Source organism: Phalangium opilio, unplaced genomic scaffold (assembly GCF_054372755.1).
Source record: "Phalangium opilio isolate 3A_F unplaced genomic scaffold, DU_Popi_V2 ptg000041l_1, whole genome shotgun sequence".
In the NCBI taxonomy this organism is placed as follows: Eukaryota; Metazoa; Arthropoda; class Arachnida; order Opiliones; family Phalangiidae; genus Phalangium; species Phalangium opilio.
Window position 1 is genome coordinate 5,782,409 of NW_028324165.1, and position 62,018 is coordinate 5,844,426.

Sequence of the window (62,018 nt, forward strand, 5' to 3'; positions counted from 1 at the left end):
CTGTTTACGGCCAGCAAGATAGTGGGAAAGCCACTGAAACGCATTACCTACAATACCCGCTGAGTGGAGGGCAGCGAGAATGGCCGAGTGGGGGAGGGAATCAAAAGCTTTACTGAAATCTAGGTAAAGGACATCAACTGATTGACCAGAATCCAGCCAAGTTGTCCAATCGTTGGTGGCTAAGAGTAGGTTAGTTAAACAAGACCGACGAGGGAGAAAGCCATGTTGGGCTGGGGAAAAGAATTTATTAATCTCAAGGAAGGATCTTAATTGTCGGTGGACTAACTGTTCGCACACTTTGGATATCTGATTGAGAGTGCTTATGGGCCGATAATTGGATGGGTCAGCACGCGAGCCTTTTTTATGGATCGGCGTTAAATTTGCTTCCTTCCATATAGCCGGTACGGTGCACGAGGCAAAAGACTGGGATATGAGAAGGTGGATGGGTACAGCTAAAAGGGGAGCTAGCATCTTCAAAAGATTGGGGTGGAGACCATCAGAACCAGGGGACTTATTGACATTTAAGTGAGAGAGGAGACGATGAATCTCAGGTAGGTCACAGATGAAATGGCTAAAGGTATTGGGCGGATCAACGACAGAGGGAGGTATCAAGAGCAGTGGAGGGGTAAGTGGTGAGAGTTGCACAGTGGCCGCGAGACAAGTGTTTAATAAGGACGCACTGTCTTGGAGTGAGGTAGTGAGTGAACCGTCAGGGAGCTTAAGTTGAAGGATATTGAAGCGACACTTACGAAAACTATTGATGTGGGAATAAAAATTAAATTCCAATAATGCTATTCCAACAGTTATAGTGTTAGTTTTCTTTGCAAAACTACTACTATTCAAATGGACATACCTTTTTTAAACTATTTCATTATTTGCGAGCTCGTTAATAATTGAAAAGAGCCATTTGCGCTTCGTAATGTTTTGAGGGCCAGTAAGACGTTTCCCTAACCCCATTTTCGAAAACAGCGCTAACTTCAAAATGTCACTTTTCCGTTCAACAACCTTTTACGTCACTGTGACGTTTCGAGCCCATCAACCAAACATCAGGAAAACAGCGATTTCTTTGAGATTTTCGTTACTGAACGTAGCCACTGTATGAGCTGCACTGAAATGGATTAATTTCTATAACCCACTACTGGGAATTTATTTTTTACTAAAGAAGGGGAATTTAAAAAGTGGTCACGGTGACCACTGGACCCCCAGGCATTTAATAAATAAACTGATCAAAGCAATTTTGAAACTGGTCATTTGCCCAGTGCCACCGCCTTATTTCTCACCCTGAACTTACCTGTCTCAGGCTGTCTGCTAGTCATTCTTATCCTGGCGCCCGCGATAAGCGGTCAACGTCTCAACGAGACAACGAACATCGTAGACGAAAGCCCTTAAATGTGTATTACTAAAATTAGTAATCCTTAGTACTAGAAATACTATTAATAAGAGAAGAAACTCTTTCTTCAATAAGAACAAAAGGCATTAGTTACTAGTAACAGGAAAACGATTCAATTAGATGATAAAAGGGTTAATTTTGCCTTGAATGATTGGTTTAATCAGATTGGTTGACGGGTAAAAGAGGACAAGTAGGATGGATTCATTGAAAGATTGTGTTGTTACGGTGAAACCTTTAAGCTGGTAAGTAATAAAAATATTTCGGAAATTTGAAGAATACCTCAAGAGGTTTAATGGAACTGTCTAGACATTTTAAATAATCCTTGGTTGATCTAATCCGGGCTAACTAACCAAACTAACACAATGTAAAACAGGGTTAAGTTTTTTGGCCCATCTATCTTAGTAAGGCCAAATGGGCCAGAGAATCAAGAAAATATTTGCGTTGTGCATACTTTATTGTACAAAAAGGGAAACCAATTAATATTTTTTGGAAAATATTTCCAAATCTTGAGTTGATTGAAAAAAGACAGCTAATTTTAACAACCAAATACATGAAATCTCGTACGCTTCTCGCGAAACCAGAATCAAAGTCGCAAAATCATTGAAACTAAACTTGAAATAAAGATCTCTAAATTAATTAGAAATTCATTTCTCTCCATTCCTTTGCTTGTTTTTCAAAGAATGTTCCATGTTTCGAAACATATCTTCATTCAAAGTTTAATTCTAGGGAAGAAATGTGTCGTCACACACTGTCTTTACGCAACGCCTATATGAATTTGGTCGATTTTCAAAGGGGTATTCAAAGACAGGTATATGAGAAAATATTGTTCTACCATGTGAAGTTTAAAATTACAATGAAAATTTTAGGAAATGGATGAGAATGATGGTGACTTAAAGGGAGCCACCGGAGGGTATGCTAGCCAGTCTGCCAATTCGTTTCAAATTTCGACGCTGCACTTTTGTGGCGCTGAATCTGCACGTCCAACTTTGTTTCAGTTTTCTGTGGGAGAAGCCTGGTTCTAGGTGGCCATGGGGGGATACTTTCTATTCACTCCCCTCGTAGCTAGAAGAGGGCTCGGAAATCCGCGGGAGGGAAATGCAAACCCTCCGATGGCTCCCTTTAAGCAAAGATGATAAAATGAAGAAACTGAGGAACAAGGTAATAATTGACAAAACAAGAACACTTACAAAATATTATTTCCATAGAAAAAGCATTGATGGGAAAAACGAAACTAGGGGTGCTTTCGCCATTGTCTGGAGTTCAATGCTCATCAGCCATTAAATGGCTGATGAGCATTGAACTTTTGTAAATGTCCTGCCAATGAAAAATTTCAATCTCATTGGCTAGAAGTTTAGAGGATAAAGGTCCCTTGTTTTTCATCATCATTAAAAAATTAGGATCAACAATGTTCTAAATTTAAACGACATTGGTTTCCCCTCTCTCTTGTTTGTCCTGAAGATCCCATTGAAATCAGCTTTTGTAATGGAATCTTATTTGAATTTTTTAGTTTGACATTTTAATTTCAAACATCAGAAAGGAGAGAATGGAAAATGAATTAACTATTAATGAGCAAGGAGATAAAATTGACAGGCTCAATAAGGTCTGGAAAGAATTGAAAAACAAAGTCAAAGATCTCAAGGTACGCGACATTGTTCATTTGATGAAAACGAAAATATGAGATTAGATATTCTTAAATCATTGTTAATTGTTTCAAAAAATTAGGAGAAAAATGGAGAAATTGAAAAGTTTAACTATGTATCAGTGAAAGTTGAACCAGTTGATTATGATTCAGAGCCAAAAGTTGAACCAGTTGATAATGATTCAGAACCAGATAACCAAGCATTATCCCTACCAGTTGCGGAACAGCAACAACCTCAATCTCAAAATGAAAGGTATTGCAAGAGAAAAAAGGGTGTATTGATTTTGTTGTTTACACGTGTTTTTTTATCATAATTTAACTCTGTAGTTCGGAAGAAGTCCCTACTGAGGACCGGAACCACAAGCAGCCTGGTGCGTAAATTTTTATTTATGTAGAAATATTGTAGGTCTCCCCAAGTCACTTGCTGGGTGCATAATCCTTTCAACCACTTATTTCTGTAAGATTTTTGAGTTAAAGTGTTAATACCCTTCATTTTCAGCATTAGCCCATAAACTCACCCCTAGGTCCAAATAATTGGTTTCTTTTAAACTTTCATCTCCTTTAAAGATTATCACTATTGTAAATGAGCTTGTATTGGTTTGGAGAGAAAGCAACTACTTCTTTTCTTTAATAGTGTGCGCCTTCATATGCCCCTGCATTCTTTATTTTATCATGTGCGCTTGCAGAACAAAGAATTTTTTATGTTAATTTATAAACTTCGCATGAATATTACTAAGAAAAAATAGATGCGATTCTTTGAAAAGTGGGCGGACACTTTAGAAAGCTCGGAACTAATTAAGGGGTGTGACACGAGCAGAGCTGTGCTAATTAATTAGTTAGCTAATTGAATTTCTAATTAATTAGCAACATTTACTAATTGAAAATGGTAATTGAATTTTAATTACCTTAGTGCTAATTGAGAAGTAATTCTAATTAATTAGTATTAATCGGAAAGGTAATTATCTAATTAAAATTTAATTAGATTTAGGATTAACTAATTAGCCAATTGGATTTTCAATTAATTTTTTACGCCAATTTGTTGTAAAAAAATCGAGGAAATAACTCATGATTCATCTATTTGAATAAGAAAAAGCCTTATTATATCGATGAGGAAACAGTGCTACTCTAAATTTTTCAGCTCCTCAAATATGAGAGAATACTAGTACTAATAGAATATTTCGTAGTTCGCAACTGCCGCATTTCGAAATATCGACTGCTTTACCTACTCGAATTAAAAGCAGTGCGCTTGTATTTACTACTCAGGAGTCCATTATAGGAACTGTGGCAAGAAAATGAAGAAATGAGACAAATTTTAACATGACGGAAGGCTCGAGGCTTGTCTCATTTTTCGAGAATAATTCTTGGCTTCCGTACCCGTTTTTCAATGGCATTGAAAGATTAAACTTTGCATTGCCAAAGTACTAAATCCATGGGCACTTTTAAACTTTTATATTTACTTATGGTTTCTTTTTTACCTTAATTAGAAAATAGTAATTTTAATTAATTAGTTTGATAAATAAATGTCTAATTTCTAATTGAATTGAATTAGTTTCTATGTCTAATTGCTAATTGGTATTTAATTAGTTCATAAATATTTCCCTAATTGCTAATTGGCTAATTAATTAGTTCAAAAATATTTCCCAAATTGCTAATTCTAATTCAATTAGTTGTCAGCTAATTAGCACAGCTCTGGACACGAGCTCCGTCCACATCTCATAGAATCATCGCGGTTTCCTTGTGTCAAATCTATGTTTTCCAGATGTTACATTTCCTGAATGAAATGTAGTTTTTGCTTTGTGTAGGTAAATCCAAGAAAAATCAAAATATTGAAGATAAAAGAGGTGTAGAACATCGCTCTAAAATTCGTGCTAGAGAACAAAGTTTCAAATGCGATCAGTGTAAATTTTCCACTTCACACAAAAGTAATTTGTTCAGACATCAACGACGTAAACACATTGGTGGAAAACCCTTCAAATGTGATCAGTGTGACTATGGCAGCAAGCAGAAGCGTGATTTGATCAAACATAGACGCCTTCACAGTGGTGGAAAACCCTTCAAATGTGATCAGTGTGATTATGTCGGCACAATGAAGAAATATTTGATCAGACATAAACGAATTCACAGTGCTGAAAGACCTTTCAAGTGTGATCATTGTGACTATTCCACCAGACTGAAAACTAATTTGATCGTGCATCAGCTAGTTCACAGTGGTGAAAAACCTTTTAAATGTGATCAGTGTGAATATGCCTTCGCGCAGAAACATCTTCTGACCGCACACAAGATCATTCATAGTGGTGAGAAACCCTTCAAATGTGATCAATGTGACTTTTCTAGCCTGTGGAAGTATAATTTGATCGCACATAAACGGATTCACAGCGGTGAAAAACACTTCTCATGCCATCAATGTGACTATCAATGCACGCGGAAGAGTAGTTTGATCACACATCAAAGCATTCACAGTGATGGAAAACCATTCAAATGTGATCAGTGTGAATATGCTAGCGCGAGCAAGAATTTTTTGATTAAACATAAACGCTTTCACAGTGATGGAAAACAATTCAAATGTGATCAGTGTGAATATGCTAGCGCGAGTAAGAATTTTTTGATTAAACATAAACGCTTTCACAGTGATGGAAAACAATTCAAAGGTGATCAGTGTGAATATCCTAGGGCGAGAAAGAATTATTTGATTAAACGTAAACGCGTTCACAGTTCTGAAAAAATCTTCAAATGTGATCAGTGTGACTATTCCAGCAAGAACAAGCGTGACCTTATTAACCATCAACGCGTTCACAGTGGTGAAAAGCCCTTTAAATGTGATCAGTGTGGCTATAAATGTACGCAGCAAGGTGGTTTGATTTTACATAAACGTATTCACGGTAATGAAAAACCCTTCAAATGTAATCAGTGCGACTATGCCTCCATAATTAAAAGCCAGTTAACCGTATATCAGCGCATTCATAGTGACGAAAAACCCTTTAAATGTGATCACTGTGACTATGCTGGCACACGCAAGAGTCGATTGATTGACCATCAGCGCATTCACACTGGCAAAAAACCATTCAAATGTGATCAGTGTGACTATGCCAGCAGACAGAAGACTACTTTGATGACACATAAGCGCATTCACATTGGTAAAATTCCTTTAAAATGTGATCAGTGTGACTATAAATGTACGTATAAGAGGAATTTGACGGTACATCGACGTATTCACAGTGGTGGTAGTGAAAAAATATTCAAATGTGGCGAGTGTGACTACTTCAGCCAGAACAAGCATCACTGGATTGCCCATCAATGCATACACAGTGGGGAAAAACTCTTCAAATGTGATCAGTGTGAATATGCCAGCACGCGGAAGTGTCATTTGGCCTCGCATAAACGCGTTCATAGTGGTTAAAAACCATTAAAGGTTTAACATTGCGAAGATGTGTCATCACGCCAACGTAGAACGAATAGAATGGATTTGAGGACTAGTAAAGAGTAAATTCAAGGAATGTTTTTATTGTAAGACCTATTTGTATAATGAAAAATTTCCAATCATTGTAAAAATTGAAATAAATTGAGATTTCGCTATTGAATGAAACGATGTTGCTTTGACAAATTCCTAATAACCTTTCCGTTGCACGCACTACTCCGGGCAATATTTTGTTCATGGTGTGATGAAAATTGCGCCCAACATTGATTATAACCCGAAAACTTTGTTAGCTTTTCATTTCAGGTAGATTACATAACTGTAATTAGACATAGCTGTCTAATTACCTATGAAATCTATGTTTATTTTAATATTTAAAATCATTGAAAACTATCACGGAGTTGTAATGGATGATACCATTATCGAATCTTCAATTACAAGTTAATTCTGAAATAATGTAAATTGTTTTCTTGATATTCTGATTTTGTTTTATTGTAAATGAATTTGTATGAATATGAAAATCTATAAAATCTGCTTAAATGATATCGGTTTTCAGATGGTAATTTCAATTGAGGTAAGTTACCTAACCTTTGGGGGGCAACATCATACATAATTACATATAAACAAATGAAAACGTTTATGCGAGTCCAACCAGATCCTATGCTCTACATTCTGATTTGATGGTCTGCTAGTGGTTCAAAGGAAATAGTTTAAATAGATTAATTAGCTAATTTTTTAAAAGATATCACCAAAAGGGGAACGAGATTTAGATATAACCCATTATGTCTTCACTTTTACTACATTTTATATCTAATTTAATTTATAATGTTTAATTTTGGAGTTTGAAGGTAAAATATTGATATTTTAATAAATTATCCATTATATATTTCTACTTTTGCAATTAAAGCGCTTAAAAATAATAATTTGTTATTTAAGTCTGAATTTAGTTTTGACAATTTTCCTGTCACGAGTAGAGCAAGATTTTGGTCCACGATAGTCTACAATCTACATCACGCTGACCAGGACGACCGCCTTATTTCTACGTTATTAATCACGTACTCTTGATCTACAGTTCTACACACAGTTTTCAAGGTCTGCTACGTTCTGGCTAATTGACGCCTTTATGAGACATACCTCATGCGATTGATTGAGCCGTTGATAAGATAATTCATTATAATAACATTAAGACTATTCATTATAAATAGTGTTGAAGGTTTAATTATAATTAATCAAATATTCTAGTTTAATATAACAAATAACGTAATCAAAGGGCGGGAAAAGCTGACTGGGTTTGGTATTGAAATAATTTGTGTTTCATTTTGCTAGTTTGTTCAAAGGTCTGAAATTATTTTTACGTCGCGAGTCCGGCAGAATTTCAGTTCTTTTTTCCGAGCAGGTTTGCGTCGTTGAGTGCGTGATCGAGTGGGCTATGGTTTTTGAAAACTGCTGTCGCATATTTCCATAGATATATATACGGGTCTAGATACCCTACTGAATCGGGGAAAATACGGAGATGACAGCTAGCAGTCGACGCGATTTTCCCGGGGGAAGATACCTAGTGCGCCATCTATCGCTGAATTTTGAAAGCTAAAAAATTCGATAAATAACTTTTGCCAGCGGGCGTGCTGATGCTTTGCAATAACAGCTGATATTTAAAGAGATTTAAGCGAATGTTTGTTCAAAGTAAAACTATTTCTTAATCTGAAGGGGAGGTCCTCTTATTCTGTTCGTAAGCAAATCATTTTGTAAATAAGAACAACTGTTAACCATCTTTAATGCCTTATTTCACTAACATTTCATTAAAAACACTACTTCTTTTACATAAAAACTATTTATTTCACTTAAGAACATAATTACACGTATAAAGGAGATCAGAAATACGTAAAGCTATTTGAAAAGTTAAGCCTAATTTGAATTTCCCGCGCTTTCCATATTCGAATTTTTCGTTTTTTTGTTTCTTGAAACTCTCAATAGATGGCGTTTGGATCTAATTCCCCCGCCGTAAAGCGTCGACTGCTAGTTCTCACCTCCGCATTTTTTAAAGGGCCTAACAGAGGGGAAGTGTATCTAGACCCGTATATATATCTATGCATATTTCTCGATGACGGTGATTGAAACTTGAAAGGCCGTCAATTTGCCAGAACGCAAAAGCAGTTTGCCAAACCACTGTGGCCAAACTAGCGCAGAAAAACCGAACGGAAATTTCTGCCGGACTCACGCTAAGGCTGAGAATTAAGAAATAGGTAAGGATTTTTAAAGTGGACATTTTTCCAGGGCCACCACCTTATTTCTCACATTCTCAGCCTGCTGAGTCTAGAGATTAGTCAGATACAAGGTGTGTACAGTACATTCGCTATATGAGTCAGATAAGTATTACATTATCTTCGCCAACATTATTAATTCTGTTGGCAAAGGTTTTATCTAAATTCCACTCCAATAATAAAAATAATACCACCTCCAAGCCCGAGACTGGGAAACTTAGCTGTCTGCTAGTCATTCTTATCTTATTATGACACGAAAAGCGGTCAACATCAACAAACAAAGTAGACGGAAGCCTTTAAATGCGCATTACTAAAATTACTAATGCTTAGTACTAGAAATACTATTAGTAAAAGAAGAAACTCTCCAACTAGAGCAAAACAAGTAGTAAATGCAAAACCATTCAGTTAGACGATATAGGCATTGAGTTGAGAAAAGTGGTACTTAAGGGCTTGAATGATTGGTTTAATCTGATTCTTTGGCGGGTAAAAGAGGACAAGTAGGATGTATTCGTTGAAAGATTGTGTTGTTACGTTGAAGCCTTTAAGCTGGTAAGTAATAAAAATATTTCGAACTCGAAGAATGCCTCAAGTGGTTTAATGTAACTGCCCTGGCAAAACCTTATCGAAGCTGACCTAATCTGGGCTAATGTAACCAAACATAACACGAAACAAGTTTCAGTTCTTTGATCCATCTATCTTAGAATGGCCAAATGGGCCAGAGAAATGAAAATCGTTAAATTAATTACAAATCACGAACTCTTCAAAAAACACGTCATGATGTACATTCCCTCACTAATCACGTCATGATGTACATTCCCTCACTAATCACGTCATGATGTACATTCCCTCACTAATCACGTCATGATGTACATTCCCTCACTAATCACGTCGTGATGTACATTCCCTCACTAATCACGTCATGATGTAAATTCCCTCACTAATCACGTCGTGATGTACATTCCCTCACTAATCACGTCGTGATGTACATTCCCTCACTAATCACGTCGTGTCCTTCACTAATCACGTCGTGTCCCTCACTAATCACGTCGTAATGTACATTCCCTCACTAATCACGTCGTGATGTACATTCCCTCATTAATCACGTCGTGATGTACATTCCCTCACTAATCAACGTTGTGATGTACATTCCCTCACTAATCACGTCGTGATGTACATTCCCTCACTAATCACGTCGTGATGTACATTTTCCATTAATCACAGTTCAACGACATTTTATGAGTGTTAAATATAAAAAATATTTTATTAAAATTTAATATTAGACACTAATCAGGAGATCTGATTAGTTTTAACATGTATTAATTCAGTCGGAATTTGTAACAATGCTCTCCACTCTCCCACTAATCAAACCTCAGCCTTGAGCCGGTTTGTCTCACAAAGGTCCTGGCAACACTGTGAACTCTTATTAGTTTAAAATATCAACATTTTTCTCCATTCCTTAGCTTGTTTTTCAAAAAATGTTTCAATGTTTAATTTTAGGAAAGAAATGTGTCGCCATAAACTGTCTTTACGCAAAGCCTATATGAATTTAGTCGATTCTCAAAGAGTTGTTCTCGGAGAGGTATTTGAGCAAATATTGTTCTACCGCGTGAAATTAATAAAAACTGCTGTTTGTTTTAGGAAATGGATGAGAATGATGGTTTCTTAAGCAAAGATGATAAAATGAAGAAACTGAGGAACAAGGTACTATTTGAGAAAACGAGAAAACTTCCCAAATATTATTCCCATAGAAAAAACATTACGAGGAAATCTAACTTAAAATATGCTTGAGCGATAGCGCCCAGTTTTCCTGTCCCCTATGAAGTCTTTATGAGGTTCAAAATAACATTAACTACCCCCATTAAATGGCTGGTGAACATTGAACTTTTGTAAATGTCCTGCCAATGAAAAATTTCACTCTCATTGGCTAGAGGTTTAGAGGATAAAGCTCCCTTGTTTTAAGCATCATTGAAAATGAGGATCAACAATGTTCTTTAAAGGACATTGGTTTCCCCTCTCTCTTGTTTGTCCTGAAAGTCACATGGAAATCAGCTTTTGTAATTGAATCTTAATTCAATTTTTTAGTTTGAAGTTTTAATTTCAAACGTGAGAAAAGAGAGGATGGAAAATGAGCCAACTATTAATGAGCAAGGAGATATAATTGACAGGCTCAGTAAGGCCAGAGAAGAATTGAAAAACAAACTCAAAGATCTCAAGGTATACAACATTGTTTATTTGATGAAAACGCAAAGATGAGATTAGATTTTAGGAATATTCATTAATCATTGTTAATTGTTTAAAAATTAGGAGAAAAATGAAACTGTTCAAAAGGCTAACGATGTATCAGTGAAAGTTGAACCAGTTGATTTTGATTCAGAGCCAAAAGTTGAACCAGTTGATAATGATTCAGAACCAGATAGCCAAGCATTATCCCTTCCAGTTGCGGCACAGCAACAACCTCAATCTCAAAATGAAAGGTTTGCAAGTGAAAAAAAGGTGTATTTTATTGTTTTATTTTATCATAATTTTAATTGTATAGCTCGGAAGGAGTCCCTACTGAGGACCAGAACCACAACCAGCCTGGTGTGTAAATTTTTACTTAAGTAGCGGATAAGCTATAACTAAAGCCCCGACCAGTTTTACGGCAATTTCTAAAAGCCTTATTAGTCAGTGGTGATGGTATGAAGTTGGGCAAACACATTGTACGCTCAATCAGATTATCATAAGTTATTTCCCAGCATGCTCTGTTGATCCTCAAAAGACTGTTGGAAAATTTGAACTAGTTGCTATTTGGACCCATGTCTTCATCTTTGTGATTGGCATCAGCAGTAGAGTTCAGAAATAAAATCACATTTGCTACTTTCGCCAACAGGGGTCGAATGAATTTCATTCTTGTATGTTAAGCCATCAAATTATGCAAATCAGTTCAATACATCAAAATTACGTATAACGCACATTCTTTAAGGGTTCCATTAAGATGGCACAGAGAAATGCTTTAAAATATTATAATGGCAAAAGCAATAAGCCAGAGCTTGAACGCCTCAATTATTATCGTTGATGATCAGATTAGAATTTTTATATGATAAGTTAAACAAATGTAGGCTTTACTTACAGCGAAATTACGTATGTTCGATTTTGGGAAAAGATTAGGCATTATTTGTTATATAAGCAAACGATTTGCCGCTAGAATACGTGTTTCTGTGAAATATTTGAGTTAAACGTTGGGAAGTGTAAATTCGCCTCAGCTTTAGCCCAAAAACTCGCCCCTAGGTCCAAATATAAGTGTGCTTGCAGAATTCCGGATTTTTAACGTTAATTTGTAAATTACGCGTGAATATTACTAAGAAAAAATAGATGCGATTCTGAGAATCTTTCACTCCTAGTCCCCACTGTGTGTGAAAAGTGGGCGGATGCTTTAGAAGGGTCGTGACTAATTATGGGGTGTGACACGAGCTCCGTCCACATCTCATAGAATCATCGCACTTTCCAGATGTTACATGATTTTTTCTTTATGAAATGTATTTTTTTATTTGTGTAGGTAAACCCAAGGAAAAACATAATATTGAAGATAAAAGAGTTGTTGAACTTCGCTTCAAAATTCATAATAGAGAACAAATCTTCAAATGTGATCAGTGTGAATTTTCCAGCACACAGAAAAGTAATTTGATCAAGCACAAACTCATTCACTTTGGGGGAAAAGGAAGACCCTTCAAATGTGATCAGTGTGATTATGCCAGCAAGCTGGAGAGTAATTTGATCGCGCATGAACGCATTCATAGCGGTGAATTACCCTTCAAATGTGATCAGTGTGAATATGCCTGCACACGGAAGCATTATCTTATCGCGCATAAAAGCACGATGCATATTGAAACGCCCTTCAAATGCGAGCATTGTGACTTTAGTAGTGTGTGGAAGCATTGTTTCATTAGACATCAACGTCTTTATCATGGTGTAAATCCCTTCAGATGTGATCAGTGTGAATTTGTAACCACAGAGAGTGGTCAATTGATCAGTCATCAGATCAGTCATCAGCGCAGGGGGGAAAGACCCTTCAAATGCGATCAGTGTGACTTTGCTTGTACTCGGAAGTATGATTTGGAAATCCATCAAAGCATTCACAGGGGGGAAAGACCCTTCAAATGTGGTCTCTGTGACTTTGCAAGTACTCGGAAGTATGATTTGAACAAACACGAACGCATACACGATGATGAAAAATCCTTCAAATGTGATCAGTGTGACTTTGCAAGTATTCGTAAGATTGGTTTGATCAGACATCAACGCGTACACGGTGATGAAAAATCCTTCAAATGTGATCAGTGTGACTTTGCAAGTATTCGTAAGAATGGTTTGATCAGACATAAACGCATTCATGGTGATGAAACACCATTCAAATGTGAGCATTGTGAATATGCAACCACACAGAGGAGTAGTTTGAACATACATCAACGCATTCACAGTGGTGAAAACCCCTCCAAATTCGATGAGAGTGAATACGCTACCGCGTGGAAGAGCTTATTGATCAAACGTCCACGCATTCACAGTGGTGAAAAACCCTTCAAATGTGATCGGTGTGGCTATGCATGCACGCATAGGGCTCATTTGATCAATCATCAACGCATTCACAGTGGTGAAAAACCATTATAAACCATTCAAATGTGAATAGTGACCTATGTTAGCGCGTGGAAGTCCTTATTGATCACACATCAACGAATTCATGGTGGTGAAAAACTTCGTATGTGATCATTGTGATTTTAGGTGAGCTGAAAGAGTAGTGTTATCAGACTCGCCAACGCGTTCACAGTAGGGAAAAACACTTCTAATGTGATCATTGTGACTTTACCAGCAAACCCTTCGCACGTGATCGCAATAAATATTCAAAACCATTGACCATAACTAAATATTCAAAAGAATTCTAAATGAAAACTATTAAGAAACAGTAGTGGAGGATGAAATGTATAATCTTCATTATTGGTTAACTTTTTAATTTTTTTACTTACTCTGATTTTATTGTAAGTGAATTTTAATTGTTTGAGTTTCATTTTTAGAAAGTTAGTTGTACAAGCCTTTAATATTGTAACGAATATTAAAATTAATAAAAATCTATTTAAATGATATCAATTTTCAGTTGGTAATTCAATTGAAGTGCCTAACCTTGTCATACTGAGATAAATATATTCATTTCTTTGGCAATATCACATCTCTTTCCTTTGAGTTATTAACAAATGAAGTTTTTGAGCGGTGCAGGACTGTATTCGAGGTTTAGTATATGAATAGACCATTCCATTGTTTACTTGAAGAGAAACCAATAGACAGCGTACTCCCCTCGAGCCAAGAAGCAAAGCAACGTCCCGCCGACTCGTACTGCCTCGTCGAGCGCGTCAAGGGGCCAGACTTTCCAGCGCTGTTAGTCAGGCGTCGCTAGTATCAACTTGTCTACTTTTTTTACAGGGAGTTTGCACATCCTATCTTTATTGTGATTATTTTCATTTTTGGTAGCTAAAATTGCTTCAGCGCCGCACTTTACAAAGACTACTGTCCTTATCCTGGAACTAACTGCAAAAATTCACAGAAAAATGTACCTTCAAACAAAATAGCTATTAGAAAACTGTAGTCTCTCATTGAAAAAGCAAGACATGACCTTGCAAAGACGCAAGTGCAGGTATTTTACAATTAACGCATCATCGCTCGGTCTACCAATAATTTAAACCATTTTTCCTAACGTAGGGATTAATAATAATGAATGTAAATTCTTTATTGTTTAGTAATAAACAATGTATACAGGGTTTTTGTGAAATGTCCATCAATAATGAAAGAGCGTATTTATTGGGCCATTTTGAGTCGAAAATGTTCAATGGCATTTTTCCGTCCGAGCCACTGTTTTCAAATTATGATTGGAGTAATTTACGGATGACCCGTTAAATTTAATTAAGAAATTGAAAGACAGCGCTAATTTAATGAAGGGGTCATCCCTAAAATATTCAAATCATAACTCGAAAACCGTGGCCCGGACGGCAAAATGTCATCGAACAGTTTCGACTCAAAATGACACAAAAAACATCACCCTTAATTTGTGATGGACCTTTCAAAAACACCCTGTATGTTGTGTTTAAAACATGGTGGGAAATATTTTAAAATCTATATAATATCACAAATATTCACCTTTTTATTAAAATTTGAACTAACATTATCTGTAGCAAAACCAATGTTCTAAAACGAAGCATTTTAAATTTCGCGCCAAAGAGTAGATTTTCTGGCTATTTACGTGTTGCTGTTGGAAGTGAAACATCCAGTGGTTATTGCGCATGTCAATTAATGGGCGGGGCTTTACATTTCCCCACTCGGTCTATATCCCACTCTAGCCGCTGCGACTGCGAGCAGCTTGTGTCCAGGAGCGCATGATCGAGTTGGCTATGGTATACCCCAGGTGCCAGCCCCGGCCCCCAGCCGCGCCGTGCTCAAAAATTAAAACCTTCTGAGTCTGCTAGAGATTAGTTTTTGGCGGCAATTGGTGTAGTTATCTTTTGTTCCGATATCCGTAACAACTTCAGTTAAGTTTTAGCCATACAGCTGGAAAACGGTAAATAAAAGAGGAATCTATCTCTCCAAAGAGCAAGAATATCATAACAGTGTAAGTGATAACTGATAACATTATTTTTATAGAGTTTAATCAATAATAAAAGAAATACACATGGGTAAAAAATATTACTAAAGTTAAAAGGAAGGTGAAATCAAGCGATTTTTTACCGATTCTTCTACTAAGACCAGTCTGCATAATGAAATATTCAGGAAATACCTCAAAATGTTTTCAAAATTCAAATTATTTTGAGATTTTATGGATAATTTGAAATAAGCACCTCCGACCAATCGCATAACGCTTTGCATTCCTGTTAAAAAAAGATTCGTTGCACCCTCTACATCTCCCACCCAATTTTAAAAAATCTCGCGCTAAATTTCATTCGACATGAAGCACGTACCGCGAGAATATTGTTATCAAGAGGGCAGGGTGGTACGCAATTGAACAGAGGTGCTTATTTCAAATAGTCCATAAAATCTCAAATAGGTAAAAAAACACTTAACCATGGACATGAGTAATTTTAAAATTTATGATAACACTATTACTAAAATAGTATATTTTTTAAGCCTCGACTAATAGCGTTTTCCTTTGGGTCCTCGCGGAGCCCTCCCATGGAGGAATAAAACTGGGAGATCCTATTCTTCAAAAACAGTCTTTCTTTAACTTTAGCTGGAAACTACTACTACAATTTTTATTGCTCCTTGGGAGCGCTCCGCGAGGACCCAAAGGAAAACGCTATTAGAACTCTGTTGTACTAAACTTATCAATGCCAAATCTTGATTTACATTTATTTTTATTATATTAAAACTTTTCGTGTCAAAGGTCCTTGACAAAGAGAGAAAATCGAGATATTACATCGCAGTCCATGAAAGTGTGAGTTCCTCAACTGAATGTCGAAGTCAAAAAACGATTTGGAATTGTCTCTTGAAAGAAATATGGAGAACGATTCAATCGTAGAATCTTTGGAAGCACAGGAATCTAAAAATAAATGTCATGAAAAAGGAAATATTGAACCGAGCTGCGGTTCATCTGAACTGACCCCGGTTCATCTGGATAGCGACTTACCGGATATATCGCCTGAACCTAAAAACGATACTTCAGTGCCCAACTTAGACGCCCTTGAACCTTGCACGTCAAACTATTCGTCTGCTAGTTCGAAAATTGGTAAGTATTTTTCTTCTTAAAAAGTGTGGGTACCTAGAGAGAGAATAGCCCGAGTCATACTACCGTGTTTGAAAATAACCTTGAGCAATGTATCCACTGAAGCTGGTAAAAAGGGTGAATTTGAAAAGTCCGTCAATTATGAGGGATCGTGTTTATTGGGAACAACTGAGTGGAAAGTATCAATGAACATGGGGTGTACATCAATTGGTTACAGATATATGCCCCCCCCCCCAAACATTGACCATTATAACAAGGAAATATCCAACAATGTAGAGTACGACTTTAATCCGAGTAACCAGCTTGTTTAGAACTATCAGACAATTTATATAACTTTCAATCTAAGTTAGATTCAAAACCTTTAACTAGCTTGTTGATGGCACTTGAAAACGACGGGGTTTCTTTAGTAACTGGGTCAACTAGAAAATTATGCAGCTAAAATGGTTACGTAGATAATAGTATGGACTGTGTTCAGATCTATGCAACATTGTACTAACAATAGTATTTGGACAAAGTTAATTTTGTCTGTTTTCCATCGAATAAAATGAAAATGTGGGGAATATTTTTTGATAATTCGAGGCAGAGTGTAATACTGTAGCCAGTAAAGACAATTTTAACTCAATATTACGATAATTTTGGTTAGTTTTTGCATTTCAAAATGTGTTTTGATCCTAACTTAGCTAGACCAAAATGGATATATATACTAAGCCAAATCATCTCCACGGCACCGAGCTCAGTATCCTAAGCTTGGAGCAGGTAAATCCAGCTGCTTCGAAATCGAGGCTTTAACGGTCTGGAGTGGACCGAAAGTTAATTACACTCTTAAATTATTCCATATTTAAGATTAATGAAATAGTCATATTTCTTTACATGGTCTCTCTTATTTCAGGGTTATTAGGGTCATACACATTTTTAATACATCTTTAACACATCTAAGCATTTTTTTGGAAAAGGTGGCAGCTAATTAGTAGCACAATATTTTGGAAAACGTGACAACGAATTATTGGAATCATTGTTTTGGAAAAGGTGACACCTAACTATTAGGAAAATATTTTGGAAAAGGTGGCAACCAATTAATAGGAGAATATTTTGGAAAAAGTGGCAGCTAAACTGATGATCGAGGAATACCGAATTGGGGGTGAGGGTTTGGTGGTAGAGATAGACGAAACCAAAAGTACCATCGAGGCTGTAAACTTGACGGACAATGTATAGTTGGGATGATAGAACTTCAAACTGGAAGCGAACGCGGTGGAGGAAGGTTCCGCATCGAATTATGTCCGGATAATCGCCACGATAGTACTACATTATTGAGGAGTTGTTCAAACCAAGGACTTGGACCTGCACCTATGCGAGTATTTGTTGCACCGTGAAGCTTTACGATGTGGAGACGACGTGTTTTATCACTTTCTTTTATGTGTTAAAAATGTGGATGACCCTAATAACCCTGAAATAAAAGAGGTCATGTAATGAATTCTGACTATTCCATTAATCTTAAATGTAGGCATAATTTAAGTGTGTAATTAACTTTCGGTCCACTCCAGACCGTTAAAGCCTCGATTTCGAGGCAGCAGGATTTACCTGCTCCAAGCCTAGGATACTGAGTTCGGTGCCGTGAACATGATTTGGCTTAGTATATATATATCCATTTTGGTCTAGCTAAGTTAGGATCAAATTCATTTTGAAATGCAATAATTAACCAAAATTATCGTAATATTGAGTTAAAATTGTCTTTACTGGCTACAGTATTACACTCTGCCTCGAATTATCAAAAAATATTCCCCACATTTTCATTTTATTCGATGGAAAAACAGACAAAATTAACTTTGCTAACGTTATGTCCAAATACTATTGTTAGTACAATGTTGCATAGATCTGAACACAGTCCATACTATTATCTACGTTAGTATATTGGCTTCATAATTTTCTAGTTGCCCCAGTTATTAAAGAACAGCCAAAACGACTGTCGTACCTTTTCAGCACCGCGGTTAGCTTCCATTTTCTGTTTAGTTTGCTCGAGGTTTTTTTCTCTAGTCGGAATACGTCATTCGTGTCTGTAAGACCTATCCCCCTTGGGATCCAATGGGAAAGGGCGGAGTAATGACGGACATGAAAAGGGTTTACTTGTCCACTGACACCGGCGTAAGAGTAGAAGTTAATGATCTCGCAACTTATACCTTCTTATAGTATATTCCTTTTTGTTTTAACCATAGCTAAGTTATTAATTTGCAAAATGTGAAAATATCTCAGGGTTTGAAATGATTCTTAAAAGGCCTATCGAATCACTCGTCGCACAGTGATACCATAATTTCATAAGACATGTTACATATGTTTCTCAGTTGTTACTGAACACTTGTCATTAAGTGACGTTGGTGAAACAACATAGATTCTCGAAAATTGACGCCTGGTTATGGCGATGTCAAAGGCTTAGTTCCGACTAAATAGGATGATGAAACTACTGCAAAACCGCGTGTAGTCAATTGACGTGTCGTTCGCGAACTAGCTCTCATTATGTCTCTAGCATTACGAAGTATTAGAAGTGTCATACTTATGGAATATTTCTTATAAACTTATGGTGATACCAACGAACCAAAATTATGAAGTAAGGTCTGCATGGTGAGCAACTGATCACCAAAACTGGTCAGGGATATCTTGCAACAGCCGACGATTTTTCATCGGAAAATTTCGTCCGAAGAGTATTTTTTTATACTATTTATACTCCTATTTTTTCCTATGAGGGATTTACATTTTTGGCTGGGCTCCCTTCAACTATAATTTTCGTGATAATTAAACTTCTTCAGAAGTGAATGATAATCCTCTAAAACTTTGGAAATTCACAACCTTTTTGAAAACAAACCGAACGTTATATTATCTGGAAAATTTGTATCAAGGAGACACAAATTAACAGAGGGTTCAGCTTTTTGTACTAACTTCGATTTAAACTTATATTCAAGGGTTAATTATCTTTCTGTAGAAAAATCCAAGAATGAACTTTCAACTCGATGCAAATACTCTAAAAATGATCAAGAACGTCACATGCGAAAGAGGAACGTTGAAGAGATCTTCAAATGTGATGAGTGTGACTTTTCCAGCAAAGAGAATAGTCTTTTGATCACACATCAACTTATTCACAGTCGGGAAAAACCATTCAAATGTGTTCAGTGCGAATATAAATGTTCGCACAAGAGTAGGTTGATCACACATCAACGCATTCACACTGGAGAAAAACCATTCAAATGTGATCAGTGTGAATTTAAATGTACGCAAAAGAGTGGTTTGATCACACATCAACGCATTCACACTGGAGAAAAACCATTCAAATGTGTTCAGTGCGAATATAAATGTTCGCACAAGAGTAGGTTGATCACACATCAACGCATTCACACTGGAGAAAAACCATTCAAATGTGATCAGTGTGAATTTAAATGTACGCAAAAGAGTGGTTTGATCACACATCAACGCATTCACACCGGAGAAAAACCATTCAAATGTGATCAGTGTGAATTTAAATGTACGAAAAAGAGTGGTTTGATCACACATCAACGCATTCACACTGGAGAAAAACCATTCAAATGTGATCAGTGTGGATATGCCAGCAATAACAAGATTAGTTTAATCAGACACCAACGCATTCACAGTGGGGAAAAACCATTCAAATGTAATCAGTGTGAATATAAATGTACGCAAAAGAGTGGTTTGATCACACATCAACGCATTCACACTGGAGAAAAACCGTTCAAATGTGACCAGTGTGAATTTAAATGTACGCAAAAGAGTGGTTTGATCGCACATAAACGCATTCACACTGGGGAAAAACCATTCAAATGTGATCAGTGTGGATATATATGTTCGCAAAAGAATGCTTTGATCACACATAAACGCATTCACAGTAGTGAAAAACCCTTCAAATGTGATCAGTGTGATTATGCCTGCACGCAGAAGAGTGGTTTGATCACACATATACGCATTCACACTGGGGAAAAACCATTCAAATGTGATCAGTGTGGATATATATGTTCGCAAAAGAATGCTTTGATCACACATAAACGCATTCACAGTAGTGAAAAACCCTTCAAATGTGATCAGTGTGATTATGCCTGCACGCAGAAGAGTGGTTTGATCACACATATACGCATTCACACTGGGGAAAAACCATTCAAATGTAATCAGTGTGAATATAAATGTACGCAAAAGAGTGGTTTGATCGCACATCAACGCATTCACACTGGGGAAAAAAGATTCAAATGTGATCAGTGTGGATATATATGTTCGCTAAAGAATGCTTTGATCACACATAAACGCATTCACAACAGTGAAAAACCCTTCAAATGTAATCAGTGTGATTATGCCAGCAATTACAAGATTAGTTTAATCAGACACCAACGCATTCACAGTGGGGGAAAACGATGCATTTAAATGTGATCAGTGACAACGTTAGCGCGTGGAAGTGCTTATTGATCACATATCAACGAATCCATGGTGGTGAAAAACGTCGTATGTGATCATTCTGATTTTAGGTGAGCTGAGAGAGTAGATTTACCATGTTTTACCAGACCCGTCAACGCGTTCACAGTAGAGAAAAACCCTTCTAATGTGATCAGTGTGACTTTACAAGCAAACCCTTAACTGTGATCGCATAAATATTCAAATCCATTGACAATAACTAAATATTCAAAAGAATTCTAAATGAAAACTATTAAGAAACAGTAGTGGTGGATGCCAATGTATAATCTTCATTATAAGTTAATACTACTAAATTTTTAACAATTTAAATTTTTTACTTCATACTCTGATTTTATTATAATAGTATTTTAATTGTTTGATTTTGTAACTTCGACCCATTTCATTTATTGAAAGAAAGTTAATTGTACAAGCATTTAATATTCGAACGAATATTAAAGTTCATAAAATCTATTTAAAGAAGATCAATTTTCAGATGGTAATTCAATTGAAGTAGTGCCTAACCTTGTCATATTGTGAAAAATATAGTCAATTCATCTTGAACAAATCAACGTCCCGCCGACTCGTACCAGGGAGTAAGGAACGTTAGAGGGAGTGTTGATCTAATGCTAAAAAAACCGTCATACAGTGGCAAATGGGAAAGAAAGGGGGGGGGGGTAGGAATTTTTATCTCCGTTCCTCAATTTTAGCTAACGCGCAGGCGCGAGTGACGTCGTTTACTACCGCCAGCAGAGAGAATTTAAAAATTCTCTCTGCCGCCAGCGCCAGTTTCCGCTTCCATCGACTGCTGCCCCACTCACTCTGTTCAACCAACAATCAACGTCTGTTGGGAGGAAACCGAGGCTTAATAAAAATGCCAAATTGTTTTTGCAGGGTTCCCACCAGGTCCCTAAAGTCCCCATTTCCCTACAAGGTCCTTAATCTACCCCAAAATTGGTATTCGGTCCTTAAATCACCCTATTTTTATAAACCTCAGAAAAAGTATATAAGGGTGACCTGAAAATGTCTTGTCTGAGATTTTAGCAGAGACCCAAATTTGCGGAGCTCGCTTCGCTCGCGCCGGTTATTTATGATTTACTTAATGTTAAATTTAAACGAATTAATTGGCCAATTTTTATAACAACAAAAACGGGTGAAAAATATTCGACTGAATTTAGACTGGTTTTCATATATGTTCGCCATGTACGTTATTGCAAATGGTCAGAGAAATTTGTTCAAGTTAGTTAGTTAACATGATACGAAAATAGTTACGTCTAATCAGAAAACCTACCGTTCCCTAAGAATAAGAATATAAACAAAAGAAAGTCAGAAATAATATCCTATTTTGTCGAAAAAATAGAAAAGAGTAATAGGTTCCTAACTGTTTGTGACATTTTCACAGAATAGATATCATTTTGCTTTACCAGTGGTCCCTTTTTGGTTCCTACTTTTAAAATTTAGGTCCCTATTTTACCCTATTTTTATCGTGAAAAGTCCCTTTTTCCCCTATTTATTTTTGAGATTTTGGTGGGAGCCCTGTTTTTGTAACGGTTGTAGGAATGATTCAAGGTATTCGCTTAAAAATATATGAAAGGAATATCCTTCCACGCGTTCCCAAAGCCAAAACCCAGATAGAAAAATGTAAAAGATGGATATTAGCTTGTGAAAGACCGATTTCCACTAGCTTCTATTTCAAGCTTTGTTTTTGGTTTGGGAAATGGTTTGAAAACGATATTTACCATGTCGGGTCTTGTTAAATACTTAGGGTTACTTGAACAATTAAAAAACAACACTTCTTATAGTTAACCATGGCAGAAATTCAAACACGACCTTCCCCTTCTAGTTCAAAGCCGGTTTTTAAATTTGACGCATGCGCGCGGACACCGCAATGAGTCCCGAGTCAGCGCCAGAGAGAGACGAGTTTAGCCAGGAAAGCGAACGAACGCGCCTATTCACTTTAACGCTCCCTCTCAAGTCTCTCCTCCCTGCTCGTACTGTCTCTAAACGCGAGTAGCTTGCTTCGTCGAGCGCGTGATCGAGTGGGTTATAGCCCAGTACTTTCAATTAATTACGCAAGGCAGGGTGGGACATAATAATTTTTTATTAAACTGGACATTTGGCCAGCGACCCCCCCTGGCCTGAAATAAACTGAACCATGACCATTGACCAGTTCACGTCGTTTGCTGAATTTTAGAAGTGGATAATTAAAATAGTTGAGATAATGTCTGGACTCTGGTTACCCTTGAATTTTCCTCGGATTTAATTTATAAACTGGTCCAGGCACTATTTAAGCTGGTCATTTGCCCTGTGCCACTGCCTTATTTCCCACGCTGATTAGTAGACGCCTTTAAATATATACCACTTAAATTGCTAATATCCGTCTCGAAGATTTCTTCCAGCTACAAACAGCTTCCATTACAAGGGGCCATGCCCACAAACTATTAAAAAGCCCCTCAAACACTTGTCCACTACTCTCTGTCTAACTCACTTCACCCATTTCTTATATATATTCAAATTCCACTCCAATAATAACAATATTACAGCCTCCATGTCTTAGTCTGGGAAACTTAACTGTCTGGTAGTCATTCTTATTGGCGCGAAAAGTGGGAGACAAAGTAGACGCCGAAAACTCCGCTCGACCATTATGATTACACTCCATCAAACTCACTTCACCATAAATTTCCCTTGACTGCACTCCAATTAACTGACAAATCGAAATTACGGAAAGCCCTCTCTCCCCACCACTCCATAAATCATAACTTCTTTATCGCATAATTACTACACATAAAACAAGATGGCCCCGGCCAGATTAGAGCCCCATCGTTTTTAAGGCTGGCTATGTAAAACATTTTACATGTAAAAAATGCCATAATCTTTGAAATCCCAATCGTTCCCCCGCTACATAGATCGAAAAGAAGCCCAATTTGGGCGGTAAACCGACCATCTGGAAACTGTGAAGCTATTTCAGAGGAAGTAAGTATATAAATAATAACAAGTTGGGAAACCAAAATAAACCTCTCCGAGCCGAGACGAATTTACTTTCTAAACACAGGTCCACCAGCCAACGAGAAAAACCGGAAATACATAGTTCAAATTGGCGAAATATTGCCAAGGTCTTTAGCAAAGGCTTAAGCGTTTAACATTTTCTTTTGTATCCTCAATAATTCTAATGAGGACCTAAAATGTATCACTGAAGGGTGTATTTAACTTTCGGCTCACTCTGAACCGTTAACACCTCCTATAAGAGGAGGCGAAACAAGGTCATTTCTAGTTTAAATCTAGAGTATCTTATTTCACAGACCCAATCGTTTCAACACTTGTGGATAGATGAAGAATTAACATCCATATTATCTAATTAATATAAAAAATGCGATTACGCTATATATAAATGTAGTAAAGCTGAATTTAAAAGTAAACACCAAATTTGAAATGTTAATATCAAAAGATGTTCTTGGAATATTAAGATGAAACAGACATACGTCACTCGGAGAGGTAAAAATCTTTTCTAGCGTCGTTCAAAAATGACGAACTATACTGCCAAAGGCGGGACTGTGGCACTACTACGGCCCCAGTGAAACTAATATCCTCATCCGTAACAACTTCAGTTAATTTATATTTTTTTAGCCATACAGCTAGAAAACGGTAAATAAAAGAGGAAACAATTTCTCCAAAGAGCAAGAATATCAGAACAGTGTAAGTGATAACTGATAAAATTATTTTTGTAGAGTTTAATCAATAATAAAAGAAATGCACATGGGTAAAAAATATTATAAAAGTTAAAAGGAAGGTGAAAACAAGAAGTTTTCTTACCGATTCTTCTACTAATTATAAGACCACTCTACATAATGAAAATAGGTTTTGATTTTATGGATAATTTAAAATAAGCACCTCCGACCAATCGCATAACGCTTTGCATTCCTGTTAACAAAATTTTCATAGTACGCTCTACATCTCGCGCAGTTTTAGAAAAAATCTCGCCATAAATTTCATTCGACATGGAGCACGTGCCGCGAGAATTTTTTTATCAAGAAGGCAGGGTGGTACCATAGATATATTAAAAGGGTAGATACACAATTCAATGGGAGGTCGACGCGGAAGGGGCAACGAGCAGACAGCCGCTATTTTCTGGGGGTAGCCGTATAAAACGCCATCTATCGGGGACAAATTAGCGGCCAAAATTGGAACTCCCGTAAAGATGAGTGGCACTCTATGTTAACTCCCTATAGGGCATAATAAGTCAAACCCTCGGAGATGCCATTACTCCATTTCCAAATCTACTTCTACATTATGGCCATGACCAAGGCTTAGCTCGCCTTAAATGTTTTTATTACTAATAAATGTATAAAAAAGACTCTTACCTTCAGAAAACGGTGGTATTTCCTCGAAAGTAAGTAGAAATACAAGTTCCAAGTGTTTTTTAAAAGATTTAACAGGTGTAAAATTTATAAAATACGTTTTTCCGCTCTTAGCTCGTATTAAATGGAGTAATGGCATCTCCGAGGGTTTGACTTATTATGCCCTATAGGGAGTTAACATAGAGTGCCACTCATCTTTATGAGAGTTCCAATTTTGGCCGCTAATTTGTCCCCGATAGATGGCGTTTTATACGGCTACCCCCAGAAAATAGCGGCTGTCTGCTCGTTGCCCCTTCCGCGTTTTTTCGTTAAGCCTAAGCCAGCGAAGTGGATCTAGACCCTTTATAGTTTTACTATATCTATGGGTGGTACGCGATTGCCCGAAGGTGCTTATTTAAAAAAGTCCATAAAATCTCAAATAGGTAAAAAAATCACTCAACCATGGACATAAGTAATTTTAAAATTTATGATAACATTATTACTAAAATAGTATATTTTTTAAGCCTCGACTTAGAACTCTGTTGTACTAAACTTATCGATGCCAAATCTTGATTTACATTTATTTTTACTATATTAAAATTTTACGTATCAAAGGTCCTTGACAAACAGAGAAAATCGGGATATTACATCGCAGTCCAAGCAGTGTGAGTTCTTCAACTGAATGTCGAAGTCAAAAAACGATTTGGAATTGTCCCTTGAAAGAAATATGGAGAACGATTCAATTATAGAATCTATGTAAGCACAGGAATCTAAAAATAAGTGTCATGAAAAAGGAAATATTGAAACGAGCTGCGCTACACCGGAAATGACCCCGGTTGATCTGGAAAGCGACTTACCGGATATATCGCCTGAACTTGAAAACGATACTTCAGTGTCCAACTTAGATGCCCTTGAACCTTGCACGTCAAACTATTCGTCTGCTAGTTCGAAAATTGGTAAGTAATTTTTATTCTTAAATAGTGTGAGTACCTGAGCGAGTCGTACTGCTACCGTGTTGGAAAATAAGCTTGAGCAATATATCCACTGACACTGGTAAAAAGGGTGATTTTGAAAAGTCCATCAATTATGAGGGATCGTGTTTATTGGGAACAACTGAGTGGAAAGTATCAATGAACATGGGGTGTACAACATTTGGTTACAGATATATGCCCCCCCCCCCAAACATTGGCCATTAAAACAAGGAAATATCCAACAATGTAGAGTACGACTTTAATCCGAGTAACCAGCTTGTTTAGAACTATCAGACAATTTCAATAACCTTCAATCTAAGTTAGATTCAAAACCATTCACTAGGTTGTTAATGGCACATGAAAACGACTGTCGTACCTTTTCAGCACCGCGGGCAGATTCCATTTTCTGTTTAGTTTGCTCGAGGTTTTTTCTTTAGTCGGAATACGTCATTCGTGTGTGTATGACCTATCCCCCACGGTATCCAATGGTAAAGGGTAGAGAAATGGGCTGTTCTTTAATAACTGGGGCAACTAGAAAATTATGAAGCCAATATAGTAACGTAGATAATAGATCTACGCAACGTTGTACTAACAATAGTATTTGGACATAACGTTAACAAAATTAATTTTGTCTGTTTTCCATCGAATAAAATGAAAATGTGGGGAATAGTTTTTGATAATTCGAGGCAGAGTGTAATTCTGTAGCCAGTAAAGACAATTTTAACTCAATATTACGATAATTTTGGTAAATTAAAGCATTTCAAAATGTGTTTTGATCCTAACTTAGCTAGACCAAAATGGATATATATACTAAGCCAAATCATCTCGTCGGCACCGAGCTCAGTATCCTAAGCTTGGAGCAGGTAAATCCTGCTGCCTCGAAATCGAGGCTTTAACGGTCTGGAGTGGACCGAAAGTTAATTACACACCTAAATTATGCCTACATTTAAGATTAATGGAATAGTCAGATTTCATTACATGGCCGCTTTTATTGCAGGGTTATTAGGGTCATACACATTTTTAACACATTAAAGAAAGTGAAAAAACATGGCATCTCCACATCGTAAAGCATCACGGCGCCACAAATACTTGCATAGGTGCATGTCCAAGTCCTTAGTTTGAACACCTCCTCGACAAATACTTCTTTTCAATAAAATAATAGTCAATAATATAGTACTATCGCGGCAATTATCCGGACATAAATCGATGCGAAACCTTCCTCCACGGCGTTCGCTTCCAGTTTGAAGCTCTATCACCCCAACTTTCCATTGTCCGTCAACTTTACGGCCTCGATGGTACTTCATTTTGCCAATTTGGGTTTCGTCTATCTCTACCACCAAACCCTTACCCCCAATTTTGTAATCCTCCACCATCATTTTATCTGTTGTCCTAATAGTTAGCTACCACCTTTTCCAAAATACTCTCCTATTAATTAGTTGCCACTTTTTCCAAAATATTCTCTTAATAGTTAGCTGCCACTTTTTCCAAAATATTCACCTATTAATTAGTTGCCACCTATTCCAAAATATTCTGCTATTAATTAGCTACCACCTTTTCCAAAACATTCTCTTATTAATTAGCTGCCACCTTTTCCAAAACATTCTCCTACTAATTAGCTGCCACCTTTTCCAAAACATTTTAAATGTGTTAAAAATGTGTATGACCCTAATAAGCCTGCAATAAAAGAGGCCACGTAATGAAATCTGACTATTCCATTAATCTTAAATGTAGGCATCATTTAGGTGTGTAAGTAACTTTCGGTCCACTCCAGACCATTAAAGCCTCGATTTCGAGGCAGCAGGATTTACCTGCTCCAAGCTTAGGATACTGAGCTCTCAGCTCGGTGCCGCAGAGATGATTTGGCTTAGTATATATATCCATTTTGGTCTAGCTAAGTAAGGATCAAAACACATTTTGAAATGCTAAAATTAACCAAAATTATCGTAATATTGAGTTAAAAATGTCTTTACTGGCTACAGAATTACACTCTTCCTCGAATTATCAAAAAATATTCCCCACATTTTCATTTTATTCGATGGAAAACAGACAAAATTAACTTTGTCCAAATACTATTGTTAGTACAATGTTGCATAGATCTGAACACAGTCCATACTATTATCTACGTAACCATTTTAGCTGAATAATTTTCTAGTTGCCCCAGTTACTAAAGAAACCCCCATCTTTTATGCATAATCAGATGCATGTGCTAAAATGATAACCCGTAATCCTTACTTCAATAAATTTATTTATGTCATGATTGTAATAGTGCGACGCAAAGAGAAACTTTGAATGATGCGCTACCCTTAACATTGCTAAAATGTTTACCCGTCAGTCCATTCTAAAAACGAGGGGTTACATTTAACAATGCTAAAATGATTACACATAAGTAACCCTTAATAGAAGAAGAGAAAGTTCTAGTGATTACTACCTCGATGTTCGAATTACCTTTAACAGTCAAACTAAGAGACTCATCGTATATGTACATCATACGATGTGGCTAAAAACAACCTTAAATTGATTAAAACAAAAAGTACACTTCGTTGAAACTTGTTTGCGCCGCAATATGAGAAGCCCTCCTTTATCCAAAAATAGTGTCGTAGAGGGGCTACGTATGATTATCTTATCTTCCCAACCGTAGCAAGGGGGTACAAGCGGTGAATAGGCTCATAAAGTAGCAGATGCTAGCTCTAGTACCAAATGTAAAATGATTTTTTAACCTTGTTTAAATAATCACAGTAGTTTTTTGGCACCTTCTATAAAAAAACTTTGTTGTTTAATGAAATGACTTTGTCCTTGGCATTTAAAATGGAAGCGATGCGCTTCAGTTCCTGCGTCACTAAATCCATTTTAATTGTCATTCCACCAATTTCAAAAATTATTATTTATTAAATTTAATTAACTCCATTTAGGGCTATTGGAATGGGAAAATATTAAATAACACTGACCAGCGTCCAAACTACAGGGAACCCAGTGGTCCTATAATTCCAACAAAATTCTATTTTTTTGCACTTGACCTATATTATCATATAATATCCTAAATTTTTCGAGGTTTTTGTATAGTTTTGCATCAACTTTATCAGTATTCAGCTCAGTTATCGAGATCCCATTTGAACAGACACCGAACTTGCTGAACTCCCTTCCCTTGCTCAGGATTTTTTATTTATTAAATTTTATTTACCTAAGTTTCTCTGTTCAAAGTAAAATCAAACTTTGCAATTTTTTGAGATTGTCCTACATAGTCTTAACCAAAGGAATATTATATATGAGCATTTTTTGTCCTATGCTTTCCTATAAAAACACGTTTTATTTTCTATGAAATCCTATAATTCAGGAAAGAAGAAATTTACATTTTTGGCTGGGTCCCTGCAACTATCATTTTCGTGATAATTAAACTTCTTCAAGTTTACTGAAATGAAGTGAATCCGTTACATTCGTAACCGTTTAGATTTTGAAAACAAACCGAACTTTATATCATCTGAGAAATTTGTATCAAGGAGACAAAGGGGACACAAATTAAAAGAGGGTTCCGCTTTTTGTGCTGACTTCGATTTAAACTTGGGCATATATTGATGGGTTAATTTTCTTTCTGTAGAAAAGTCCAAGAATGAACTGTTTACAACTCGATGCGAACATTCTAAGAATGATCAAGAACTTCAAATGCGAAAGAGGAACGTTGAAGAGATCTTCAAATGTGATGAGTTCGACTATTCCAGCAACAAGAAAAACCTTTTGATCGCACATCAACTTATTCACAGTCCGGAAAAACCATTCCAATGTGATCAGTGTGAATATAAATGTACGCAGAAGAGTGGTTTGATCACACATCAACGCATTCACACTGGGGAAAAAGCATTCAAATGTGATCAGTGTAAATATAATTGTACGCGGAAGAGTGCTTTGATCACACATCAACGCATTCACGCTGGAGAAAAACCATTCAAATGTGATCAGTGTGAATATAAATCTACGCAGAAGAGTGCTTTGATCACACATCAACGCCTTCACACTGGGGAAAAACCATTCAAATGTGATCAGTGTGGATATAAATGTACTCTGAAGAGTAATTTGATCAAACATCAACGCATTCACACTGGAGAAAAACCATTCAAATGTAATCAGTGTGAATACAAATGTACGCAAAAGAGTGCTTTGATCACACATCAACGCATTCATAGTAGTGAAAAACTCTTAAAATGTGATCAGTGTGCTTATGCCAGCACTCAGAAGAATAATTTGATCACACATCAACGCATTCACAGTAGTGAAAAACCCTTCAAATGTGATCAGTGTGATTATGTCTGCACGCAAAAAAGCCACTTGGTCACACATCAACGCATTCACACTGGGGAAAAACCATTCAAATGTGACCAGTGTGATTATGCCTGCACGCAGAAGAACCATTTGATCGCACATCAACTCACTCACAGTGGAGATAAGCCATTCAAATGTGTTCAGTGTGGATATGCTAGCACTTACAAAATTAGTTTAATCAGACACCAACGCATTCACTGTGGAGAAAAACCATCCAAATGTGATCAGTGACAACATTGGCGCGTGGATGTGCTTATTGATCACACATCAAGGAATTCACGGTGTTGAAAAACTTCGTATTTGATCATTGTGATTTTAGGTGAGCTGCGTGAGTAATTTTATCAGACCCATCAACGCGTTCACAGTAGAGAAAAACCCTTCTAATGTGATCAGTGTGACTTTACCAGGCAAACCCTTTGCACGTGATCGCAATAAATATTCAAAACCATTGACCATAACTAAATATTCAAAAGAATTCTAAATGAAAACTATTAAGAAACAGTAGTGGAGGATGCCAATGTATAATCTTCATTATAAGTTAATACTACTACATTTTTAACAATTTAAATATTTTACTTAAAACTCTGATTTTATTATAAGTGAATTTTAATTGTTTTAGTTTGTAACTTCGACCCATTTCATTAATTGAAACAAAGTTAGTTGTACAAGCATTTAATATCGAACTAATATTAAAGTTCATAAAATCTATTTAAAGAATATCAATTTTCAGGTGGTAATTCGATTGAAGTAAGTGCCTAACCTTATCATATTGTGAAAAATATTGTCATTTTATTTGGAAAATCATACTCATCTATCTCTTTCCTTTGAAATATTAACAAATAAATAGTTTTTGAGCGGTGCAGGACTGTATTAGAGATTTAGTATATGAATAGACCATTCCATTGTTTACTTGAAGAGAAACCAACACACAGGTGGGAAGTCTACTTTTCAGCGTACTTCCCTCGCGCCAAGAAGCAAAGCTTGAAAGCAACGTCCCGCCTACTAGGGTCAGCTGCCCTAATTTGGAACAGCTCTAATTTGGAACACTTTTCTTAAAATCGTCATAACTTAAGTTTGAGAGCTTCAAATGAATATTTTAAGGGCTCATTTGGAAGAATGAACATCCCTCTATCCATAAAACACGGCCTCAAGACTCTATCATAAATTCCAGATAAGATACAAGCATAATTAGACAACCTCATATTTTGCATAATTTATTTTTTCCAAAATGAAGGGAAAGTTCTCCCATGGGTCTCGGGAAATAAGCTTTCACGGCCAATGGGAAAAACATAGGCTTACGAAAACAAATTCATTGAAAACTTCGGACGTTTCTCTTCAAATTAAACACTTTAAACGCCAGGTTAGGCCCAAAAATTATTGAGAAAACTCGAATAGAAAATATGTCCTCATTTGCCTAAAATGGAACACCCCGATACACGAAAATTTAATCTATCTTTTTACATCCATAACTAATGTTTTACTCACTAAAGGACAACAAAAAGACCTTCGAAGATGCGTTGATTCATTACCTGTTTAATACTTTTGGTCCCGTAAGCGTAGATTAAGATGCGGAAAAGATACGGGTATTATCAGCCCAGTGTCCAGATTTAGTCATAAACGTGATGCCAATTTTAGCTGATTTAGCATGTTTCGCCTAGTGATATTGGGTTTCAAACACCGTATCATGACTCATTTGATGTAAAATGTAGATTCGACACAATTACGCCACAAAAACATAACAGTGTAGGTTACTTTGATCTAACTTGGTAATTATTTCATTCGAAATACCGTTAGAGTGCATTTAATTTACAATGTTTAACCGTAGTGAACTGACAGCGCGCCAATTTTTGAAGCTTTAAATTATTTCAAATTATGACGAACACCCTGAATAAAGCTTATCAAGGAATCATACAATGCAACTTCAGTGTTTAATGACGGGACGTCAGTAACAACACGAATTCAAAATGATATTTCTTTCTCCGAGGATTGCGACTTCTGAAAATACACTTCCATTGAATTTTTAAGTTTCTTTTTGTCTTTTTCTTTCTTTCTTTATAAATTGCCATAATGTTTTTGGGTAACGGGTTTTTCAACATTAGGCTGCCGTTACATCTCACCTGGCTTTTCCATGGTGTCAGTGACGGTATGTTTCGGTAGAGAAAGAGGGGGAAATTTATTTTTGGGTTTTTCATTTTCTCAATTTTTGAAAACTAGCTGATTACGGGCCCCTCAGATATCCGGGCCCTAGGCAATTGCCTAACTTGCCTAGTGGTTAATCCGGCCCTGTTTGGGATTTGCATTTATTTAAGTTAATCTTCATCCCCTTTCTGTTGATATGCTTGTTTACTCTAGGCTAACGCCTCAATTGATCAACTAGCCTTTTTTCTGCGTTTTCGTGCGCATTACCTTTTTTATGAAATTCGCTTGAATGGAATTGTAATTTTGATACTAAATTTGTGGTTTTTATGCAGGTAAATTCGAGAAGAAACGTATAACGGGGACGAAATATTCAACTGAATATGAAAGGGGTCTGCAACGAAAGGGTAAAGAAGAAAAACGCTTCAAATGTGAACAGTGTAACTATGGATTCACGCAGAAGAGTTCTTTGAACATCCATCAACGCATTCACAGTGGTGAAAAACCCTTCAAATGTGATCGGTGTGAATATAATTGTACACGCAAGAGTACTTTGATCAGACATGAACGCATTCACAGTGGTGAAAAACCCTGCAAATGTGATCAGTGTGACTATCGATGCATGCATAAGGGAATTTTGATCATACATCAACGCATTCACAGTGGTGAAAAACCCTTTAAATGCGAACAGTGTGATTATGCAAGTACGTGGAAGAGTGATTTGATCAAACACTGGCCTATTCACAGTGGTGAAAAACATAGATGGGCACTATCATATCATTTGATAGTTTTACCACTTGATACGATAGAAAACTAAATCTGCCCCTATCAAAGTATCAATTTTGATAGTTATTTTCGAGAAAAATTTGAATTATAATGATCGATTGAGTTTGATAGCTTAGAAAGTGCACTCGAAGTTGATATGATTCATTGATTCGTTGAAATCTTCTAGAGAAAAATATCGATTCTCAACGTGATCTGGCTACTAACCCCATCTTTTAGAAATCATAAAAAATGATAGGCATTATTCCTTGAGAAATAAATTGATTCTTTGAGTGAGTTTATTTGGCGACATCTGTTTTCTGATTTCATTTTAAAAAATTATGTGCTAATCTTTGATAGGCAATTTTGATAGTTATGAAAATTTCTGGAAAGATAAGTCGTTTTTTGAATGATATCGAAGTTTTTAATATATTTGAACGTTAGCAAGTGTAGGTTTATTCTATAAGAAGATTCTGTACTTGGTGGTCGTTATAACCCTCTCAAACAAATAAATAAAAATAAAATAAACGATGGTTCAACAGTTCAAACTGTGAAGACGGAGCTTCTTGTATATAGAAGCTCCGTGCTGTCACTGATGTGAACGACTACTCGAGGAGGAAGAACGATTCCACGAAATCATCCAAACGTAGAATTAGATAAATTAAAGTGTAGATTTTCTGATTTTTATTACCCACAGTTTTAATTGCAATTTTTGCCTTTAATTATTATTAGTTAACCGTTTATAGTAGATGGTTTAGATTAAATCAAGGGCGAATAATTTGAAAAAGTTTGGATAGTAGCTTTTGAACTATAGACAGTTAAAAGTCAAACTTGAGAAATGAGATTATGGAAATTATATGAATATATGAAAATATTAGAAATTCTACAAAATCAGGAAATATCAGGAATCGATTAAACAGAGTAAAAGTAGGTAGAGCCCAAATCAGTTTGATCGAAAACAATCAAATTTAAAGTCCGGAAATTAAATAATCGATTAATTTAGTCGTTCCTAAAGATTTCAATTTGATTTGATAGGCAAAAAATCTATCTAACAATGAGAGCCAATCTAACATATTGAAGGAAGATTTGATAGTTTCACCATCTATGATTTGTTGAGAGGGAAAAAATCTATCTAACAAATAATGCCCGTCTAAAATATAGCTAGAAGAATTGATAGTTTCGCCAAATATGATAGTTTGAGAGGAAAAATATCTATCTAACCAGCAGTGTCAGTCTAAAATATAGTCAGAAGAGTTGATAGTTTCGCTATCTATGATAGTTTGAGAGGAAAAATATCTATCTAACCAGCAATGTCAGTCTAAAATATAGTCAGAAGAGTTGATAGTTCCGCCATCTATGATAGTTTGAGAGGAAAAAAATCTATCTAAGAAGGAGTTCCACTCTAAAATATAGCCAGAAGAATTGATAGTTTCGCCATCTATGATAGTTTGATAGGAAAAAAATCTATCTAAGGAGGAGTGCCCAACTCTGGTGAAAAACCCTTTAAATGCGAAAAGTGCGAATATGCTAGCTCGATCAAGAGTACTTTGATCAAACATCAACGCATTCACAGTGGTGAAAAACCCTTCAAATGTGATCAGTGCGACTATAAATTTACGCAGAAGAGTAATCTGACCGTACATAAACGTAGAAGACACATGCACGATTAGATGGATTTACATTTTAAATGTGTTGGACAAAAACCCTATTTAATCCTTTTCTGAAATGAATGAATGAAGGCCAAAACTGTGTCGCCATTTTCAGAACTAACTTGAATTGAACTGAGTTTCATTTTCATATCATATAAAACAACATAACAGTAATGTTACTTTTCATAGTTAAACAAGATTAACACAATTTTTTAAAATACAATTTTTGTTAATTTATCGTTATTTAGATTTAAGACAAAATCTGAGTTTAAAAATACTCATATAGCCTATTTTGTGCAAATGAAAAGTTAATTCACGAAAATAGATCATTAATGGTATTTGTATTAACAATTTTAAAGTAGCTACATGTAAAGCGTGTCTTTTTCTTTTCGAAACAAGTCTATTTTCAGTAACGTGACTTGTTTCCCATTCTTTTTATGAATTTGTTCCAGTTGCCTATGTAAAATGTTTTGTAGTCTCGAAGAATTTTGCGCGATAATTGAAAATGTATTTTTTCTAATAATATTTTACAATCTATTTGAAAAGTTACTAACTTATTTAAAAAACTAAACTTCAGGTAAGTTAATCTGTTTCTAATTGTTAGAAGCCTGTGGTCATTTAAGATATTAATGTAATCGTATTGTCAGCGTTTTAAAAACCTTTCATATACGATTTGAACGAATTGTCAGTAATAGACCCGTTTCAAAAAGGGCGAGGGGCAAAGTAAAGTATGCTTCATATAGGGTTACAACGGAAAATCAGAAAGGTAAAAGAGATAGATAGTGGAAAACATAGAGTAAAGATAAAATATTAAGTCCCGCCTCCGTTTCCACCCTCCACCCACCCATGAGGAGGATTGTCGACTATCACGCGCGCACCGGACGCCTTTTTAGGCCTTCTTATAGTAAATCCCTTCTTGGTTCTATACCCAAAAAGAATTATTGGCTTACCTTTATACTATATTTCGAAAAAATGAAGTCGTTGTGTAAATAACGTTTTTATTATACAGTTAAATAATATCACGATAATAAGATGCTGACAGTGTTATCATCGCTAAGTTTATCCAGTTGTCTTATATTAATTTGAGAATTGGAAAGAACCATTTCAAAATGTGTTAATTTTAAATTATTCTATTGGTTCACTTAAACTACGTTTTGATGACGTTGCTGATGGGGGCGTCGAAAAATACGTAATTCCGTTTTGCCTCTATCTCTATGACCCGACTTTTCTTTCATACCCCCCATCCCGGGGAAGGGGGTCCGGGGCTTTGACGCGCGCCCACATTACTCTGTTCTCCATTCCTACTTCTAAAATTAAATCTATCCCTGCTATGGCAAAATAGAATGTATTGCAACACATGTCTCAATGAAATTTCTGGTCATTCGAATCAGACTTGTAAATAGGGGGTACCAGGGAGCCTGTGACACCCAAGAAAATTCACCGGACACCCTGAAAAAATATTTTTAGGAGGGGTCGGGTACCACTCGGGTACCTTGAAAAACTCGGGGCCATGAGAACTCTCCCCCATAACGACAGACCAAAACAGCTCTCAAAAAAGGGGAAAAATAAAATGACGAATATTTCCTCTCAAAACTGTGGTCGGAATGTATCCTTCCCTTCCTCACAAAGGTTTTTAGAGCAATGGCTGGAGGGAAGATCTTGACTAACATATATGTAATTCTAGTCAAATATATTTCTAGTGATTTTTGAAAGCCTAAATAGATTAAAAAGGGTCTTTACTTAAATTAGTTGTATGCCTCAGTATGATATTCAAGTTTTTTTAATTCTTTTACGCTGGACCACAAGGGAGCCCCGGGTACCCAAGAAAATTCGGCTTTGGAGGGGTCGGAAGCCCGCCGGGCTCCCGATGAAATTTCACTATTTACAAGTCTGAGTTTTCGAATCAATAGAATAGTCCGTGGGCGCATCATCGAGTGGGCTATGACTTTCCTACTTGGAGAAGAGAGTGGGATGGAGACTTCATCTCTTTACCTATAAAGTAGCCTCTATAAACACATCTATGGCAACTACGTTCTCCGAGCATCCTCGCTCTTTCGGTATGGGGTAATACGGTACGAAAACGTCAAAGATGCCCATTATGTCTTAAAAATAGAAACTACTCTCATACAAATACAATGGTGCTACGCGGCAGAACTTAATAATCAACTATAGAAGGGTAGTGGCGTCCGCAAGGTACTCCTCTAGAATTTCATTGCCGCACATGTTCCACCAACATTTTACTCCAGCCCACTATCTCCTCCAAGTTAACTCATTGAGCTTCCGTGGAGCAATGAAAATGGGAGAAGTATTTGAGGTCATCAGTTAAAGACCGTTTCTGCAGAATCAAGGTCTGCAATTTTTATTGTTCCTTGATAGCGCTCATTCGCCTTGAAAAGTTCATATTTAGAATTGAATAATTCTCTCTTTGAAGCACTTTATTTAAAATTTCAAAAGGGAAATTAGGGAATGCTGGCAGCGTGCCGCCCTTATACCGTCGTCTGCTACCGTGACTGCTACACAATTTAAACCGAAATTGGCCCCAACATGAAGGGGTTCTGAATTTTCGCGTTAAATTTTAGTATTCTGTCTTCCCTCGCAATTTATTTGGCAACATTGGGGGAATGATTTTCGTAAAGGAAAAGTTACGTCTTTAGAGTCAGGCATTTCGGAAATGAGTTTAATAAGTCTTCAAAGTGTGGCGCCTAAAGAGGTACTTGAGAAATTATCCGTGGTTTGCGCAGGAATTTTAAATTTCAAAAAACTGGACTTTGTTTATAGGAAATGGAGGCGAATGATTGTAACTGTGATCATTTAAGCAAAGATGATCAAATAAAGCAACTAAAAGCTAAGGTGAGTTTCAAAGCCTATAGCGTTTTGGCCAGTACAGCATGAGACATCCAATCTAGTATCCCTTTAAAGCGAGTCTCGGCTGTGACTGTGGTTTAGTGTAAAAAAACGGCACTAGATGCTCCCATAGTCGAGGGGTGGAGTTGAGTGACCCAATAAGCTTATCAAAGGCTAGGTCTAGCTCCGCCCTTCAGGACGATTTCTGATTGGTTCCTGCCTTTGGCTACATAAAATTGGTGTGTAGAATCGGTGTGTTAGGGGCGCCAAAGTAGCTGATATTTGCTTTAAAGTATAAATCGCAATAGAAAAACCTTAAGTAAACCAATCTTTATAGACTAATGGCACCCCATGTTATTTCCCCATAGAGCTTAATACAGTCGAAGGCAGAGGGCTGCCATTACCCTATTGGTGGGTGATTAGAAACACCATAAGCCTATGGTGATAGGCTTATGGAAACACATCCCTCGACCATGGACCAACCAATACTGAAGGACCGATGGCAGCCCATAGAGTCCCATACTAAGCGACTAAACAACCAATGTTAAGCTTACTTCCTCCCTTTCAGCCCCAAAATGGACGGGGATTATAAAAAATACTGAGTCAAATCCCGGAAAAAGCTAGCGCCATCTAGACAAAATCAGACGTTAGCCGCTTCCCTCTTTAGAACGTTTATTCCCCCACTATCCGGTTTGCTACTATCTGCCGCTAGAAGGCGAATTAACAAGTATTTTCAACTTTCTCCCTCTGCCATCCGTCCTTCAGTATTTCTTAGTCCATCCCTCGACCATTTATAGCGTTATTAAAGGGCACCACAAAAGCCTTGTGGGAGCTCTATGCCCACACACACAAACTGCAGCCTTCCTTATAGTTCTTGCAAAGCTACCGCGCCCCCAAGCCTCTGGTGGCGCCCTTGACGAAAAAACCCTTCTGGTCCCCCCTTTGTTCACATCGTTGGTTTCTCTGTTTTCTTTCTGGACAATTTAAAAGACATTCTGCGTATAAGAAAGTCCTATTTTGTAACGCAGTCTATTTCCTTTTCAGTGTAATGGTTTAATATCAAACGTGAAAGAAGTGAGAATGACAATTTTATTTGCGATAAATAAGAAACTGGACGAAATTGAAAGGCTCAATGGGGTCATTAAGGAGTTGGAAAGTGAAATCAAGGATCTGATGGTTTGTAACATTCTTCATTTTCGTAGTCGATGTGAAAGAGAATCGGGTTAAAAGTATTAGTTCAATTATTGTTAATTGTTTGTAACGTAGGAGGAAAGTGGAATACACGAAAGAGCCAACATTGAACGCGTGAAATCAGAACCTGTTGAAAATGATTCAGGACTGAATGAACAGGAATTATCTCATCCTGTTCTGATAAATCAACAAACAGAAGAACAAATACAAAGGTATATAAAGCAAAAAACCAATGAGAACTTGTCAACGAGGGCGGAGCTAAAACTAGCCTTTGCTTATGCTAAGCTCAGCGGGGCTGTCAACTCCACCCCTCGACTATGGTTGCATTTTGTGTCATAAACTCTCGGCTATGGTTAAGTTTAAGCTCAAGCATAATTTTTTATTTGACTGACTAATTGTCGTCCATAAAACTTGATTCGTTAAGCCTTGCCCTGAGAATCGTGAATAAAATCGGAAGTATATAATGCTTCGAGGGAGAAGTGGGGTAATTGTAACATGATTCTTCCCAACATATCATTTTATATTTGGAGCAAGGTTACTATTAAACCAAATCACACGCGTTAAATAGTTCCCTCATTATTACTCTATTGGCGCTTAACTATTTGCCAAGGGGCATGCGCTTGTGGTCATTTTTGTCCCATCCACGTCAAGACAATCACGGTTTGTGCAGGGTTGATTGCTGAGGATTTAGCAAATACCAAACAGTTATAGAATTCACCCCACGTTGTGTTGCTCATCTGAAGTTTGTTGAGCAGGAAAGCAAATGTTCAAAAAGGGGTCCTACGCCTGGGAAGAATCATGTTACATGATATAACTAAAGAGTGTCATCCTTTTTCTATTATCCCCTTCTGATAAAATGTATTAATCTTTTATTACTGTTGCTACATCAGTTTTGACGATTTTTTATTTGGATAGTTCGCAAAGTATACCAGCTGAGATTACCAACAACATTTACCAAAGTCTGCTTAAAGTGGAAGCCACGAACCTCGAGCAATTTGGGATAGGTATGGTGTCACGTTATTCTGATTCTGACACACAACCTGATGTAGTTCCAGTTTGATGAAACTATTAGGGTTAATTTTTCGTTTTGATCATCAAGGTTCGTTGGTAAAAGCCGAAGGTGCTTGCAATATCGAAGGAACGCTGACTGAAGAAGACATTAAGGAAGAATCACCTGAATGTGATGCGGAGATTGGCAAAGGAAACACGTCCCAAACTAAAACTACCTCAAAAAATGCGCGAATTATGAAACTATGTATTCCTAAACTCAAATGCCGTGACGGTGTTCCTTTACTTAACCTTGAGGGCGAAGCGCAGTTCGAAATGTCTCCTGTCGCAACGACAGATTCGCCTCCCGAGAACAATCTTAGCGTTAACGATTCTTATCCCAAATCACGAATTTCTTCGACCAAGAGAGGAAATGAGAGAATAGCAACTCGATCCAAGAAATTGTGCCTTGAAAAACATGGGGAATTGTCGTCGCTTGACGCAAAGAAGGAAAGCAATTCTCAGGAAGAAGCCCTAGAGGAGAATCTTGATGATGACCAGTCCAAAATCACCTTGGACTATTCAAAGAAAACTGATGAGAGACAAAATGAAACTATGAAACTGTGCTTGCCAAGCGATTTACCAAAAGTACCGATTGAAGTTGAAGATAATACTTCAGTGTCCGGCTCTGATACACCCGAAAGTAGCTCGTCAAGTAGTTCCGAAAGTAATACAACTTCTGCCAGTTCGGAAATTGGTAAGTCATTTTACGCTTAGGGTCAGCAACGATTTTCGGGACTGGAACATAAGACTTAAAAATCGTCAAAATTGAGCCACTTACAGTAGAATTTAGAAACCTCACCAAAAGCAGAGGACGTTTCGAAATTTTCTAGTGGTAGTTCCCCTAACAGGTTTTTTAACCCCGTCCTTTCTAACCCTGATTACTTTCTGTCGTCCCTGGATTTTTCAACCTCATCCTCAATGTTAAATCTTAAGTTTCTAAAAATTTTGTCTCATTTAAATTAATACGTTTTTAACTTTAAATTTAAACGGAAAATTGTCCCTGCGAATAATATTAAACTCAAAACTTGGTTACCTAAATTCAGCGGTTCAGACTGAGCTCCGTGGCCACCGGACGAGACAAAATTCCCTTTTAAAAATGCAGGTACCCGGCCGTCCTTGGTGTCTTAAGGAGCCCAAGCAAACGTTGCTCAGATTGATAAGACCTTAGTGCTTTACTCCCAATGGTCTTTGAAACTGTGAATAATTTCATCTTAAGAATATTTTAGAGACCCTACTCCGTCTTTATAGCAGTTCTCGAATATTTGTAAGTGGTTAATCGGTTCTTGAGGTAGTGTCGAAAGAACCGCGTCACTGAATAATAGGTAAATATATAAAGTAGGAGGAGCTAATTGAAAAATATAACAAATCGTCACGAGTGACGTTTCTAGTGTGGAAAAATTACGCTCGCGCTCAAATTCGTAAGATCATGGAAAGAATGCACGTGAGGAAATTTGTTTTAGTTTGAAAAAAAAAATCCTCACGTGCATTCTACATCTAGACTTACATCTCGTGCAAAATCGCGCGCAACTGTGATGACGTTTTCTTATTTTTTGACAAGTTGAGCAAGACCAAATACTTTATATATTCACCTATTGTCTAGCAGGTTCTATACGAGGCATTTTGAATATATCGTGTAACTCACCTAGGGCCAAGATGCATACTTTGTGTGTGATGCCTTACCGCTTTTGGTCTTAATGATAATAATAATGATCTAAGCTTTGTCTATGAAGGGATTTCCACACTAAGCTTGTTTACGGGTGGGTCCCTTTACAATGCATAGAGGGGTGGTGGCTAGCTCCTATGCCACAGCTAACCTACAGCACCCTATACTAACTATTACCGTTAACCTCAGAAAGGAGAAACCGGGTTAGACCGCGGAGGAAAACTCCTTTTAACAAGTGGGGAGGGAACGTGCAAACTCTAATAATGAAATATGAAACGATCGATTATTGAAAATGTAATGGATACCATTTGCAATATATTGAAAATGACTTCCCGAACACATATGCCTCCTGCCTTCGCCAAGCCAAAACTGGAGTTCGTAAGGAAAGTCACCTTGTAGGGGAACCACTGTACCCGCTTTAAGGTAAACATCCTTGAGATTTGGGTAGAGCCAGAGCTTTTCGGTAAAATAATGTTATAGTCGTTGCAAACTATACAAGACGATTTCTTTTCTTCTGACTCAATCGTTGCAATAAGTAAATCGCGATTTTGTCACACACACCGCTTACACTGGGTGACTACCTTCGTGGGAGAAGTGACCATCCTATCCTCAAATTATAATGATATCCGACCATGAGTTAATAATATGTCAGCTCCCTATAAGTTAATCAGGCTCCATAGGCGTAATGTATCCAGCGATTTCTTCTCATTTCGGCCGCGCGTGAAAAAAATCCGAATGTTGCGCTCTCTCTTATCGAAAAAAAAATCCCGCTCGTACTCCTCGACCTCGAGTCGTCGGCTGCTTTTTCACCAATGGAGTGTTTTAGTCGCGAATGTTTATGTTTTAACAATTTAGCACTAAATCATGGCGTTTGTGTCAGTACTGAGACAAAAAATGCAGGAACTCAGTGCAATTTGCCGATATTGATAAAGAATGCTAAAGATAAGAGTTGTTATTGTGACTTGAAACCAGCAAATTATACAACTGAGGTAAATCCAATCCACTGATCTCTTAACTGTTTTCCTAACCGAGGCTACTGAGCGAAATATTCGGCTGCTTAAATAGCTCCGATATCATTGGCTAGCTTCCATTACACGCGCTTCCGGGGAAAAACCGGAAAGAAGAGTAAGTAAGATTTTCGTTCACGTGGCGGCCGCAGAGCGTCGCATATAATTGGGAAGCCGCCGGCGCGGGAGAATGCGCTGAAGTATAAAAATGAATTGCCTGAGTAACTTATAGGGGCTAACATATTATTAACTCATGATCCGACTTATCGAAAATTTTCCACTTTCTCTACAATTATATTCAGTTCATAAGGGTAACGCTAGTCCAAGTGCTTAATTTGTTGTTACGTGTTAACGAATTGCAGTTACTTGCATTTAAACTCGATCACCTAGAAACAAAAAAGAAGAGAGGACATTATAACGCCTTTCAATAACGGCAGTCATCATTTTCCCTTCCAATTTATTTTATAAGCATATTTATATTGCAATAGAATAAAACCTTAAATATTTTCTTAATAATTAACAACCATTAGTTTCCACTCTCTGATGGGTAAAATCTTCGGAGACAGTCATCTCGAATCGGAGCGGTATTAATTTTGTTTTCCGAACTTTGTTTTCTTTAACTTTGTGCCATTTTTGTCCTCGGCATGACCGGTTTTATCAAGTGCTATCATGAATTCATTTACTAACATGAATGTCCATGTTAAGCATTCCCCTGTAGTCCACTCTCAAAAAGCGATAGGAGGAGCCAAATTTTCGCGCCACTCGTGTGACGTAAATTTCATATTCAATAATAACCATACAGGAAATTCTTCTTTCGGGCGTGTCTTACCGTTTATTATTAAGCAGACAGTTCTTTGGGATACTGGTTAATCTACCTGTATCGGGTTGTTAGTAAATGAATTCATGGTGCTATTGAACAGTGCTGTGTGTTTGATTCAAATTGTGACAAATTTCAGTTTGTTTGCTCTCCGAAGGAAAATCCGAGAAGCAACGTTCAACTCTTTGCAAATATCTCCTGAATATAAAAGTGATCTTGAACGTCACATTAAAAATGGTACTGAAGAAAAACGCTTCAAACTTGATCAGTGTGACTATACTAGCTCTGAGAACGGTTCTTTGATCAGACACAAACATGATTTAACTGCTCTGAGATCGACGTTGTTTTCCTTAATAAAATCCGAATATATTTTTTTATCTTCCAAAAATCTCCAATGTGGGAGACACGTCACGGAGTCCCTACCGGAAAATCAGTGTGTTCAGCTATTGAACCTAATTCCGCTTTAAACTTAGATGAAAACTAATCTTGGTCAAAATCAAGCTATTCATAATTGGAATGATTTTGATATTTAAAAGAAAAAAAATAACCGTAAAGTATATAGGCCGGGAACCCGGGGTCACCTTACAATAAATTTAGCTAGCCCAGGCAAAACGTTAATATGGCCGGGGCCATCTTGTTTAATGAAGTTCGCTTGAATATTTTGTATTTTTGATACAAAATTGTAAATGATGTTTGTGGTTTCTATGTTTTCTATAGAAAAATTGAAGAAGAAACGAACAACGGGGCGCAAATATTCGACTAAATATAAAAGGGGCCTACAACGTCGCGTAAGAAAGGGTAACGATGAAAAACGCTTCAAATGTGATCAGTGTGACTATACATGCAAGCATAAGGGCTGTTTGAACGTCCATCAGCGCATTCACAGTGGTGAAAAACCGTTCAAGTGTCAACAGTGTGACTATGCTACTGTCCGTAAGTGTACTTTAATCGCACATCAACGCATTCATAGCGGTGAAAAACCCTTCAAATGTGATCAGTGTGATTATGCCAGCACAACGAAGAAACGTTTGAGAATACATCGACGCATTCACAGCGGTGAAAAGCCCTTCAAGTGTGATCAATGTGAATATGCCAGCTCGCAGAGCTGTCATTTGAAAGTCCATCAGCGCATTCACCGTGGTGAAAAACCTTTCAAATGTGATCAGTGTGATTTTGCCTGCACGCACAAGAGTAGTTTGATCAGACATCAACGCGTACACAGTGGTGAAAAACCCTTCAAATGTGATCAGTGCGACTATGGTAGCAAGAACAAGAGTAATTTGATCACACATCAACGCATTCACACTGGAGAAAAACCCTTCAAATGCGATCAGTGTGACTATGCTAGTACGCGGAAGTTTGATTTGATCAGCCATCAACGCATTCACAGTGGTGAAAAACCCTTCATATGTGATCAGTGTGACTTTGCAAGCACGCACAAGGGTAATTTGATCGCTCATCAACGAATTCATAGCGGCGAAAAACCCTTCAAATGTGATCAGTGTGACTATGTAAGTACGCGGAAGACTAATTTTATCAGTCATCAACGCATTCACAGTGGTGAAAAACCCTTCAGATGGGCTCGGTGTGACTATAAATGTACACAGAAGCATAATTTGATCAAACATCAACGCATGCATAGCGTTGAAAAAACCCTTCATATGTGATCAGTGTGATTATGGCAGCAGATTAGTTTGATCAGGCATCAACGTTTTAATCACGTGGACTAATTAAAGGATTGTAGCAAGCATGCTCAGCAATTTAAAACTTGGAAAGAACCATTTCAAAAAGTGTTAATTGCGCAACGTGTTTTCATTTTCGTTTCACACATTGCCGCTCTTGACAACTGTAGTAGATGCTCACTAACAAAATGTTTTCGATCATAGAAAAACTATAAAAAACTAAAAAAACCATTCGTGACGGAATAGTCACCGGACAGGCTACATGGTTTTATAAAATTGTGGAGTGTAACTAGCCTAACGTCTTAACGGAAAACTGGTAGTAATACGATGTTTGTGTTAGTTATTTATAAATCCTTCATGACAATATTTAATGTAACCCTTTTTTAAAGTATAATTAACAATATTTAATATGACAAATGGTATATAAGTAATTATATCTTCACTATTAAAGAATGATATTTTTACCATAATAATTGATTAATCATATTTTGCTTCTTTCCTTACTTTAACTTCGTCATCACTTCTTGTTCTAGTTGATTTCGGCAGAAACAGGAGAGACTGCAAAATTGTCGCTAAGCTTAACTTTACCGTTGAATTCATGGTTGCGTTTTTTCACTTCGTAGTAGGTGTTATCATGCACCTACAGAGGTTTAATGGCAGAACATGGCTGTTCATATTGTCACGTATATTTTATTGTACGTTTATAATGGGAAAGTTTCCATTCTGTATTACGCGAGTGTCTAACGTGGGATCAAGTTTGAATCTTCCACGTTCTCAACGCGTATATTAGATTTGTTAAGGTCAAACCTTTGGAAACCGCTGTTTCGACTCGGACATCGGTTATTGTTTCTGAGCTTGTTTTGTTTGCCTTTGTATCTTTTTAAGCCTAAGCATAACCTGTTATATCAATTGCCTTTGAACATTGAAATGTTTGTGACGCGAGTTGTTTGATATCATATGAGATTTTAATCAATTTCCTTTCTGTAGGAAAATCCAAGAAAAAATGTTCCACTCGTTACAAATGTTCACCTGAAAATGAAAGGGAGCTTGAACTTGGCATTCGAAGGGATACCAAGGAAAAACGCTTCAAATGTGATCAGTGTGGCTATGCAAGTACGTGGAAGAATCGCTTGATCAGACATCAACGCATTCACAGTGGTGAAAAACCCTTCAAATGTGATCGGTGTGACTATGCAAGTGCGTGGAAGAGGGATTTGATCAGACATCAACTCATTCACAGTGGTGAAAAATTCTTCAAATGCGATCAGTGTGATTATAAAGGCACGCGGAAGAGTAATTTGATCACTCATCAACGAAGCCATAGCGGTGAAAAACCCTTCAAATGTGATCAGTGTGACTATGCAAGTGCGTGGAAGGGCGATTTGATCAGACATCAACGCATTCACAGTGGTGAAAAATTCTTCAAATGCGATCAGTGTGATTATAGAGGTACGCAGAAGTCTCATTTGATCGAACATCAACGCATTCACAGTGGTGAAAAACCCTTCAAATGCGATCAGTGTGACTATGCAAGTGCGTGGAAGAGGGATTTGATCAGACATCAACGCATTCACAGTGGTATAAAATTCTTCAAATGCGATCAGTGTGATTATAGAGGTACACAGAAGTCTCATTTGATCGAACATCAACGCATTCACAGTGGTGAAAAACCCTTCAAATGCGATCAGTGTGACTATGCAAGTGCGTGGAAGAGGGATTTGATCAGACATCAACGCATTCACAGTGGTGAAAAATTCTTCAAATGCGATCAGTGTGATTATAGAAGTACGCAGAAGTCTCATTTGATCGAACATCAACGCATTCACAGTGGTGAAAAACCCTTCAAATGCGATCAGTGTGACTATGCAAGTGCGTGGAAGAGGGATTTGATCGCTCATCAACGAAGCCATAGCGGTGAAAAACCCTTCAAATGTGATCAGTGTGACTATGTAAGTACGCGGAAGACTGATTTTATCAGACATCAACGCATTCACAGTGGTGAAAAACCCTTCAAATGTGATCGGTGTGACTATGCCAGCACAATCAAGTGTAATTTGATCACTCATCAACGCATTCACAGTGGTGAAAAACCCTTCAAATGTGATCAGTGCGACTATGGATTCACGCAGAAGAGTGATTTGATCAAACATCAACGCATTCATAGCGGTGAAAAACCCTTCAAATGTGATCAGTGCGACTATGGATTCACGCAGAAGAGTAATTTGATCAGACATCAACGTAATAATCACTTGGACTAATAAAATGGATTGTATTTAAGCATACTCAGCAAATTTAAAGCTTGGAAAGAACCATTTCAAAATGTGTTAGTTGCGCAACATGTTTTCATTTTCGTTTCACACTTTGCTGTTCTTGACAACTGTAGTAGATGCTCACTAAGAAAAAGTTTTCGTTCGTGGGAAAATTGTAAAAGCCGATCGTTACGGATTAATCACCGGACAGGCTATATCGTATTATAAAATTGTGAAATGTAACTAGCCTAACGTCTTAAGGGAAACTGGTAGTAATATGTTTGTGTTAGTTATTTATAAATCCTTCACGAACAATATTGAATATAGCCTTTTATTTGACTATAATTAACAATATTTTATATTAAAAATGGAATATCATCTTCGCTATTAAAGAATAAAAATTTTACCATAATAATTGATTTATATGTTATTGCATTGAATCTTAATTTGCTTCTTTAATAACTTCATCTTTGTCATCACTTCTGGTGCTATGGTTTCAGCAGAAAGAAGAGAGACTGCAAAATTGTCGCTAAGCTTAAAGGGGCTGTCCAACCCCCTCTCCTTTTTACCCACCCGCTATGTTAAGCTCTATGAGCAAGATCGTCGTTTGTCCCACTGTCCGAACAGCCCCTTTAACTTTACCCTTGACTTCATACTTGTGTTTTTTCACTATTTTTTAGGTGTTATCATGTACCTACAGAGGTTTAATGGCAGAATATGACTGTTCATATTGTCACGTATATTTTATTATACGTTTATTATGGGAAAGTTTGCATTCTGTATACACAAGTGTCTAACGTGGGATCAAGTTTGAATCCCCCACGTTTTCAACGCATATAATAGATTTGGTAAGGTCAGGTCTTTGGAAACGGCTGTTTCGACTCGGACATGGATTATTATTGTTTCTGAACTTGTTTCGTTTGCCTTTGTGTCTTTTTAAGTCTAAGCATAACTTGTTATATCAATTGCCTTTGAACAGTGAGATGTTTGTGACGCGAGTTGTATGATATCATATGAGGTTTTAATTTATTTCCTTTCTCTAGGAAAATCCAAGAAAAAATATTCAACTCGATACAAATGTGCACCTGAATATGAAAGGGATCTTGACCTTGACATTCGAAAGGATACCAAAGAAAAACGCTTCAAATGTGATCAGTGTGACTATGCTAGTACGCGGAAGTATCATTTGATCACACATCAACGAATTCACAATGGTGAAAAACCCTTCAAATGTGATCAGTGTGACTATGCAAGTGCGTGGAAGACTGATTTGATCAGACATCAACGAATTCACAGTAGTGAAAAACCCTTCAAATGTGATCAGTGTGACTATGCATGTTCGTGGAAGGCTAATTTGATCAGACATCAACGAATTCACAATGGTGAAAAACCCTTCAAATGTGATCAGTGTGATTATGCAAGTGCGTGGAAGACTGATTTGATCAGACATCAACGAATTCACAGTAGTGAAAAACCCTTCAAATGTGATCAGTGTGATTATGCATGTAAGCGGAAGTATGTTTTTATCACACATCAACGCATTCATAGCGGTGAAAAACCCTTCAAATGTGATCAGTGTGATTATGCCAGCACAATGAAGTATAATTTGATCAAACATGAACGCAGTCACAGCGGAGAAAAACCCTTCAAATGTGATCAGTGTGATTATGCCAGCACAATGAAGCATAATTTGATCAGACATCGACGTTATAATCACATGGACTAATAAAATGGATTGTATTTAAGCATACTCACTAATTTAAAACTTGGAAAGAACCATTTCAAAATGTGTTAATTGCGCAACGTGTTTTCATTTTCGTTTCACACATTGCTGCTCTTGACAACTGTAGTAGATGCTCAGTAAGAAAAGGTTTTCGTTCATAGAATGATTGTAAAAACTAAAGTCCTAACGTCACGGAATAGTCACCGGAAAGGCTATATGGTTTTATAAAATTGTGGAATATAACAAGCCTAACGTCTTAACGGGAAACTGGTAGTAATACGATGTTTGTGTTAGTTATTTATGAAACCTTCACGACAATATTTAATGTAACCCTTTTTTTAAAGTATAATTAACAATATTTAATATAACAAATGGTATATTAGTAATTATATCTTCGCTATTAAAGAGTGATATTTTTACCATAATAATTCATTAATCATAATTTGCTTCTTTACTTTAACTTCGTCATCACTTCTGGTGCTAGTTGGTTTCAGCAGAATCGAGAGACTGCAAAATTGTCGCTAAGCTTAACTTTACCGTTGAATTCATGATTGTGTTTTTTTCACTTCTTAGTAGGTGTTATCATGCACCTACAGAGGTTTAATGGCAGAATATGGCTGTTCATATTGTCTCGTATATTATGTTATACGTATATTATGGGGAAAATTGCATTCTGTTTTACACAAGTGTCTAACGTGGGATCAAGTTTGAATCTTCCACGTTCTCAACGCGTATATTAGATTTGGTAAGGTCAAACCTTTGGAAACCGCTGTTTCGACTCGGACATGGATTATTATTGTTTCTGAACTTGTTTCGTTTGCCTTTGTGTCTTTTTAAGCTTTGCCATGTTTTCTTAGCTTTTTTTTACATTTCTTGCTATTTGTTCTTTTTTGATTTACCCTCAGTTTGAAAAATTATTTTATTTTAGGGAAGATTTACAATTTCACAAACTCTCTTTACAAAATTCCGAAATGAGTTTAGTAAATCTTCAAAGAGTGGCAATTAAAGAGGTATTTTGCGAAATTATTGGAATATTCCTTGTTTTAGGCGAACTGAAAATTATTGAACCTTTGTTTTTAGGAAATGGACTACGAGGAAGAATGTAACTATGATCACTTGAGCAAAGATGATCTAATCAATGAAGTAAAAGCTAGAGATGATCGAATTAGGAAACTGGAAGCCAAGGTATTTTTCAAAGCATACGGGAGCTTTTTTGTTGTGTGAAACTAAGCACAAAAATATGAGACCCTTTTGGGATCATACCCAATTTTATATGCACAGGATAATTTGTCAAATCTGTTGTCTCTTAATTAAAGGCTCTAATCTAAGGGGATTGGTAACACATCCGTCATTATTAACCAAGAAACCCAACGAGGACCTTTGTTACTGATCCCCCTTCTTGCTTGTCCCTCCTTGCCCCTTCAAAAGACGTTCAGCCAAAGAAAGTCCCAAGTTTGTTTTGTAATGGAATCTCATTTTGTTTAGTGTAATGTCTTAATTTCAAACTTGGAAAAAGAGAGAGTGAAAACAACGTTAACGATAAATAAGCAAATAGACGAAATTGAAAGACGCAATAGGGTCATTAAAGACTTGGAAAGGAGAATCAAAGATCTGATGGTATGGAACATTCCTCACTTTCATAGTCAATAGAAAAGAGAATTACTTTAAGAATAAAAGTTATTGTTAATTGTTAAAAAAATAGGAGAAAAGTGGAATACATCAATTAGCTAACAATGTATACGTGAAGACTGAACAAGTTGGAAATGATTTGGGAAATAATGGCCAGGAGTTATCCCTTCCAGTTGTGATGCACAATGTCCAAGGCAACCCGTGTAAAGAAGATATTATTCAAGAATCACCTGTTTTTGAACCTCAATATGTTGCGGAGGTTTATAATACAAACACAGAAACTAAAATTGCTTCAATAAATTCTGATAATATGGGGTTTATAACGCGTAATACGAATCCGTGTATCCCTAAACCGAACTACAGTGACAGTTTGCCGCTATGTGCGCCTTCACCTAAAATTATGGTCCAAAACCAATTCGAAATGTCTCCTGACACGAACACGGAAAGCGATTCGCCACGAGAACCTCTTAAGAACAATATTAACAGTAACGACTCTCTTCTTAAATCACAAAGTGTCTCGACAGAGGGGGACACTGAAGATAATACAACTCAATCGAAGAAATTTCGTGCTCCTGAATTAAACGTTGAAACCGAAAAACATTTGGATCTTTCTCTTGACGCAAATATCGAACGCAATTCGCTAGAAGGAACCCGAGAAAACGATCTTGATGAAAACCAATCCAAAATCGCCTTGACAGGTGCAAAGAAAAGTGATAGACAAAATGAAAGTGTGGAACTGTTTGTCGAGCCGAGCTCATTGAGTGTGCCAGTGTGTGTTCCTGAAGTAGAACGCAACCCAATTGAACTATCAGAATTGACCTCCGTCTCTATTGAAAGCGATTTGCCCCAAGTTCCAATTGCAATTCAACATAATAGTTCGGTGTCCAACACGGAGACATTAGAAGATGTCGCTCCAAAGATTCCAGAAGGTAAAACCTCATCCCCTCGTTCGGAAATTGCAGGTAAGTCATTTCATTCTTTTATATTCTTGACTATCTAGAATGGGAAGTCATATTTCTAAGCAACTATTTCAGCCCTCTCGGGATAAAGTCTAATAGCGTATACCATTTAAATACATAGTTTACACGCAAGGAGAATTCCTACCTGTAAGGAGACTAGGCAACTTAATTAGTGTAAAATAGCAGACGATTTTACAATTTAAGTTGCTTGGTCTCCTTACAGGTAGGAATTCTCCTTTCCTGTAAACTATGTATTCTCTGAGATCGCTATGCAATCCTGATGTATTTTTATCATCTTCCGAAAATCGCGAATGTGGGAGACACGGACTCCCTGCCGGAAAATCAGAGTGTTCTGTTCAGCTTTTGGACCTAATTCCACTTTAAACTTAGATGAAAACTAATCTTGGGCAAAAAGCTACTAAGCGATGCTCATTTTCAATCGTTGTTGTTGTACATACTTAATAACAGTGGCATCACTACTTTTGTGTAGTTATACTGCTTATATTGTTAATGAGGTAAAATCTTGGTTTTTCCAACTTGTTTTATATTTGAAATTATTTTAATGGGTTAAGGTTGGAGCAATAGGGAGAGGGCGTTTGTCAGGGAGGGAAAGAACATCCGACGTCATTTTATACCTCTACTTAGGGGAGCGTTTGTAGGCGCGACACTCAAATTCCCCCGTTAGGGTGATGGAATCGAGGTAAGAGATATAAGACTATGACGTGGCAAGAATGGGTTTGCCCTCTCCCTATAGGATGTTTTATTTTTACCTCTCCGAGTGACGTATGTCACGGAGAGGTTCTAACTTCGACGTGTCTGTGTGTGTGTGTGTGTGTGTCTGTCTGTTTGTCTGTTGTTACACCCACGTGACCGCGTTCGCAGTTTGCAAATCTTAGCAAACGTGTTCTCAATTTCCGGACCGCATTTAGAGTCCCCGGAAATTTCGAAAATTGTATTACACTTACAGGCTATTACTCCATTGCCTGTCTAACACCACCAGCCTCTGGTCTTTGTCCATCCCACATGGACACCAGTCTGTACACACTGGCTTCTAAACACCACCATCTTCTGGTCATTGTCCATCCCACATCGACACTAGTCTGTACACCTGGCTTCTAAACACCACCATCTTCTGGTCATTGTCCATCCCACATCGACACTAGTCTGTACACCTGGCTTCTAACACCACCATCTTCTGGTCTTTGTTTTTGTCCATCCCACATGGACACCAGTCTGTACACCTGGCTTCTAACACCACCATCTTCTGGTCTTTGTTTTTGTCCATCCCACATGGACACCAGTCTGTACACCTGGCTTCTAACACCACCATCTTCTGGTCTTTGTTTTTGTCCATTCCAACTGGACAACAGTCTGTACACCTGGCTTCTACTCCATCATCATCGTTAAGGTTAAGACATACGCGGCGATCGGCCAGGGTTACGAGAAACGTCTGGCCTCTCAATGGCGGGGCTTCCACCAAAGGTTCACGCAATAGCGCTATTCTTATCCATAGCTGCGATTCGAAACCTTTATATACTACCTATTTGAGTAAGGCGAAACAACAGTCGTATCCTTCAATTCAAACTTCAATATTAGTCAAGTCTCTCAAGAATGTTTAATTGTTCTTTTTAAAAAGGATGTAACGCTGAATAAGGTGAATAACTAACGAAGAAAATTTATTATAATAATTATATTTATTTTAGTATTTAAGATAATCATGTCTCTCAACTCAAAATTAATACGGAAAGGGTAAAACAGCAGTCTATGTGTTTGTCTGTGTGTGTCTGTCCGTTGTTAAACTAGTGCACCGCGTTAGCAGTTTGCCTTGTGTTGATGTGGAAAGAAATCCTACAAAACCTTAATATTTGGTTTTCTCATAATGTTAAATAAATATATGGAAATATTTTTCGTAGTTTCGATGTCTTTAGTAGTTTTGTGGCCTGAAAGCTCTGTTTCATTTTGATATCCCAAGAATATTTTTTATATTATTAATTGAAATGGATGTTTATATATTACTTAAGCTATACTACATCTGTTTATAGCATAATCCTTTCTTTAGTGATTACAAGAAGAACGCTATTCTGTCGGTCAAATGAACTTTTATTTGTCAATAGGCCTAATGAACCATAAAGTAAACGCTTGGGTTTGTTTTTCGTTTCTGTAATGCAGAGACATTACGGTTCAGAGTGAGCCGAAAGTTAAATACACTATTAAATAATCAGGCTTAGATTTTATAATTGAATAAAGCATCATGGTGGAAATCTGGGCCGCGTTCAGCAGAGCTCAGCGCTGTTAGCACTGTCCTACAGAATGGGTATTTGGTTTTTGAATTGTGGCGTCACGCTGCTCAGCGCTGAGCCAGCGCAGTCACCAAAGAAAATAGTCGGGTTTTGGATAACGTGACGTAAAACGCGTAGTTCTCAGCTTGGCGAAAAGAACCTGGAGGAATTATTACAAATAGCTCTTGCTGATTCTGATGGGACTATGCCTATTTAATTGACGTGAAACTAGTTGATCACGCGAGAATTTTAAGAGACGTGTTAGTCTTTCTAATTTGAATTATAAAAGTTATCTATCTCTATAAATATGTTATCATACAATTTTTATTAAGCCTTGGTACCTTGCACGCTTTATTGCTCTAGCGTCATTTTTAAAGCACCGATGAACGGAGAAAAGCGTTCAGCAAAGATATCACGACAGAGCTCACCGGTAAACGTTTTCCAAAATCCGCTGTCTTTTTTGGTGAGCTCTGCTGAAGGCAGCCCAGATCAGTGAAAGGTCTGATCGTAATCGGATTGTAGCTTCGTGTTTTCATGCTTTTTATGGTGCGCATTTACTTTCAGTGCGTGTAGCCACAAATAAGCTTTGGTGTTATGTAACGTTAACAGTCATGTTGACAAACTAAGAAAATCGTTGAAGTGAAACGAGAGGATAGTGCTTACACGGCAACCCTGTTGTGAATATGGCTTTGAACATAGAGGGTATACAGTTGAGGAGTAGAAAATTGGGCCTTTACAAACACGTAAAGGTAATATCCCTCCAAAGTTTTATCTCTTCATTTCCCGTTTTTCCCCCATCGGATGATTTTAATGTGTACAAGTATATCCTTATTGGACGTAAAATGTCGTCTGATTTACAGTTTATTCGCTATGCTTTGTATACTGCTTTAATATTTCATAAAATTTAACTTCAGTATTTGTTCATAAAAAAAAGAAACATTTCCATATCTGGGTAAATAAGTTTGTAAGTAGTCCTCCTCTTGACTCGGAAAGGTAAATTTTGGTTTTCCCAACTTGTTTCCCATTGAAATGGCAGAATTTTGGATATTTTTTGACAAAGCCCAAATGAAAGCTACTCATTTAAATTCAGAGCGTTGCCTAGGGAATAAGAATTTTTATACCGTAGGCAAAGTTCAGAGGCAGGAACTATTTATGGTGAGACAACCAAACTTTATCAAAAAATAGAAGCTAAACAACAAATTAATAGCCATCTCGAAAACCTTACTAAACTTTTTAATAATGCGTCTAAAGAACCAATAGAAAAACTTAAAGAAAGGAACAACCCATTTTTAACGAAGCCTGTTGTGAAACCCAAATTATTTTTTAAATAAGCGAAAGAAACCAAACCCCCAAAACCGTTAATACCATTTGGAACTATCGTCACTTTCAAGTTCTCGATATATTAATTTCAAAGCCTAAGAGAGGGCGCCGTCTTCTATCACTTTCACCCGCCTCCCCTCCTCTCGACTATTCGGAAGAAAATGCTGGATACATTAGTTCACAGTGACTGAGTAACTTATAGGGAGCTAGTACATGATTCACTCATGGTGACACCAAACACATTAGAGAGCGTCAGTGTCGACTTCGATTGTTAGTGGAAGGATTGGGAAACTAGGGGAATTACTTTCTCATAGTCGTGAACAACGGGATAAAACTGAGATTAAGGAAAACCTTGCATTTTTAAAGGGAAATGTTAAATTGTGGGAATTAATTTGTGTGATGTGTTTTAATTCATTGAGTACTTTATATCTTGTCAAGTTTTTCATATCGGTATCGGCCAATATCGGCTTCATGTAAACCGATATTGGCCGATACCGATATGAAAAAGATAGGCCGATATATCGGTGCATCCCTAGTTTCAATGTTTTTGTATTTGTCGTACTAAATTGTAAATGAGGTTTGTGGTTTTATATTTTTTGTAGGGAAATTGAAGAAGGAACGTACAACCGGGTTCAAATATTCAACTGAATATAAAAGGGGCCTACAACGTCGTATTAGAAAGGGTAAAGAAGAAAAACGCTTCAAATGTGAACAGTGTGACTATGCAGGTACGCGGAAGCGTTATTTGATCGCACATCAACGCCTTCACAGTGGTGAAAAATCTTTCGTATGTGACCAGTGTGACTTTGCAAGTTTTTGGAAGGGCGATTTAATAAGACATCTACGCGTTCATAGCGGTGAAAAACCGTTTAAATGTGATCAGTGTGACTTTGCAAGTGCGCGGAAGTACGATTTGATCACACATCTACGCATTCATAGCGGTGAAAAACTCTTCAAATGTGATCATTGTGACTATGCTTGTAATCGTATGAATAATTTGATCACACACAAACGCATTCACAATGGTGAAAAACCCTTCAAGTGTGATCGGTGTGACTATAGATGCACGCAGAAGAGTAATATGACAGCACATAAACTCATTCATAGCGGTGAAAAACCCTTTAAATGTGAACAGTGCGAATATAAATTTACGCAAAAGAGTAGTTTGATTAGACATAAATTCATTCATAGCGGTGAAAAACCCTTCAAATGTGAACAGTGCGAATATAAATTTACGGACAAGAGTAGATTGATCAGACACGAACGCATTCACAGTGGTGTAAAACCCTTCGTATGTTACCAGTGTAACTTTGCAAGTTCGCGGAAGAACAATTTGTTGAGACATCAACGCGTTCACACTTCACAGTGAACAGTGCGAATATGCCAGCACGGACAAGGGTTCTTTGATCAGACATGAACATACACACAGTGGTGAAAAACCCTTCAAATGTGATCGGTGTGACTATAAATGTACGCAGAAGTGTTATTTGATAGTACATAAACGTAGAAGAGACATGTATGAATAGATGGATTTACATTTTAAATTTGTTGGACAAAAACCATATATTTCATCGTCTGCTGTAATGAATGGGCCGAAACTGTATGTAACAATCCATTAAATTTTTCCATTCTAAATTGTATTAACGGAAGCGCCGCTCATTTTCAGAGAAAATACTCTTGGGACATATATCCAGTTGTAACACCGCCATTTTCAGAAGTAGTTTTACATTAAATGTAATAAAATTCACATAGAGGATGCTAAAATAAATCATAAAAAAATTTGGGTAACGTTTTTCGAAATGTTCCAAACGCATTTCCAAACGTTTGAGGCTTGAGCTTTTCTTCTTTCGAACCATTTCCATTTCTGTTACCAGCCCCCTCGGACCTTTCATTACCGCTAAAATTGTATGAATTTTCTTCGGGTTTTGATGTAGTACTTGGTAAAGGTCCTGGATAGGGCTCTAAATCTGTAAATTACCATGGTAATTTACCAGGGTAATTGTAATTTACGGTTTTAGCAGGTAAATTACGAAAATGGCCATTCCCGTTGAAAATAACCACCGAATTCTTATTTCTTTCGTCTGGAAAATGGTCTAAAAGCTCGATCCATGTTGTAAATCGTGTTACACTTAAACATTTTACTCTACCCGCGCATGCTTACTTATTTGAAAAGTGAAATAAAAACCCTAAAAAATGTAAAATTTTTCATTATTTACCTTAACAACTATCAATATAATTTAATTTTGGTAAATTACCTTCAGTGATCAAAGTTTATCTAAATACAGGGTGTTTCTGATAAGTCTGCCATAAATCAAGGGGCGTGTTCTTTGGGTCAAACTGAGTGGAAAGTGTCAAAGAACATGGGGTGTACAAGAATTTGCAACGAAGATATGGCCCCCCAAACATTGGCCCCTAAAACAAGAAAATATTCGAAAATGAAGACTAAAACAAATTCAGCCTTATCAACTTGTTTAGAAATAATGAGACAATTTCAATAGTTTCCCTCTAACATCGTTATTGAACTTTCACCTGGCAGAAGTGTATTAAATGAGTACGGACTTCATTCTTGTACACGATGTCAAAAAAATCTTTGAGATGACCCCAAAGACTTTTTAGCAAACCACCGTTTATTGTTTACGTTTGTGAATAAAAAACAATGCTGACAGTCATGACGCAAACGTAAAAACTAAACGGTGGTTTGCTATAAAGTAACGCGATGTTGTTGATAACGTCACAGTATCACTTCGAACGAACGTGTGGTAGTACAGTATGGCGTATACCAATGCAGAATATGCAGACATGCATCTCATGTATGGACTGGCGCAGGGCAATTCAGTGGAAGCACAGCGGCGATACCAGGAACAATTTCCGCAACGACGCATACCAAATCGTCGTACGTTCGAGGCTGTTGACAGGCGCTTGAGGGACATCGGACAAGTACAACCCAACAACGTTCGAGAGCGAGACATTCCAGAAGACATGGAGGAAATCGAGGAAGACGTCCTTGCCATGTTCGATGAGGACCCCTCGACAAGTACCAGACAAGTTGGACGACAATTACATGTTAATCACGTTTTGGTCTGGCGAATTCTCCGCGGACATCAGTTTCACCCGTATCATATTCAAAAGGTGCAAGCTCTTAACCCGGCAGATTATCCAAGACGCATCGACTTTTGCGAGTGGTTTTTGGCCAGAGTAGAGGACAATCAATTTCCACGGGTCCTTTTAGTAACCGACGAGGCACATTTTTCCCGGGATGGAATTCTGAACTATCACAACCACCACGAATGGCGCCAATTAAACCCACACGCAACTAGTGTTTGAAGTCACCAACAGCAATTTTCTTTAAACGTATGGTGCGGCATTGTCGGTAATCATTTACTAGGTCCGCATTTTCTTCCACCCAGACTAAATGGTGAAGCATATCTCACGTTCTTAAGAGACACTTTACCTGAACTACTCGAGGACATACCGTTAGCATTACTTCGTGACATGTGGTTTATGCACGACGGGACACCCCCACATTTCAGCCGTGCAGTTAGAGAACATCTTAATGCTACGTTTAATTTGAGGTGGATTGGGCGTGGAGGACCAGTTGCGTGGCCAGCCAGATCTCCGGATTTAAATCCGTGCGATTTCTATCTTTGGGGTCATCTCAAAGACATCGTGTACAAGAATGAAGTCCGTGATGAGGAAGACTTGCGAAGACGAATTATTGAAGGTTGTCAAACAATCAGGAACATGCCAGGAATCTTCCAACATGTCCAAGAATCTTTCGAAAGACGGGTTCATGTTTGTCTTAACGCCGTTGGTGGACATTTTGAACAATACCTGTAACGTCCATGTTAACTTGTTAAGAATAAAAGTAATACCAACCGAAAGGTACCATGATACTTTGAATTTACTTTACTAGAGTAGGCATACTTCTACTCATTTAATACACTTCTGCCAGGTGAAAGTTCAATAACGATGTTAGAGGGAAACTATTGAAATTGTCTCATATTTCTAAACAAGTTGATAAGGCTGAATTTGTTTTAGTCTACATTCTCGAATATTTTCTTGTTTTAGGGGCCAATGTTTGGGGGGCCATATCTTCGTTGCAAATTCTTGTACACCCCATGTTCTTTGACACTTTCCACTCAGTTTGACCCAAAGAACACGCCCCTTGATTTATGGCAGACTTATCAGAAACACCCTGTATATTAGCTGCCTGGTTCAGAAGTGGTTTGATTGAGTTCTAGTAAAAGTAATATAAGAAACCCCCCTACGGGAGGAAAGTGTATAAAGGCGAATTTTTCCCGAGACATCCTCGTACCGCGAATGTCTACGCGCACTTATACGGTCGTATACAAAGTTACAAAAAATAGGGCCGAGGCGCGTAGAGCGTAGGAATACATTCTCTGATCTCACGATTGCGTCGGCTGCTTAAGTTAGTCAATCTCACAGACTCATTGTAATTTTAAACTTTTCCAAAGAAGTAATTTATGCAATATTTTTAGATTTTGATGATCATCAATTATTAATAATCAGGGAGTGACTAAATTATAGGATTTTCATAGGTCTTTGCATAAAATTCGAATTAAACCCTTACTTTTCCAAGGTATATGCCTAACACTGTACATAGATAGATTGTCACTATTCTCACCCCCCGGGTAGAAAAAGGCAGAAGCCTATTCCTACCCTAGGTGAAAATATCGTAGAGGCTATATCCACCCTACCACGTGACTAAGAATTGTGGTAAGGGCTGCCGTAGGGTGAAAATAGCTTGGCTGCTATTTTCACCGCCCGGTGAAGTCTACCCCGGGTAAACATAGCGTCGACGCTATGTCCACCCTACCGCGTGACTAAGAATTTAAGTAAGGACCGCGGTAGGGTGAAAATAGCTTGGGCGCTATTTTCACCGCCCGGTGAAGTGAAAAGTCTACCCCGGGTGAACATAGCGTCGAGGCTATATCCACCATACCGCGTGACTAAGAATTTAAGTAAGAACCGCGGTAGGGTGAAAATAGCTTGGGCGCTATTTTCACCGCCCGGTGAAGTGAAAAGTCTACCCCGGGTGAACATGGCGTCGAGGCTATATCCACCCTACCGCGTGACTAAGAATTTAAATAAGGACCCAGTGGGAGGGATACACAAATAGGTCAGAAAATCTCAATCGGAATGTGCAACTTTCTTCGGTTAATAATTGAAAGGGTATTAGGATATTTATTTTATTAGATATGATAAATAAGAAAATATAAAATTGATTTATTTCTCTTTTTGGGTTTTTCTTGAGTAAGATTAATTAATGTTATTAAAAAATATACTACCACACTGGTCAATCAAGGAATGACCAAAATATTCTCGGTCGCATGGCGTCACGCGGGAGTGCGGTCACGTGGTAGGGTAGGAATAGTACTCAGACTATTTTCACCCGGGGGGTGGGGGCGGGTGGAAATACCGTACGAGCTATTTTCACCCGGGGGGGGGTGAGAATAGCGCGTAGGCTATTTCCACCCGGGGGTGAGAATAGACACTCATATTTATGAGCAAAATCAGGAATCCTCTATTTCTTACGAAAGACAGCGACTATACAGCTCTTTTTCCTCTTTCCCTTTCCAGTTTCCAACGACCATATCAAACGACTAAGATCTACCGTACCTTGTTCATCGCCTCCATTCGCAATAGTGTCTGAATATGGTATTTGGCGGTTCGAGGAAGTCTCGACTCTCGCGTGTTTTAACTTTACGACTTATGGCGTCTTGTATACTTCCCTCCCGGCTCTAGTAATGCAGTGAACTAATCGCCGGGAGTGTGGCGCACTCCTGTAAGCCAAGATTTTGGGCGGCAAAGTTTGAGGAAATAAGACACATGTCGGCGATCCTACCCTATAGGTGACGACTGCCCCGTGTCCGCCGGAGGTAACTTGACCCCCACATCTCTTCCGCCACCTCCCAAGTAAACCTCATTTCCTTCCCTGCTTAGCCACATACTGAAACCTGATTAATCGCATCCTTGCCTAGGACCCTTAAGGGACCCAATTCGCATCGAAAGTTTTGAAACCTCCCAAAAAAAATGCAGTGAACTCCTAGCCTGGTAAGAACGTCCTTTTCTGGTCCAGTAACATATTAGCTTTATGATTAACCACTATTTAAGTATTGTTACATTGAATTTGAAAGTTGTAAAAAAATTTAAACTATATCACGAAGATATTTCATAGAAGCGGTATCCAAGTCTATTTAGTTTTTACCTCTCCGAGTGACGTATGTCACGGAGAGGTTCTGTAACGATCGTGTGTGTCTGTGTGTGTGTGTGTGTGTGTGTGTGTGTCTGTTGTTACATCCACGTGACCGCATTCGCGGTTTCCAAATCGGAGCAAACGTGTTCGCCATTTCCGAACTGCTTTCACAGTCACGGAAATGGCTCCTCTACTTGAGTTCTCACACCACCATCTTCTGGTCTTTGTCCATCCCACACGGACACCAGTCTGTACTTACTAGCTTCTAATCACCACCATCTTTTGGTCTTCGTCCATCCCACATGGACACCAGTCTGTACATACTGGCTTCTAATCACCACCATCTTCTGGTCT

At 37.5% G+C, this 62,018-nt stretch overlaps 6 protein-coding genes and 1 long non-coding RNA gene across 14 annotated transcripts; 6 read left to right on the forward strand and 1 right to left on the reverse strand.

Moving 5' to 3' along the window:
- The first annotated feature begins 806 nt into the window (after positions 1 to 806).
- Positions 807 to 6,612, forward strand: LOC149679559 (uncharacterized). The gene is made up of 8 exons (XM_089835334.1): positions 807 to 1,632; positions 2,117 to 2,198; positions 2,257 to 2,280; positions 2,510 to 2,548; positions 2,898 to 3,029; positions 3,113 to 3,282; positions 3,357 to 3,400; positions 4,832 to 6,612. Exons 1-8 carry the CDS (start codon positions 1,586 to 1,588, stop codon positions 6,424 to 6,426), a joined length of 2,133 nt encoding a protein of 710 aa, XP_089691460.1. The 5' UTR covers positions 807 to 1,585; the 3' UTR covers positions 6,427 to 6,612.
- Positions 6,613 to 7,905: 1,293 nt separating this feature from the next.
- LOC149679560 (uncharacterized) lies at positions 7,906 to 13,813 on the forward strand. Of its 3 annotated transcripts, XM_089835341.1 has the most exons (8): positions 7,906 to 8,776; positions 8,904 to 9,251; positions 10,200 to 10,281; positions 10,341 to 10,403; positions 10,785 to 10,916; positions 11,007 to 11,176; positions 11,239 to 11,282; positions 12,238 to 13,813. In XM_089835341.1, the coding sequence occupies exons 2-8, from the start codon at positions 9,205 to 9,207 to the stop codon at positions 13,341 to 13,343; spliced, it is 1,644 nt and encodes a 547-aa protein (XP_089691467.1). In that variant the 5' UTR covers positions 7,906 to 8,776; positions 8,904 to 9,204; the 3' UTR covers positions 13,344 to 13,813. The 3 variants fall into 3 exon arrangements, with proteins under 3 accessions (XP_089691467.1, XP_089691468.1, XP_089691469.1); XM_089835342.1 differs by lacking the exon at positions 8,904 to 9,251; XM_089835343.1 differs by lacking the exon at positions 8,904 to 9,251 and having other exon boundaries at positions 7,906 to 8,684.
- Positions 13,814 to 16,012: 2,199 nt separating this feature from the next.
- Positions 16,013 to 20,847, forward strand: LOC149679561 (uncharacterized). Its single transcript, XM_089835688.1, has 4 exons — positions 16,013 to 16,437; positions 19,406 to 19,755; positions 19,846 to 20,432; positions 20,670 to 20,847. The coding sequence occupies exons 1-4, from the start codon at positions 16,164 to 16,166 to the stop codon at positions 20,845 to 20,847; spliced, it is 1,389 nt and encodes a 462-aa protein (XP_089691814.1). The 5' UTR covers positions 16,013 to 16,163.
- A 4,594-nt stretch (positions 20,848 to 25,441) lies between these two features.
- On the forward strand, positions 25,442 to 31,145 carry LOC149679562 (uncharacterized). Of its 2 annotated transcripts, none has more exons than XR_016365834.1 (3): positions 25,442 to 26,161; positions 29,769 to 30,806; positions 30,895 to 31,145. XR_016365834.1 is itself a non-coding variant. In XM_089835400.1 (3 exons), exons 2-3 carry the CDS (start codon positions 26,032 to 26,034, stop codon positions 30,716 to 30,718), a joined length of 1,080 nt encoding a protein of 359 aa, XP_089691526.1. In that variant the 5' UTR covers positions 25,442 to 25,648; positions 25,821 to 26,031; the 3' UTR covers positions 30,719 to 31,145. The 2 variants fall into 2 exon arrangements, 1 of the variants encoding a protein (XP_089691526.1); XM_089835400.1 differs by having other exon boundaries at positions 25,442 to 25,648; positions 25,821 to 26,161; positions 29,769 to 31,145.
- A 6,234-nt stretch (positions 31,146 to 37,379) lies between these two features.
- On the forward strand, positions 37,380 to 48,573 carry LOC149679563 (uncharacterized). 2 transcript variants are annotated; one of them, XM_089835376.1, is made up of 8 exons: positions 37,380 to 37,744; positions 37,813 to 37,884; positions 38,923 to 39,054; positions 39,145 to 39,281; positions 39,985 to 40,073; positions 40,169 to 40,813; positions 44,324 to 44,539; positions 46,276 to 48,573. In XM_089835376.1, the coding sequence occupies exons 1-8, from the start codon at positions 37,706 to 37,708 to the stop codon at positions 47,544 to 47,546; spliced, it is 2,601 nt and encodes an 866-aa protein (XP_089691502.1). In that variant the 5' UTR covers positions 37,380 to 37,705; the 3' UTR covers positions 47,547 to 48,573. The 2 variants fall into 2 exon arrangements, with proteins under 2 accessions (XP_089691502.1, XP_089691503.1); XM_089835377.1 differs by lacking the exon at positions 44,324 to 44,539.
- Positions 40,738 to 41,392, reverse strand: LOC149679564 (uncharacterized). Its single transcript, XR_016365841.1, has 3 exons — positions 41,153 to 41,392; positions 40,919 to 41,055; positions 40,738 to 40,854 (listed from the first exon to the last, which is right to left on the reverse strand). It is a non-coding gene; the product is annotated as an uncharacterized LOC149679564 (long non-coding RNA).
- A 689-nt stretch (positions 48,574 to 49,262) lies between the features above and the next one.
- LOC149679565 (uncharacterized) lies at positions 49,263 to 57,648 on the forward strand. Of its 4 annotated transcripts, XR_016365832.1 has the most exons (7): positions 49,263 to 50,270; positions 50,341 to 50,445; positions 50,746 to 50,877; positions 50,963 to 51,851; positions 56,050 to 57,047; positions 57,114 to 57,231; positions 57,466 to 57,648. XR_016365832.1 is itself a non-coding variant. In XM_089835383.1 (5 exons), exons 1-5 carry the CDS (start codon positions 50,232 to 50,234, stop codon positions 56,814 to 56,816), a joined length of 1,932 nt encoding a protein of 643 aa, XP_089691509.1. In that variant the 5' UTR covers positions 49,263 to 50,231; the 3' UTR covers positions 56,817 to 57,648. The 4 variants fall into 4 exon arrangements, 1 of the variants encoding a protein (XP_089691509.1); XR_016365831.1 differs by having other exon boundaries at positions 56,050 to 57,231; XR_016365830.1 differs by having other exon boundaries at positions 57,114 to 57,648.
- Positions 57,649 to 62,018: the final 4,370 nt, after the last annotated feature.

What these genes read in the sequence shown, in the direction of transcription:
- LOC149679559 (XM_089835334.1), top strand. Translation starts at nt 1,586, where the DNA reads ATGGATTCATTGAAAGATTGTGTTGTTACGGTGAAACCTTTAAGCTG. An exon ending in TGAAGAAACTGAGGAACAAG is followed by an intron (nt 2,549 to 2,897) that starts GTAATAATTGAC and finishes TGAATTTTTTAG; the next exon opens with TTTGACATTTTAATTTCAAA. An exon ending in CCGGAACCACAAGCAGCCTG is followed by an intron (nt 3,401 to 4,831) that starts GTGCGTAAATTT and finishes TGCTTTGTGTAG; the next exon opens with GTAAATCCAAGAAAAATCAA.
- LOC149679565 (XM_089835383.1), top strand. Translation starts at nt 50,232, where the DNA reads ATGAGTTTAGTAAATCTTCAAAGAGTGGCAATTAAAGAG. An exon ending in GGAGAATCAAAGATCTGATG is followed by an intron (nt 50,878 to 50,962) that starts GTATGGAACATT and finishes TTAAAAAAATAG; the next exon opens with GAGAAAAGTGGAATACATCA. An exon ending in CCCTCGTTCGGAAATTGCAG is followed by an intron (nt 51,852 to 56,049) that starts GTAAGTCATTTC and finishes TATTTTTTGTAG; the next exon opens with GGAAATTGAAGAAGGAACGT.
- LOC149679562 (XM_089835400.1), top strand. Translation starts at nt 26,032, where the DNA reads ATGACCCCGGTTGATCTGGAAAGCGACTTACCGGATATATCGCCTGAA. An exon ending in GTCTGCTAGTTCGAAAATTG is followed by an intron (nt 26,162 to 29,768) that starts GTAAGTAATTTT and finishes TTCTTTCTGTAG; the next exon opens with AAAAGTCCAAGAATGAACTG.
- LOC149679560 (XM_089835341.1), top strand. Translation starts at nt 9,205, where the DNA reads ATGTATTCGTTGAAAGATTGTGTTGTTACGTTGAAGCCTTTAAGCTG. An exon ending in TGAAGAAACTGAGGAACAAG is followed by an intron (nt 10,404 to 10,784) that starts GTACTATTTGAG and finishes TCAATTTTTTAG; the next exon opens with TTTGAAGTTTTAATTTCAAA. An exon ending in ACAAACTCAAAGATCTCAAG is followed by an intron (nt 10,917 to 11,006) that starts GTATACAACATT and finishes TTTAAAAATTAG; the next exon opens with GAGAAAAATGAAACTGTTCA.
- LOC149679561 (XM_089835688.1), top strand. Translation starts at nt 16,164, where the DNA reads ATGTCGAAGTCAAAAAACGATTTGGAATTGTCTCTTGAAAGAAATATG. An exon ending in GAGAAAAACCATTCAAATGT is followed by an intron (nt 19,756 to 19,845) that starts GTTCAGTGCGAA and finishes AAATGTGATCAG; the next exon opens with TGTGAATTTAAATGTACGCA. An exon ending in AAACCATTCAAATGTGATCA is followed by an intron (nt 20,433 to 20,669) that starts GTGTGGATATAT and finishes TGGGGAAAAAAG; the next exon opens with ATTCAAATGTGATCAGTGTG.
- LOC149679563 (XM_089835376.1), top strand. Translation starts at nt 37,706, where the DNA reads ATGAGTTTAATAAGTCTTCAAAGTGTGGCGCCTAAAGAG. An exon ending in GTGAAATCAAGGATCTGATG is followed by an intron (nt 39,055 to 39,144) that starts GTTTGTAACATT and finishes TTTGTAACGTAG; the next exon opens with GAGGAAAGTGGAATACACGA. An exon ending in ACAGAAGAACAAATACAAAG is followed by an intron (nt 39,282 to 39,984) that starts GTATATAAAGCA and finishes TTATTTGGATAG; the next exon opens with TTCGCAAAGTATACCAGCTG.